Source organism: Polyodon spathula, chromosome 9 (genome assembly GCF_017654505.1).
Source record: "Polyodon spathula isolate WHYD16114869_AA chromosome 9, ASM1765450v1, whole genome shotgun sequence".
Classification (NCBI taxonomy): domain Eukaryota; kingdom Metazoa; phylum Chordata; class Actinopteri; order Acipenseriformes; family Polyodontidae; genus Polyodon; species Polyodon spathula.
Window position 1 is genome coordinate 41,591,289 of NC_054542.1, and position 59,541 is coordinate 41,650,829.

General features: G+C 37.9%; 4 protein-coding genes across 13 annotated transcripts in view; 3 read left to right on the forward strand and 1 right to left on the reverse strand.

Moving 5' to 3' along the window:
• tmco3 (transmembrane and coiled-coil domains 3) overlaps nt 1–400 on the forward strand; it is a 15,586-nt gene extending 15,186 nt beyond the window's left edge. The window contains exon 13 of the mRNA XM_041259630.1: nt 210–400. Within this exon, the coding sequence (XP_041115564.1) occupies nt 210–323 (114 nt within the window). The 3' untranslated portion in view covers nt 324–400. The remainder of the gene's footprint in view (nt 1–209) is intronic.
• A 5,167-nt stretch (nt 401–5,567) lies between these two features.
• On the forward strand, nt 5,568–32,029 carry LOC121320882 (transcription factor Dp-1-like). Of its 9 annotated transcripts, none has more exons than XM_041259634.1 (13): nt 5,568–5,684; nt 6,661–6,765; nt 8,027–8,120; nt 17,208–17,274; nt 21,037–21,140; nt 22,207–22,328; nt 26,291–26,456; nt 27,150–27,296; nt 27,478–27,546; nt 29,145–29,296; nt 29,569–29,735; nt 30,373–30,448; nt 31,533–32,029. In XM_041259634.1, the coding sequence occupies exons 3-13, from the start codon at nt 8,109–8,111 to the stop codon at nt 31,672–31,674; spliced, it is 1,224 nt and encodes a 407-aa protein (XP_041115568.1). In that variant the 5' UTR covers nt 5,568–5,684; nt 6,661–6,765; nt 8,027–8,108; the 3' UTR covers nt 31,675–32,029. The 9 variants fall into 9 exon arrangements, with proteins under 9 accessions (XP_041115568.1, XP_041115574.1, XP_041115570.1 ...); XM_041259635.1 differs by having other exon boundaries at nt 5,671–5,758; XM_041259640.1 differs by lacking the exon at nt 17,208–17,274.
• Nucleotides 32,030–37,657: 5,628 nt separating this feature from the next.
• LOC121320884 (potassium-transporting ATPase subunit beta-like) lies at nt 37,658–46,728 on the reverse strand. 2 transcript variants are annotated; one of them, XM_041259644.1, is made up of 7 exons: nt 46,516–46,727; nt 43,100–43,228; nt 42,142–42,255; nt 41,339–41,541; nt 40,944–41,003; nt 40,185–40,280; nt 37,658–38,870 (listed from the first exon to the last, which is right to left on the reverse strand). In XM_041259644.1, exons 1-7 carry the CDS (start codon nt 46,625–46,627, stop codon nt 38,709–38,711), a joined length of 876 nt encoding a protein of 291 aa, XP_041115578.1. In that variant the 5' UTR covers nt 46,628–46,727; the 3' UTR covers nt 37,658–38,708. The 2 variants fall into 2 exon arrangements, with proteins under 2 accessions (XP_041115578.1, XP_041115579.1); XM_041259645.1 differs by lacking the exon at nt 43,100–43,228 and having other exon boundaries at nt 46,516–46,728.
• A 2,268-nt stretch (nt 46,729–48,996) lies between these two features.
• LOC121320885 (rhodopsin kinase GRK1-like) lies at nt 48,997–59,219 on the forward strand. The gene is made up of 7 exons (XM_041259646.1): nt 48,997–49,711; nt 52,072–52,199; nt 52,747–52,904; nt 54,470–54,553; nt 55,267–55,391; nt 56,652–56,853; nt 57,437–59,219. Exons 1-7 carry the CDS (start codon nt 49,010–49,012, stop codon nt 57,730–57,732), a joined length of 1,695 nt encoding a protein of 564 aa, XP_041115580.1. The 5' UTR covers nt 48,997–49,009; the 3' UTR covers nt 57,733–59,219.
• Nucleotides 59,220–59,541: the final 322 nt, after the last annotated feature.

Here is a 59,541-nt window from a genome sequence, read left to right on the forward strand (position 1 = left end):
CCAAAAAAAGGCTATTTTGCTCAGGCAAGTTACTGTTATTACAGGTATCAGTCTCACCAACATTAATATCAATGAGTCTAACATGCTACATTTTCTCCAACTTTTCAAAGTCTTTGCTTATTATCTTGTGGAGAAATTAGGCAAAGAAGAGCTGGTCCCTTTTGCTTTTCATCTCACTGTTAATGCCTTTTTTTCACTTGTCTTTTCAGGTCTACCTCCTGATTCTGAGTGTAACCACGCTTAGTCTTTTGTTGGCCCCGGCTCTATGGAAGGCTGCTACCATGAAATGTGTACCTCGCCCCGACAGACGCTCAATTACTTGACAGTAATTTCAAATCACTGCTTTGTGACAAGGAATTATTGGTGACTGTCACCTGGGGTTTTTCTTACTATATATATATATATAAGTGGTATAATATAGATATAATATAGATAATATATATACGTATATGGCTATACCCGGTTTTAAAGACGTATGGCCAACATATCTGCATCATCCTATAGAATTAACAGATTTTCCTTCATAAAGTCGAATGAAACCTGCTGAATACTTTTCATGTTAACATTCAATTATAAGTCCCGCTTTTTGTAAGTTGAAAGATTAAAGTTAAAAATTGAAAGATTTGACATTTTTAAATCTACCATGAAATACCCTACTGCTATTATGCTTTTTACGATTTTTTTTTTTAAAAACAAAAACAAAAAAAAAAATTATAATATATAATATAATATTAATAATAATATACTAATAATAATCTAAGTTGTAATGCAAAACTTTTGTCCATAGCTGTATATCGGTTACAAAAATAGAATGTTGGAAACAGACATAATTCAGCAGGCACTAATATATTGCTTATATATTTTAATCTCATACTTTTGAATACATTTATTTTGGTCAAACCCTGCTGTTTTTAACGGCGTGAAGTAAACTAATGGCACAAATGCAGGTTTTAAAAGAAGTACAGACGCATTATGTCACCTCACAGAAAATGGCACCCTAACAGCATATATGAGATTAGTGACCAGCAAGGTTTAGCACTTCTCTATTTAGCTTGAAGTGTCGACAGCAACTGTCTCATCATCGTCAGTGCAGTAGCTTCCAGCCATATCTCATGCAGTTTGTCACATCAGATTATTTTAAAAACCTAAAAATGAATAAATGGCAGCACTTTAGCTCTTGTGCACTAAAATATAGATTTCACTATAAAATAAACCAACAGCATAGAGAAACAGCTGAAAAAGAATACAAATGGAGTCTCAATGAGATGGAAATGTGCCATATTTTTTGCTAACCACAAAATGTATAATATGGAATGGGTAATGTGAAATGGGGGGAGTGATGCTGCTGACTTCTGTGTCAGTAATGATGCAAATATGTAGGTTTTTTTGCTTTAGGCTGCAAGCAGCAACAAAAAAAGTAAAACTACAGAGCCTTAGGACCTAATTATAAAGCAGAGAAATCTTTTGGTGCTGTTCTATTGGGGGTAGCTGACTCAAAACTAACAGTAAACACTATTTGTGTTAGTTTATTTTCAAATATTTGCAAAACCAGATATAAACATGTTATTGTTAGTAACCTCTTACTGGACCCAGTGCAGGTGTTTCCTCTATGATGACTTGGATAAGAAAATCAGGGTGATGTGTTTATATATATATATATAAAATGTTATTCCACTTAATTTTTCATTTATTATTTTTGGTGTTTTTAGGTGTCGCTCTTTTAATGTGTAATTGTTTTAATCAGAAATTAATGTAAACAAGGAAAAAGGAAAATGTATATTTTAATATTTATGTCATTCCTGTCTTTTCATTTTTATTTCAAAAGAATGTGCCTTTTTAAAAGTTCCTGTCTTGTTTTTTTTTATTCCCAAAAAACAAGTTCGGACCTGTTCTCCTTGATAGGAATCGGGAAGGAGAGAAGGCTTTTAAATAAAGTACTGTAGGTTATCGGCTTTTGACAAAAACGGGGCCTCACTTTAAAAGCATGACATATTTTCTGAAAGCGTGACAAAAATCATTCTAATATTACTTGTACATTAGACAAAATGGAGGTTGTAGCTGGTAGTAAGCTTTATAATGATTTTGTAAGGAATAAACACTTTCCTCATAAGTTACAGAATAGCTCTTTAAAATTTTAAAGTGCCTTTACCTTCACCCCCTATGTTCTCTGCATTACCTGGACAGGGAAGGTCTATTTTCATGATCCAGATGGTAGGGAACAGAATACCACTTCCTAGTAACACTACATTTATTCTGCTACAGTTTTCCTTCGGGTGTCATTTATTGACCACCATTAGAAACATCACGAAATAGGATTAAAATCACAGATGAAAGAGACCTGGGATGGAGCAGCTTTAAGAGTTTTAAAAATAAAATGGCTTGTTAATAACCCATGCTTAAGTTTTAACATAAATAACGGTAATGTTGTTGGGTTTACAATGCTTATATATTACAATAGAAATGAATGCTGGTTGTACAATACTATGATGAAGGTTTAAATATGTTCTGTATTGTACTGCTGCTGCATGAGGCGATCATAACTTTATGGATTATTGCTTTGATTTTTCAATTACTGTTTTCTTTTACAAATTAGGGCTTTCAAAATGTGTGCTGCTTAACCTACATGGAAAGAAGAAACGGCTTCTGTGGGGCAAATTAGTACATACCCTTTCATCAGATTGATAGCGTACACAAATGTTCATTGAATGCTTGTTCATTGAGTGCATCATTTGCAGTTAATGAAATACTGTAGAACTATAGGATAGTGACCTAATACTGGATGCAGATTGATTTATTCATCCTATAACCCACCTGGATAAGCCACAGCTAGATTGTATTGAAGCATTTCACATCACTGGGGAATTGCCCTGAACTGCAACCACCTGTCCTTGGTTATCCTGGGATTGTCCTTAAAAGCAGGTGGTTGATGAAATCCAGAGTGATTTGTCAGTGTTGTAAAATGCTCTAATGAAATTCAGTGGTGCATTATCCTGATTTTAACGTGTGCATCTATTACAGCTTTATTGCACACAGTACTGTATTTAACAGGTTACACTGCATATTTAGTGAGATAACATGGCAAAACTGCTTAGTATAGGCTACGTGGAATTACAGCAGCGTTTTGAAAAGAGCTTTGAACACTTTAAATTTATAAATGTAAAAAGTTGTCAGGAAGTTAACAATCAAAAGAAAAATTACCGGTACGTTATTTAAACAGTTCTAGCAACACCTGGGGATGTGTAACGGTATATTTTTCAGAACCCCGCTACTTACTCTTTAAGATGTTTTGTAGAGGGCAGTTACTGTTGTTAATAACTGTATGATTTGGATGAGTAAGGGAAAGTGCCCTACCTTTCGCTGTTATTAAGGACGGTTTTCAAAGCCTGGTTTTATGATTCTTCTACTCTAGGTTGTCTGTTCATGAAACATCTGAACTGTTTTGTGTTTATTTAATAACTTTAAAAATAATAAGTAACTTTAAAAATAGTCTTTAATAAAGTGTGGTTTATGTATTTGGGAAACGTGAATATTAAATGTATGTATTTATTTTAAATAATGTAAATGCATTTTAATTTAATGCATTTTTTTGTGTTTCTTTACATTCCAAGCAGTACAACAGTACATTATAATTATATAAGAAAACAGAAACCACAATGGGTTTTGTTATTATAATTTGTTTTTTTTATTTCTTTTTGTTGTGTCAATGTGTTTGACAACTACAGAAAATGTATATTGTAAAAAAAAATAAGGGTTTTTTTATATATAAATCTCAGTTGTTCTATAGTATGAAAAGAAGAGTGTATACACATAAATTATGCTGGGAGAAATTACAAATAACTATGATTATTGAATAAAATATGGTGTATTTAAACAAAACTAACAAACTGTTTTCTGTATGGTGTGTCACATGAATCCTGATTTACATGACTCCTGAGAAGAGCTTATTAAATTGCAATTAAACTTGGTTATGACAAGTTACTGAGATTTGCGGTTAGAGTTGATACGGAGATCTCGCATGTGCAGTTTTTTTAAATGTGTATTTTATTTTTTAAATATTGAATTATTTTCAAAGTGACAGGAACAGGACCACCTTGTATATCAAACTGTTGAGTTTTAGTAGAGACATTATTTTGTACATAGTACAGTATAGGAGTGTCTGTCTGTACTGTAGTTCACAGAGAAATACTTATCCAATTATGATGAAACTCGCTAGAGACATTCTTTAGCATATGGAGGCTATCTACATCAATATTTTTACATGCACATGCAGGCCATGGTAATCTTGATGGCTCTAGTTTTGTATTTACAGCAGTGGCAGGGAAAGTAATACTTAGAGTTGGGACAGGAAAAGGTCTCAGTTTCATGCTGAAAAACATATTGCTGATGACCAAAGCAAGTCAGTCACAGTAAGTGAAGCAACTGGTTTGATAATGAGAGGACAGAAAGGTGTTGAAGGGGGTTGAATGCATTTCACTGTCCTACCAGCTGCTTTTTCTAATAACCAGCATGCTTTCCATCCAGCAATTGGGGGCCCTGCCCCCCTCATGACTACAAGTATACAGACAAGCTGCCAATCCTGTTTAGCTTTAGAAGACTGACGGAAAGCAATTATTGTGTATCATCCGATTGTCACGTTTTCAGTACAATAATATCTGCTAAAGGATCAACTATGATGACGGTCCTATAATGGTGTTGCTCTCCAGTGAATGTTTCTGCAGTTAAATAATCAGCTGACTTATTTGCCAAACTGTATTTATGCTTCTGTATTATTATTATGATTATTATTATTATTATTATTATTAAATAACAATAATTTATACTAAACTCTGCTTAGTTCATGTTGAGGCCTTTTTTTAACCTAAAAATGCAAAAAGAATCTGAGTTTCTTTTCAAAGAATTTTGAAGTTGTTATTCTGTTAGGTGTCTTTATCGTATGCTGTTGCTTATAGTCTGTAAATATTAATATTGACAACGCCAAAGAATGAATGTCAATAAGGGCTAGATGTTGGCTCTGAACTACCTATGAAAAATAAGATCACAGTAAATAATCCCACAATAGGAACCATACTTAAAAGGTGGCCATTGGTGCTACACACACACACAACCTTCTCACAACACTTCACAATGTTTGTAAGGCATGACTTCACTGGTTGTGCATCTGAGAGCTGGTGCTCAAGACATGAAAATCAATACTGTAAATTTAAAAAAAAAGCATAAGATATAGCTGGAAATGTTGTACAGATACTGTATTGCTACTGAACAGTTTAATGAAAGTATCAAAATATAACAATCCAGAACAATACATTATATAGATGTTAAGACAAGTGCAGCTCATCCACTGCTTAAAAAAAAAAAAAAACTGCAAATCCGGAAGACCTTGGAGAGGTTTAGGTTTTACTTCACCGACATCACAAGCGACCAATGGGAAACTTCGGCAGAGGAAGCTCCTGCGCGCCATTCAATCAGAGCGAGCCGTGGGAGTGGTCTGTAAGGTTTGGCGTGTTGACGTCAGAATCTGCGTGTCCAATGAGAGGTGTCGTTCGTTGGACACCGCCAAGCTCAGTTTGTCGGATAGAGAGAATCGCACAGTGCTGCTGCTGGAGAGGAAGGCTGGCGGCAAAAAGAGCCTGCACAGGGAAGACGTTTCAACCGCATCTGTTGCAACACTGTCCGGTTGAATACACGTACGTTTTTGTGATAATCCAATCTCAGTACATTTCAACACATTATAAGGATATGCAGCGTGTGATTTGATCAAGTAAGTTTTCAGCTGTGCACAAAAACGAAGACGGTTTCAGTTTTACTACTGCTAGTGGGTGAAGACGACTGCTTTGAATTTGACACAGATAAATGCGACTTGATGCACACTAAGCTTTAGATCACTGGGCTGGAGGGTATTATTTATAAGTATTATTTATCAAGCTTTCATGCATGCTTTAGTAGTTTTAAGCACCACGAACATAATAAGATATTTGGGTTCAAAATGTAATTCATTGGATGTCGACTTTTGAAAGGCTGTGGGTTTTTAAAATGAGTTTGTTTAGTCCAGATTTTTACAGTTACAGATGACGACTATGTAAGAGGTCAAATAGTCTTGTCTTTATTTGTGTTTTGTTTTTTACGGTAAAATGGCTGACTACTAGTAGTACAGATTTGGAAGTTAGTATTATCAATAATGATGTACACTCAGGTTCAATAACGCTTTTGAAAACAATTCTTACAAAATAGTGTTGAGAGAGGCCAGGCCTTACTGTGTTAAACTTCACATGAAGAAAATATTTGTCAAAATTACCATACATACACTGTAAACACCTGAACACAAAGGTCACGGGGCAGGGGTGGCTATCGGGTAATGATGGGTGCCACAGAAAAAGCACATAAGATTTACTACAGGAAACGTGACTTTTTATTATTTATAAATTTAGAGCAAATTGCACGTGCTAGGTATTCGAACTAATACTGGTGATAAATGTCAGAAAAAAATACAGCGAAATGGCAAGGGAAAGCATCCATTTTGTTCAGTTGATTTCCCAATAGTCTTTTGGCTTTTAAGTAAAATGTTTCTGCGAACGCAATGTCCCTTTTCGTCACCCTTTAAACTAATTTGACTGTTTTATACAGTGGTCTCTTTAGAAATATTATATTTTGTTTTCTGTTTAGTTTTTGGTTTCCTGTTTTGTGTACGGATTTAGACCTCCTCTTCCTCCTCGCTGCCAACAAACAGAAAACAGGAGCTGAAGAGCAGCTGAATGACGGGCTGCAGTTGTAAGTTTATTGTAATATACGTAAATTAATTGTGTTCGTCTTTTTTTTTCTTTTTAAAAAGCTTTCGAATAACTTTTTGACGTAAAAAGTCCACTTGTATGCAAGTTTGTCTTATTCCTTGTTTAAAGTTTAAGTTGTATACATGCTGTCGTTCCAGTGATCTCTCCGGTATTTATTTAATATATTACCATTTATTTATGCATTGAATCATGTTATAATTGTTTAAATGTAATAGCCAGTTTTATATATTGATATAGTTGCCAAGCAGCTTGCAGAGTGCTCGTGTGTGCCTGTTTTAAGTTATTAAATGTAGGCCCGGTTCTTTTGTAAGTTGCTGCAAACAGGAAAACAAAGTTGTCATTTGTCAATCGGTGTTGCGGTTCTAAAAACAATGCCAAGAAGTATTTTTATTTTTTATTTTCAAAAGCAGAGGAGTGACGGTGGTTGTGGTGATGTACGGGGAAAGCTGGCGACAGTCCGATGGGCCTTGCATCGTGAACAAGTTATTTGTGCAATTTTATGCAAATATATAACGTCTTTCACGTTACACGATTTACAATTTAACCATAAGTATGCTACAATAAGACGCTTTATTGCATTAGCTGTGTGTTTAAATATTATTTTAAACTCGTTTACGGTAAATCCTGAGGCCTAGTACTAGCCTCTGCAAATACAATTCAAACTGTCACTGTCACACACACAAGCAAGCCAACAAACAAACACACATACACACACACGCACACAGCTAGCATGCCCAGCTAGCATGCCAATGAATGGGGTCAAATTGCATTTCTACAAAGTAAAGAAACAGCAGTTTTGTTTTACTGTTTCAAAAACCAGTCCAAAGAACAAACTATCGCTGTGCAAAAAGGGAGTGTTTTGATTGTATCCTTTTATTTTAGCTGAAGAAAATGTTAAGTTGGTTAGCGGGTTTTGTTTAGATTGCAAAGGTAGGCCTTAAGTTGGGGAGGGGGAGGGGGAGGGGGGTCTCGAGTAATTTGCTTTGGAAGATAACCTTTCTGCTTTGCTTGCAAGTTTTATACCATGGTCACCTTGCAGTTTTGATAGACATGTACACAATTGCATTGTGGAAGAGGCCAAGTCTGCTGTGAGGGGTCACTGCTGAGCTTTGGTGAGCTTTGGGGCTTGTGAACGTCATTTAATAGATAGTTCTTCCAGGTGATATACAGTGTAACTATGTACGCTATGTAACTTGGGATCTGACATTTCACGGTTGTTTCTTTCTCCTCTTTTATTACAGGGCACACTTTCCAGAACACCCTGCACCATTGTTCCTCCTCCATAAGACACCATTTACATTTTTTCAATCAGGATTTGGTAACATGGCAAAAGATGTGAGTAACAGCAGTCAGATGAGTGGTATGTGTTGGTGAATAGGTTGTTGACTCAAATCCTTTTGGTAGAATTGTAATTTGACATCTTTTCTAGCCATACCAAAGAAGTCAATGATATAGACTGCATACTTTGAGATGATGTCTTGACATTTGGTACACAGCTGTCTTGTTTTATTCTCTCTAACCCCTTCATTGATTATTCATGCCGTCCAATACAAAGTAACCGTTTTGTATCCATTTGTGTATTTCATCCCACTGTAGTTTAGAAACTGTGATTCCCACTTCATCCTACCGCTTACATACGTTTTACTTAATGTTTATGAGCCACTCTGTTGGTGATTCTATTCCCGATACACATTTGCCCCATTCATGTAACAGCATAGTTAGTCGTGTGCAAATATTGTGCATCCCTTTAAAGTGCGTATGTCTTTTTTAAAAGACATACAGTGCCTATAGAAAGTCTACTCCCCCTTTCAAAATGTTCACCTTTTGTTGCCTTAGTCTGGAATTAAAATGCATTACAATTGTTTTTTTTTTTTTCATTTATCTACACATTCTACCCCACAGCTTCCAAGTGAAAAAAATATTCTAGAAATTTGTAGAAAATTAATTAAAAATAAAAAGTGAAAAAGCTTGGTTTAGTGTCCCTTGTAATAGCAATCCTAAATTAGCTCAGGTGTAACCAGTCGCCTTCAAAATCACACACCAAGTTCCATCTGTGTTAAATTGTAGGGATTCACATAATTTCAGGATAAATTCATTAGTTCCTGTAGGCTCCCTCTGCTGGGTAGTGCATTTCAAAGCAAAGACTCAACCATGAGCCCCAAGGCGCTTTCAGAAGAACTTTGTGACAAAGTTGTTGAAAGGCACAGATTTAGAGAATGGGTATTAAAAAAAAAAAAAAAAAAAAAAAAAGTGAAGAGCCTTGAATATCCCTTGGAGCACAGTCAAGACGATTATTAAGAAGTGGAAAGTGTATGGCACTACCAAGCCCCAGCCTAGATCAGGCTTTCCCTCCAAACTGGATGACTGAACAAGGAGACTGATCAGAGAGGCTACCAAGAGGCCAATGGCAACTTTGCAAGACCTACAGGCTTTTATGACCAAGACTGGTCAAAGTGTGCATGTGACAACAATATCCCATCACTCCACAAATCTGGCCTGTTCCTTGCCACCGGGTAGGGTGGGAAGATGGAAGCCATTATTCAAGAAAGCCCACCTTGAATCCCGTTTTGAAGTATGCAAAAAAAAAAAAAAAAAAACCCCAAGAGAGTCTTTTAGTCATGTGGCAACAAAATTGTCATCTGACGAAACTAAAATGGAACTTTTTGGCCTAAATGCAAAGCGTTATGTTTGGCACAAACCCAACACAGCGCATCACCCAAAGAACACCATCCCTACTGTGAAGCATGGTGGTGGTGGCAGTGGCAGCAGCAGCATTTTATGGGGATGTTTCTCATTGGCAGGGACTGGGGCACTTGTCAGGATAGAAGGGAAAATGAATGGAGCAAAGTACAGAGAAGTCCTTGAGGAAAATCTGCTGCCGAAAGCTGAAACTGGGACGGAAGTTCACCTTTCAGCATGACAACGACCCAAAGCACACAGCCAAAGCTACACTGGATTGGCTAAGGAACAGAAAGGTAAATGTTCTTGAGTGGCCCAGTCAGAGCACAGAGCTAAGTCCAATTGAAAGTTTGTGGCATTAGTTGAAGACTGCTGACCATCAACTCTCCCCAAGGAACTTGACAGAGCTTGAACAGTTTTGTAAAGAAGAATGGCCAAATATTGTCAAGTCTAGATGTGCAAAGTTGGTTGAGACCTATCCCCAGATTCACAGCTGTAATTGCTGCCAAAGGAGCCTCCACCAAGTATTAACTCGGGGGGTGGAGACTTATCCCATTATGATCTTTCAGTTTTGTATTTTTAATATATAATTTTTCTCAAACTTTTTTCCCCCCCTTAAGTGTGGAATATGGTGTCTAGGTAAGTGGGGTGGAGGGGGAAATCCTCATTTAAATTCATGAAACGGAGGCACTGACTCAACAAAATGTGAAAAAAGTTCAAGGGGGTGTAGACTTTCTATAGGCATTGTAATCCAGAACAATTAAGTAATTTTGAGAGAAAGATTTGTTGGAATGACTGGCCATCCAATTTTAAAGGACTTCAGTTTGTCGTATGTTCCGATTGCTGTAAGTTCCTAATATTGCTAAAAACTAGAAATATTACTAGTACCTTCCACACAATTGTGAACTTAGACCTCCTAAGAATGCAATAAGCTCTCAAGCATGTGCTGTGAAAGAAAGCAGTTTCGTAAACCAAGCTTCCCCTGGGTTAGCAGGTTCCTTCCACTAAAACAAAAGGTATAATGTTGTCAAACTGTCTTTCTGATCCCAAGCTGACAGTCCGTTTTAAAAACAAGTGCAAACAGTGGTGATATGTAATTCAGCGTTTGGTAAATGCTCAATTCTCGCACATGTCCAATTGATATTTATCTACTCCTTCTGAATTGCATTTTGTTGCGTGTGTTTAGTGCACTCGTTTCATTGACCGCAGTAGAGTAGTAGTGGAAGTTTCTCAAGTTGTCGTATTGAGAAAGACATTGCAAAAGCTCTCTCATGGTGTGGGTTCATATCTACTACATGGCAGCAGTGCTGCTCTTCATCCAGCCATATTGCATTGTTCTAGCGCCTGCTATATTTTAGTATTGTAATATCACATAACGTCGTATGCCAATAGGCATAGCATCTATTCTTCCCCTCCGTGATGAGTCCAAAGCTGAGCTTGGATCTACTGACAGGTCTGTTTTTTTTCATACTAAATGTGTGATCGATATGGCTGCTGTATTTTCATGTGGTTTCGGTTTCTTTGTAGACACAATGCATGTAATTATTCTCCTCATAATTGGCACACAACTAATAGTGCGAGTAAAGTTTTATTACAGATGGTGTAATTTTAAAAGTTGAGAGTCTGTGTCATTGCTGAAACCTCAAGCCACATCTCTGTCACATCCATTTAACATGTTTACAAACCATGTAGTCAAAAAGATATGTGTAAGAGTCATGCTATAAAAAAGGGCTGTGTTGTGTGATATGCTTATTTTATCTTCAAGCAGCAGAGTGTTGTCCTGGTTCTAATGCTAGATGATAAGGTGACAGGGTGGTTCTTAAAAGTTCCATTTAAGGTAGATTCCTTAAGTGTTTAGCAGCACATTTATTTATTGACTAACCTATTGATCTTGTGCCCTGTTTTGGTAATCTCTTCCTAATGTAGTTAATTGGCTAGATTTATTGGACTGACCTACTTATTTGTTACTACACATAATCCAGTTATCCACTATTGATGTGTTGCTGCCCTGAAGGGTGCTATTGTATGATAACACTCTATTGTAGAATATAATTGAGAGGAATTAATAAATATGCAGACTTTAAAGTCTTGGATTTCATAATAAATAAGTTTTAATTTTGAGGTGTAACAATTATTTAGCTGAACCAGTCTGAGTAATTCCCAGTGCATAGGCTGTATTGTGATTAAAATGAAGGGAAGGTATTTGTGTAAATTACTGTTTTATGCATTAGCTTTTAAGTCTTCAACCATTGACAAATATAATAATTATAGAGAGGCACAACACTATTTGGGCTCTTTGGGATTGTAATCCAGTTCTGAATAGTTTTTCAAAAAAATCTGTATGATAGTTCAAGTGATACAGACGTCTTATTGGAAAATGATTGGACTCTTATTGCTGGTGCAGTAGTGTTTCAAAAACTTTAATAGGGGGGTCAAGAGCAGCTGTGTTGATCCTCTGTGTTTTTTTTTTTTTATATACTATATATTAATCCCACACATCAGAGTTGGTTTTTCACCTGCCATTTTTGTGCAAATTCTGGCAAGGTGGTGAAATGCAACATTTTAGGGTTGTGTCAGTCTTCTTTGGTAAAAGCCTATATGCATTATTTTGGCCAATAACCATGTGCAGGACAGAGACATTGATTCTATAGATCCTATCACTTAGTTAATTAGAAAATGTTATTTAAGCAAAAGGGTACGTGTTGGTAAGACAAATTGCAATCTATATTAAAGCATGACACCAGGTTTACAGATGACTTGAATATACAAAATCTGAGCCAGCTTCGATGTTTGTTTACTAGAATTTAACGGTGCTCGTATAATACAAAAGCTTGCAGCTCTTAACTAGGGACACACCCTGTGTCTAAAGAGAGACAATTCAATTTAGACCACGCAGCAGAGATTCAGGTATAAAACGCAAAACTAATATTATGTACTTTATGAAAGTTTTCCTTGTCTAACCTTCCTAATTGCACTGCATTCTGGAAGACGGGACAGGGTTAACACTAGAACCGCCATGCGGGTCAGTTTGACTGACTTTGGATTTAAAATGTTAATTACTCTTCTGTTGTAGATTGTGTGTGTGTCCGTTTTTGATTTTTCCTAAATATATTAATTAAATATCATGACTGTGTTTGATAGCCAGAATCGCAAAAATGATAGTTAAACAGTTGTACCTAGAACTGGCACTTGGGTCAGTTTGACCCATGCATTACAATATGTGTTTTTTTTTTAAATATAACATAAAATATTCTATTTTTGTAAATACAGCAAACAAGACACGCCCCCTCCTCATAGCACACTTTTTTTTTTCAAACCTTTCTTTGTAAACTGACTACAAGCCAGAGATGGCTATGATTGTGGATTTGCACCAAGATGCCAACTCAATGAAAGCCAAGATGCTTTATTTCTTGATGTACCTGGGAGACAGCAATCATTTGTTTTGTTAAGGAAGTGCAACTGGGAATATATCAGAAGGAAATATTTAATCTTGAAAGTAGTCATTTTGATTGGAATACGGCAAGCTGCACTCAGATGCATACCGCAAACCGAAATGACAAGTAGGATAACAGCTTATGTGTCTAATATGAAATGTATGTTATACACTTTTTTAATATTATATTTAGAATCAAATGTTTAGGTTTTACAGATTTTGTATGTACCAGTTTACACAATAGTGTTCAATGGAAATGCATATGTTTACAGTACAGCTCCTGGATGCAGGCACAGAGCTAGCAGGCAGATGCATACGCTCCATAGAGTACAATACAGCCGTCAAACTGGTAATAGCATTATTTTCTTTGTGTAATATTAGAAACAATGATTTTGGTTTTGCAGTTTTGTATGTACATATACCCATTTACAGGTGTAAACAGGTATATGTACATACCTGTTTCTTTTGAAATGCATTTTATTTTCGCTGTTTGTGGTTGTGCTGTATATGCACTCGTTTTGAAAATAAAGCCTTTTATGTTTAATTTTCTATTTAAATAGTGTTTCTGCGATGCAAATGTTAGATATGATGTTCATGAATAAAGCTTTGGAGTTGTATCAGATACTATGTTTTTTAAAGTAGTTTAAAAATGTATGGGTCAAAATGACCCATGTGGAGGTTCTAGGTAGTTCGAAAATCCAGCGGTTCTAGTGTTAAACCCAACCCCAGACAAACTCCAAATGCAGTCTAAACCAATAAGAATGCACCGTGGGGAAATTCAGGTGTTTGAAATTCTATGACTTGCAGCCTAGGGTAAAACATTGCTCAGTTTTCCACCAAGAAACCTTTATACGAGATAGCTGCAGCCCTGACAATCCCTGCGCGCTGTATCTAGTCTGCCCTGCTTTTTGAAATCCAATTAAATATAAGCATTTCTTACTCCCATTTGGGTATAGCTAGACCAGGGGTGTCAGACATACGGCCCGTGGGCTAGATCCGGCCCACAGAATATTGTGGAAATTGCATTACAATTGCAAAATATAAATGGATACAGATCCATTTTTTATTTAACACTCACCAAAAGATAAAGAATATCAGTGACTGCTGCTGCTTCCTGATACTTGGGACCTCTGCTTGAACCAGCGCATCAACATCTGGAGGAAATGACTGGGCTGAGGATATCTGCAGTATCAAGTTAAGATGTGTGTCTGTTAGTTGAAAAAGGAGTTTAGATTTGTTGATATTTATGACGGAGAAAGCTTGCTGCTTCTCAGGACACACTATTTTAGCCGCATTTCTTAAAAAATCCATCAGAAATCAATTTTGTGGGCAATCGCAGCTTTTGAAACAGCCATTGATGATCCAGGGCAATTCAGTCAGGAAACTGCCTTGGTAGCAATTCAGTTAATAGAGATTATAATCAGGGCTGTTTTTCAATTTTGTTAACAAGGAAAATTTAAGGTGACCTACCGGACTACTGGTGGTGCAGTTTTGGTGGCTACGGGTCTCTAAGTTTGACCCCTGGTCATCGGAAACAGTTTGAGGTAGTGACTTCATATTAGGATATAAAATGGCAGCATCCCAAATACTGATGCCCTTGACATTGACCTCTGACCTAATACAATGGTCACATCGGTGATACAAACCAGCCACTACTCTCTGTACAGCTGGATTCTATGATTTCTGTCGGTCCAGTTCCGACAATGTTTCACTGCTGCATTGTTTTTATTAACCTGTTTTGGGCCAGAATTTTTTAAAAGCTCAATGTGTGAGGTATGACTTTTGCATTTGCAGAATTAAAAACTGTGAGCAATCATCTCTGTTTTAAAAACTTATTAAACATCTCGAGTCTCGGTCCTAGAAGAGCAGTTACAAACTGAACCTCCATCTCCCTCAGTAGGGTGCAAAATATATATAATCTGAACACGGCATTCTGTAGTCTGGCTCAGCAACATTGACTTGTTGAATCCGGCATTCTGTTACTGAAATCGGTTGCGTGTCAGTTGCGATCATCTCGATCAATCGTGTTTTTTCAGCCCGTTTTATTGCATTTCCTGCACTACTAGCATACACTTGCATTGTTTGTCTCGGCCCCTCCTCCGCCGCACTAGATCCAGTGCAGCAGTACAAGCAGACGTTGTATGTACAGTATACTTTATTTTCGTGTGCTTTAACATTGTTCCAGTGCTGCCGCTGTAACTTAGCTCTGCAGAGCACAGTCTACATTTTACTTTTTGGTCACCTTTTTTTATCGAAATATGCTCATTTCAAGCTCCTGAAGATGCTATTGCTAGTCACGTGAGCAAAAACGTGAAGGGCATTGGGAGGGGACTATCCAGTGACAATGATGCCACATGACTACCTCGGAGTAGCCGTTATTTGCAGACACCCTCTTGTTTTTAATATTTGACCAGCACATTTGATAGTTTAAACGGTTAAGCAAAATTAAAAACGTTTGACACTTTACTAACGTTTAAACTGTAAGTGATTAACACCCCTACTTTAGAGGTACAGTGTCAAGGAACTGGATGAATGGAAGAGTTGCAACAATACAGAACCTTTCTAGCCTGAAAGCACAAATGATCGTCTACCCCGTATTTTTAAATATAAATATTTTATTGGGTCCAGTTAGTGGTCTTGATGATTGACAAGTTCTCATTTGGAAGCTGCATTCTATGATTCTCTCTGTCAACTTTGGTTGTCGCTATCGTCCAGTAAAAAAATATAATTTTGTGGTCGCATTTGTCTTAAACTCCAGAAACCAGTTAACAATACAAAACTTATAATACGTTACCTCAAAGACTTTCATTTAGCTAGCCGCTGTAGTAACTTAAGTTTTTCCAGTGTAGCTTAAACATTAAGCCATATTGGAGAACCGTGCACAGTACAATAAACTTATTGACTATAACTGTGCCTAACAACCCCTAAACGCTACACTTGCTACAGGTTTCCTGAAATAAATATAGATGAGTTAGTCAAAGTAGAGTCTGAGCATGTTCTTGATTGGGTTTTACTATAATTATTCAGTAAGTTCATCTGAAATATCTTCTATTTCTGTTAATGACTTGCTCTTGACAGTGGTCAAGTCTTTTTCGATATCCAGTTTTGAAAAGCAGTCTCAGAGTTAGGGGTGTAATACTAATTGAATATCAGTGCAGCACAGTCTTTTACAAATGATCCAATGCACGATCCGTGGCTTCTGTATCTCTATACAGCAAGAAACATGCCAAAGGATGTTTTCGTTTGTAATCCACCACATGTACTGATCACCAAATCAAAATAAAAGGATTAGTTCCATTATACAATGGTTGTACGTACATTGTAAGTGGGTGTATCCCATTAGGCAACGTGTAGCACAGCGGCTTCCAGAGTTTGAGAGCAATGGCGGGGAGTGCCTCAAAACTCTGTGAAGTGAAACTCAGGAACCTGAAACTACGAGCCCCTCTGTGCATTCTAGATCACCAGTGTGGACATATTTCAGGTTTCCCGTTGCTAAAGAAAACAAAGTGTGCCAGTTCCTATCCTTTACTTCCACATCAACAGTATATTTAATGTACACTATAACTGATGCCCATTTAATCAATGACAAACTTAGTCTCACATGAAACATGATTGCAGATTTCCTAAGTTCTGAATATGTTTGCAGAGATATTCATGTGCTGCATAATCCTTTACATTTTGACAGTGTCGCGGTTTTCAATCCACTGCAGAGCGGTAAAGCGAAATTGTGCCAGTAGGTGCTATTAGTGTATGATAATATAAATGCCTCCCTGTCCAACTGCAGATTGTTACACAAGCTTGTGCTAATGGGATTAATAATATTCGTAGAATTGTACAGCCCCTACTGTGTTTGGTTAAAAAAAAACCTGTTTATTTATTTTATTCACCTGGAACTACTGACAGTAATAAAGCCCAGATTCTGAGTTTACAAACTCAGTAAATCATAGTGAGACAATCCCTTCTTTTTGTCGTAGAAGTGAGAAAGCAGTACGTCTAGACTGCCACGTGGCTGTGGCTGTGACTGCCAAAGCAAGACGTGCATTATATTTGAATAACATTTTCAGTTCTTTGCTCCACCTATGGCAGCCAGACACGTGTGAATCCATGATTTTGAATGATTTTACTATTTTGGTATTTCATTATTTAAACCTGTTGATGAATAGGAAAAGTGTGACCTGTTGTAGTCCGATCAGTACTAATACATGACGATAAACTAACTTTCTGAATGCAAGCGGAGGAGCAATCTAGAAAAGTTGTTTATCAAATTGCTTTTTTTTTTTTTTTTTTTTTTTTTCTTCTCTTTGTTATAGGCAGGCTTAATTGAAGCAAATGGAGAGCTCAAGCTTTTTTTAGACCAAAATCTTAGTCCTGGTAAAGGTAAGTTGCTGGCTTTATGTATGTATTTATTTGTTGAACAGATTGGCTTATCTGCCTATAGACTACGATTGCCATTCAGTACTTTAGTGAGGCTATTTATTTGTGCTAATTCGGGGGAGCCCAGTGCTGGAACACTGAAACTGTAACTGAATTGTGAGTTCCTGTAATGTGTGGATGTGTGTTTTATTAACCAATCAAATATATCTATTCAAGTCAAACATCGAAGATTGTATCTCACAAATTCTTCACACCACATGAGAAGAACATCACTCAAACTACATACCCTTTGGTATGGCTTTAATTGCAAAATTACAAGCTGTATAAAAATTGCTGAAAATTATAAATAACCCCCAAAATGTAATGCAGCACTGTTCTAGTATTCAGCCCTACAGATGATCAATCTAGCAAGAAGGTACAATGCCATCTGTGCTGTTTATTAGGTAAAAAAAACTGGAAACACAACTCGGATCATTGCACTGTGCCGTCTTATTCATTTCACATTTGTTCATACATGAATCCTGTATATAAACTTGCACAGGATGGTAAATGGGTTTATTGTTTTGTGGTACAGGAAATTTGCCCTCCTACAACATGGCTACATTTCGGTCCCAAGCAGTATTTAATTGTGAAACTTTGGCACAAAGTTGTTTTTCTTAAAGTAACTTGCCTTCCTCAAAGTTAATTTGAAACTTTGACATTAACCCTTTGTAGTCCATTTATTCAGCGCCTGTCAGGCGCGTTGGGTTCAATTTATTTTCACATGCGCTGTTTAAAAGTAATTTTATTCATAGTAAAACAGGTTTAAAAGGCACTGCATGTCAACAAGACACTTGGTACTACATCTCCAGCCCTGCCCCACCCCTTGTTTGCTATTATTTATCATCTCTTCATAGTAATGCATACTGATAAGTCATCTCCTGATCACTTGTTTTATCACCGAACTCCTCAATAATGCTATCCAAGTCATTATTTCATTACTGTAACATCTCAAAATGCTTGGAACATTTCTGTGATTCTTTGAGCGCTGGATGCGGAAGCAGCTATCTTTGTTTGTCTGTGGTGAAGGGACTATGCAAGGTGTTTGCATAGTGGATATAGGTAGTATTAATTTAAATTTAGAGCCTTCAGAAAAATGATGCATTATATCTACAGACATGGTTGTTTTTATGGAAGTTTTTCCAAATGGTTTGCCAGTGTTTCCATGGAAACCATGATATTTTGTGTGTTGACTCAGTCCAGGGTAAAGTATATCTTGCTTCTTCATATGAGAATTCTGCTTAACCCAGATCAGGGTTTAGCTATTTGTTCAAGTCCCAGACTTTAAGTTATTTAGCACTCATGAGGAACCTGCTGACCTGTAAATCTGGGGGTCTTTCTGCCTTCATTGGAAGATACTGTAGCAGTTAACTTGTCAGGGAGTACTTGCATTGTTAGTGAGCATTTAAAGCATTGCTCACTTGATTGAATACGTGCATGTTGCATCCTGTGCCAATTTTTATTTTGCCTTTTGACCCATTGTTGGAAGTGGTATTTAAAGTATCACTGCATTCATGTTTAAAATTCACTTTCTTTAAACCTGTCTATGGAGCCCCATAAATAATGCATTCCAGGTTTCATATCAACCAGCTGTCTTCCCAGAGGGGGAAGAGTTTTGTTTTCCAAGTCATCAGCAATCCTTTTATTATGTCCTTGCTAGGCCAGATGTGGCAACAGAATAGTTTGAGGAGCTGTTTCAGTCTGTGTTCAATGGGAGAATTAGTTAGTTTTTTTGACATACGCTCTCTGTCCCTCAATTTTGTTGCAAGTCCATCTCGATTCTGACTGGCTGCCCTGACTGACAGGTTGCGTTTTCAGGAACCTGCAGCCATCTTCAGTGGTCTTGACCCGCAAAACCTCTGGATGTTAGTCCATTTGAGCATGCAAGGGATGAACTCGATCACAATATTATTGTTTGCGACTGCTTGAAGTCTGGGGTCCCAATCCTGCAAGACACCTTGAAGCATGTGAAGGTTAACAGCCTATCATTACGACAAAGGGCAAGTTAATGAGTGTGTTGCTAGTGATTTGTAGTCTTACCTTCTGAGCATATATACTCTGAAAACAGCAAACAGCTCTCTAGTCAAGGAGAATCAGAGTCCAACAGGATACTCTACTCATCAGTAACTAAAAATACTTAAGAAGAAAAGTAATTGATTAACTGAAAACTCAATATTTTAATAATTGGCAACGTTTCAGCTTCTGCCTTTTAACAGCATGAAATAAATAGCAAGGTAGACTGATATACAGCCTTACAGATGAATGTTCTAATAACACTGACAGTTCTGAGGTGGAATTCCTATCCTGAAAGGATGCATAATCATCCAGGTTCAGTCCATGGGGAAATAGTCAAGTCTGTGAATCCAGAAGTTTCCCTTGTTAGGATTGTACCCTCCTTCAATTGTAGGAATCTTCATATCAGCAAGGCAATGGTTTTGAGAGTTTGAAGTGCTTTGCAGCAGGCTGGTTAAGCTTTTTGGAAATTGGCAGATGTGTGATTTCTGAAACGAGTCCACTGGTCGTTGGTGGTCTTGCCCAAGTATTGTTTCTTGCAGTCAGGATGTTTGCACAGTTTGAGTTGTTTTCTGACCTCCTGAACTGTCTACAGATTGTGATCAAGAGGGGTGGAGGTCTAATTGGCAGCTGTTTTGATTTTCTGTTTTCTTAGAAATCCCTGGCCCAGCCTCAGAAACGAAGAATACATTGAAACTGATTGCATGAAATAGCAAAGCCTCTGCAACCCCTTCCTTACACAATTAACAGGCTTAATGATGTTTTAGTAAAGACTCGTCAGCTCAAATGATTGTGATTTTGTGTTGTTTTTTTTTTTAGCCCCTAAAAAATAAGCGGAGGGCAAATAGCTATTTATCAATGATTTGTTCTTTTGTGAAGCTGTTTCAATTTTGCACGATGTAAAAATTAAATACACAAAATGAAATTGGTAGCAAGTAATTAAATTGTTTAGTGTTTATTTGCATAGAAGCATGTACAATAGATGTGAGTTGGGCACCAAGTAAAAGAGTTAATTAAAGCTACTATAGCAGATCTAACATTTTCTTTTATAGCTAATAAAATTCTGCCTGGTCATATTAGTGATGGACATATTAACCAAACCGTCTTTTGAACTGTGACCTTAATCAAATTGGCCACTAGATTCTAATTAAAAATGTTCTTGAGGTTCATTCAAAAGTAAGCACACATCAGTACAGCAGCCACTCCAATTATATATTACAGGTTGGGATTCCCCTGGTTGGTTGGTTAATTAGATTTTTCCTAGTGTTCCTCTGGTCTTGGTAATAGCCACAAAATATCTGTCGCTCTTTTAAAGTGCTTGGTTCATAGCTCTGTATAAACTTGAAACTGCTTGGATTAATGGCACAAAACACATAAGCCATAAAGCTGGAAACACACTCTTGCACTTTTGAAGCCTGTCGAAGAAGCTACTAGGGTCAGCATGTTTTTAACTGGAGCTAAATGGTCTTGATGGTGCAAATGCAGAAAGACAAAACCTGGTTATTGGGCTTAACCCAATATTTAGATAAGTGGATAATTCGAGCTCACATTTGAATTGTGGTTTTATGGCAAGGATGTGGTGTGTTGGAAGCATTTTAAACAATTTGCTGAAAAGGAGGACCTTCCTTCCACGAACACATTGTTGCAGTTGTCTTGTATAGACGCAGGGCAAAGCTGCTGTTTACTGTAATGTTTCTTTCTTTATTCCTCCAGGTGTGTTATCATTAGTGGCTGTTCATCCAACAACTCTAACTATGGGAAAACAGCTCCTGCCAAAAACACTCGGACCCTCCAACGTTAACATTACGCCACACATGGTGAGGATACCTGTTCTCAGAAAGCGGGTGTTTTGTGACCCATGAAGTTGTAAGGTGCCTGTAGATTTATACCCAGCATGTTCTATTTTAGGAAATGCAACGAGGTGTGGCATTCTAGAATATGGAATATTAAGCAGTAGGCGAACAGATACCTAATGTGGCAAACCATTGTCACATCCTGATAATCGAATACGTACTCAGAAGTTATAAATGTAACCGGTATTACTGTTGAAGACTGAAAGGTTTTGTGGATAAGAGGGACACTCAGCCACAGACTGTAGTCATTTTACAGAGCCTTGAGGTTCTTCATTTTCTTTGACTAGTAATTTAGCAAGCTGGAGGAGGAATACCAGACTTTTAGAGTTGCACTCTGACTGTCTCTGGATTAATCCAAGGACTTCTAACATCTCTATATAAAGATCGTTAATGCCTTCCATTGACATTGGCTGAGGTCACCTGGTGCTTAATGCTGATGAAAGAAATCCTCCTGTCAGCAAATAATAGGGTCAGGGTAAGCAGTACCATCATCCAATTAATGTAGTTTATTGTGCAGGAGTGAAATAACGGCACAATACACACACCTGAGCTTAGTGCTGTGGTTCGGAAATGTAAAGTCATTTTTAAGGCGTTCCTTTTTTAAAGTTGAGTAATGCTAACGATATTTAACAGGTTTGAAATCGGTTTACTGCTAAATAGGTAAACGGGGGTGACCGGTTGTAGTGGCGGGGAAAATATAGGCAACTTGTATTACAGATTTAATAAAATAGAACTACTTGTGCATGTGAAAAGAAAAATGGTGTTGCTGGCATGTGAGTCTATGACTAGAGGCTTAAGAACTTTGAGGAAAGACCCCTTGTCACATGACCTCTTAATATTTACACATACCAGAAGAAAAGTGTATCTAGCCTGCAAGCATTTAGTCATTCCTGCCTGAGGCCCTGCTGATTTTCATACTGAACTGTCATATCTCTAGCCATTTAAAGGAATCTTGAGTAAGGTTTGAGGCTAAAATTATATTATGCCACAAATATTAACTGTTTCACAGTTAACCTTTGGTGTTTTACAGGTCATCAGCACCCCGCAGAGATCCACAGGGACAAATGCAGTCCTGCTTGGCAGTCCTCACACACCAAATACACAATTCATCACACAGAGCCAGGTGGCAGACTCTTCTCCCTGGTCCACAGGGTAAGTGAAGTGGTCCCGGGTTAGGCTTGTGATCAGTCGTGTGCCTTGACGTGAGGATTATTGTCACTTCCTATTTGAAACGGCCCTGGGATAAAATAATTTAAAATTACGCAATTTTTTTAAAATGTATTTTGCTAGTCACATTATAAATTATCTAAATATATGGTACAAACAAATATTCAGCTCCAAAGTTACTGTAACTGTGGCTTGAAATGCTTTGATAACCATTGGCCTTTGAGAGTCTGAATGTTGTACAGGTTTATTTACTTCCTAAAGTTATCACCATAAGTGTTAGTTTCATAGGGCAGTACTCTCAAATAACCCATTGTCTTATTAATAATCACATTGGTTCTTTTAAGGAACATCTTTTAAAAGGACCATGCTAATTTCCCAGTTAAAATCCAGCTCCTTGGTATAACCAGTGCTCCAGGCAGTGACTATTTTGGTCGCCGTGGCAACATCCGACTAGAGGGGAGGCATGCCTTGATTTAGTCTTTTCAAATAACGAAGATAGAATAACTAAAATAGAGGTCAGAGAACCACTGGCAAACTCGGACCACAACATGGTCTCATTTGAAGTGTTTTTTAAAACCCCAAAAGTAATGACTAAAGCTAAGGTTTACAATTTTAGAAAAGCAAACTATGAAGGTTTGAAACGGAGACTAACAGAAGTAGATTGGAGTAAAATAGAGAAAACACCCACAGAAGGATGGTTGTTCTTCAAAAATGTAGTACTAGAGGCACAAAACAATTACATCCCTAAAGTAGACAAATCTAAATGTAAAACTAAATTGCCAAAATGGTTTAATAGATCAATTAAAAAAAATATTCAGCGAAAAAAGGCACTTTACAGAGCATTAAAAAAGGACCAAAAAGAAAGTACGCAGAAAGAGTACACAGAACTGCAAACGCAAGTCAAAAAGGAAGTTAGAAAGGCCAAGAGAGAAATAGAAATGAACATTGCTAAGGGAGCTAAAACCAATTCCAAAATGTTTTTCCAATATTACAACAGCAAGAGAACATTCAAAGAGGAGTTTAAATGTTTAAGAGATACAAATGGCAAAATCGTAGATGAAGAAAAAAAATAGCAAATATATTAAATGATTACTTTTCACAAGTTTTTACAAAGGAAGATACTGACAACATGCCCCACATGTCATCCAGTTCCTATCCAGTTTTAAATAACTTTAGCATAACTGAGGCAGAAGTGTTAAAGGGACTAGGAGCTCTTAAAATAAACAAATCCCCTGGGCTGGATGAGATCCTCCCAGTAGTACTCAAAGAAATGAAAGAAGTAATTTACAAACCGCTAACCAAGATCATGCAGCAGTCTCTTGACACAGGGGTGGTACCGACAGACTGGAAAATTGCAAACGTAATACCGATCCACAAAAAGGGAAACAAAACTGAACCAGGTAACTACAGACCAGTAAGCCTGACTTCTATTATATGCAAACTTATGGAAACTATAATAAGATCCAAAATGGAAAATTACCTATATGGTAACAGGGTCCTGGGAGACAGTCAACATGGTTTTAGGAAAGGGAGATCGTGTCTAACTAACTTGCTTGATGTTTTTGAGGATGCAACATCGATAATGGATAATTGCAAAGCATATGACATGGTTTATTTAGATTTCCAGAAAGCTTTTGACAAAGTCCCGCACAAAAGATGAATTCTCAAACTGAACGCAGTTGGGATTCAAGGAAACACATGTACATGGATTAGGGAGTGGTTAACATGTAGAAAACAGAAAGTACTGATTAGAGGATAAACCTCAGAATGGAGTGTGGTAACCAGTGGTGTACCAGAGGGATCAGTATTAGGTCCTCTGCTATTCCTAATCTACATGAATGATTTAGATTCTGGTATAGTAAGCAAACTTGTTAAATTTGCAGACAACACAAAAATAGGAGGAGTGGCAAACACTGTTGCAGCAGCAAAGGTCATTCAAAATGATCTAGACAAGATTCAGAACTTGGCAGACACATGGCAAATGACATTTAATAGAGAAAAGTGTAAGGTACGGCATACAGGAAATAAAAATGTACATTATAAATATCATATGGGAGATACTGAAATTGGAGAAGGAATCTATGAAAAAGACCTAGGAGTTTTTGTTGACTCAGAAATGTCTTCATCTAGACAATGTGGGGAAGCTATAAAAAAGGCTAACAAGATGCTCGGATACATTGTGAAAAGTGTTGAATTTAAATCAAGGGAAGTAATGTTAAAACTGTACAATGCACTAGTAAGACCTCATCTTGAATATTGTGTTCAGTTCTGGTCAACTCGCTATAAAAAAGATATTGCTGCTCTAGAAAGAGTGCAAAGAAGAGCGACCAGAATTATTCTAGGCATAAAAGGCATGTCATATGCAGGCAGGCTAAAAGAATTGAATCTGTTCAGTCTTGAACAAAGAAGACTATGTGGCGACCTAATTCAAGCATTCAAAATTCTAAAAGGTATTGACAGTGTCGACCCAAGGGACTTTTTCAGCCTGAAAAAAGAAACAAGGACCAGGGGTCACAAATGGAGATTAGACAAAGGGGCATTCAGAACACAAAATAGAATGCACTTTTTTACACAGAGAATTGAGGGTCTGGAATCAACTCCCCAGTAATGTTGTTGAAGCTGACACCCTGGGATCCTTCAAGAAGCTGCTTGATGAGATTTTGGGATCAATAAGCTACTAACAACCAAACGAGCAAGATGGGCCGAATGGCCTCCTCTCGTTTGTAAACTTTCTTATGTTGTTAACCTGTGTTCTCCTTGGGGCACTGAGTGTTAATTTAGGTGACTACAGGCAACCACCTTTGTGCTGGAAAGTTTGTTATAGATATTTAAGTTTTGTTATTTACAATTTAATTAATAAAATAACCGTCAAGACATTTTATAAACGCATTAAGACAAATCCAAGGTAGATGATTTAACATGAGAGAATCGCACCTTCGAACAACAAATGTGTGTTATTTAAGTGCAGTGCAATAAGGCAACCATTTTATTTAAGTGACCATATAGTAAGTAAATAGGTGCCTGCAAGTTCCTAAAATAACTGGCCTACTTGGAGCACTGACTCAAGCCCATGTTATCCTATTTATTGTTAAATGCTGCTTGCATCCCTCAGGCCCCTAGTTGCAACTTGTGTGAATCAAGTATACACTGAGCCCTTGAAGATCAAGTGAAGGACATTATACCATGGATGTTAAAGCAAGCCCAAGTATTCCACTTTGTAAATCAATCATTGTTATCTTCAGATTAGACTTCTGAAACCTTTGTTTTCTTTCCAAAAGCTACAAGGTTGAACAGCCCAACTGAAGTGGTTATAAAGGCAATGGTGTGTCGTGGTAGAAGGTGCATAAGATGCATACAGCTTTGGCCAAAATGTTTGCATCACCTAGAATTTTAGGATTGAGGAATCTATTTTTTTTTTAAACTGCATGAAAAATATTTTGATTTTGTTTAACAATTTAATCAAAGAAACTCCAAAATTATATCGCAAATGTCTACCAAAAGACATAATAGTAGTACAGTATTTTTTGTTAGATTTTGAAATATTGCAATTTTCAATTCAGTTTTTTGTCTGTGGGAAAACTACAAAGCAGAATGCAATTTGTTAACATAAGAGTAACTAATTTTGCTTTATAATAATCTTATATTAACACATTTACTATCCTGCTGCTTTGTGGAAAACTTGGGCTTGCTTTAACATCCATGGCACACTGTTCTTCACTTGATCTTCAAGGGTTTATTTGACTTTATGAACCAAAATTAGTTAATATATAGGGTAATGCAAAACTTTTGACCATAGCAGTATGTAAGTAAATAAATCAAGGTACTGTGATATTTATATTTTTTACTTTTGAATAATGTAGTTAGAATCATACCCATGTGTGAGTGGGTAGTGTTTGAATTGAAGTTGAAAATGAAGGCTCATAATTCCAGATGTTGTCCTGTTTTAGTAAGCGGAATAAGAAAGGGGAGAAGAATGGCAAAGGGCTGAGGCATTTCTCCATGAAGGTGTGCGAGAAGGTTCAAAGGAAAGGAACGACCTCTTACAACGAGGTCGCCGATGAACTGGTGGCAGAGTTCAGTACCCCAGATAACCACATTTCACCCAATGATTCAGTAAGTACTTCATCTTATGAAGAAACCTGTAAGTTTAGCCCTTCGCTACAGGTACTGCTGGTCTATAGCTTGTTGAAGTAGTGCACATTAAAGGTTGAAGTGTGGAACTTTAAGTTTCATCCTATGGGTATTGTTAAAGAGCTTACAATGCAACCTGGGATGGATGAACATCACTTTATCTGAAGTGTCACAGAACCCCTGCAGTGTTTACAAGAAACACATTGCCGTGCTGTACTTGCTGTTGCCCTTATCCCAGCACTTTTGTTTTCAATGTATTCCTGATAGTTTTGGTGTTTGATTTATTCACCCATCAGACTAGGTAAATAAACTACCGAATTTACTATCGTAAATAAGCTTTCACTTGGGAGTGTTTGCAAGGAGAAAGATTTTATTTTACATTTTGCGGTGTAGCAGATGGGAGTGATCTGGATACACTGCAATCTTTTAGGTTTATTTATTTTTTCTCTTGGTGAACATCCTGGGTAAATGTTGAGAAATGTATTGCCCAGTTGACCCATGTGTGATTTAAAAATAAAGGCAGCACTGTTTAAAAACGTTATTCACGATGGTGAATATGAACTGAAATATTATATTGAAAAAAGATAACTCTGATATTCCATACGAAGTTGCTGCTTTAAGATGAAGTTGACTGGTGCTGTATAGGAATCTAACCAGTTTTTCTTTCTCTTGCAGCATGTTTATGATCAGAAAAACATCAGACGTCGAGTCTATGATGCCTTAAATGTGCTTATGGCAATGAACATTATCTCTAAGGAGAAGAAGGAAATCAAATGGATAGGGCTCCCGACCAACTCAGCTCAGGAATGTCAGAATTTAGAGGTATGAGTAAAACAGACGATGTAGGTGACCAAACCTGACATTCAGATACTCCGTGTAAGTATGTACGTTACTTTGCTAGTTATGTAGCATTCTAAATAGTGGTGGTAATGTTCTCACAAGAGTAGTTGGCTGTCATTAGGAAAGGTTCGTGCTGTTAGTAAAGGTGTCATTGTCTTCTCAGGTGGAGAGGCAAAGAAAACTTGAGCGAATAAAGCAAAAGCAATCCCAGCTACAGGAGCTCATTCTACAGGTAAAAATAACAATCAACATGCTTCTTATCTTGTACTAGGACTCTTGTAACAGCTGCTTTGATATGTGTGTTTGTATATTTGTTGCGGCCAAATGTCCGAAGTCGGCCAAAGACATCAATGACCGGGGACTGTTGTCAGAGCCCAAAAGCATTGGCCGGTCATTGACAGCATTGTCCAATTTTGTCTGTCAATGTTGTCATAAAGATCTAAATAACAAGATTGGCCGGGCAAGGATGACATTTCCAGTACTAGGTGATCAATGTTGAAACAATCGTTAAAACAACTACTAAAATATACTGGAGGTAAAGAAAACAAGCAACCCCTGTATATTATCGAATACTTCATTGCTTTATTCAACAACATGTATTTAGTATTTAAAATAACCAACTATACAGATTTAAATTAACAATGCAAATGCCATTTTAGAAAGTATTGACTATCAATTTATAACAAACCGCTCTATAAATGAAATAATTCTCAACTACTATTTTTAAATAAGAACACAGATATAATATACACCTCACTGAAAATAGAACTGCTTAATAGCAAATATGAAACGGGGAAAATGTATCAAACTGAAAAAAATTGAATATTTCTATCAAAATAGAAACAATGGGCTAATCTTTCTGCGTACCTTTTTTATTTAAAAAAAAAAAAAAAAAAAAAAAGTTGGCATTACTCTGCTAAAAGGCAGGTGGAGCGCTTATTGTCCCACATTCTGAGGTATTTGCTACAGATTGGCATAGTTACACACATTGCCCGAGACTCAGTTTTTAATTCAACATAATTTGATATGCCCTATTAGAATGTGGCCTTAGCAAACTAGAAGTCTGAAAACAAACAGGCCACCTCTGTTCCTGCTGTCAAGCCAATCCTGTCTTTCGTCTGAACCTAAATAACAGATGTTATGAAGCTAATGAAACCTGGAGACAAGTGCCTGGCCTGGGAAGTGACCCCTTTACGTTATCCTCTTGGATAAAAACACCCCAACCTAAAAGCACTGGCTGAAATTTGTAAACTTTTGCCTGGCAAATTGCCTAAAATAGTAATGGCTTTTCAATAATTTCCATTGTCATGAAAATCCACAACTTTTTTCCAAGATTTCAACAAGTCTTGTAGGAAATCCTTCCTACTTGCATATTTTAACTTGGTTTATTAAAAATAAGTCATTTTTGAAGTAATCAAATTAAGAAGCTTTACATTCATGATTGAAGAGCTGAACAAGCTGCCTGATGGATTGTTTACTGTGTTGTTGGCAGTCAAGTAAGAGTCACAGACTACTTGATAAACACACTGCCAACAGCTGCAGTCCATAACCTGTGGAGCGGAGCCTCTAATGAACTGGAGTGACTGTAAACACCACAGTGTACATAAAGCTATAGACCTCATTCAGTTTACTTCTGATGCTACAATTCAACTGTTTCAAGGGTTTCCCCTATTCACTTGCTTATTCCAGTATAGCCTGGGAAAGGTCGCATAAGTGCAACGTTGTTGCTTGCAAATGGTCTCTTGGAGGCCGTGCCATACCCAAGCGGAATACTGTATTTCCATCCTTTTTTTTTTTTTTTTTTTAACCTTTTTTGTTTTCTTGTTGCAGCAAATTGCCTTTAAAAATCTTGTTCAGAGAAACCGACTACAAGAGGAGCAGACGAGTCGACCCCCGCCTTCCAACTCTGTGATCCACTTACCCTTTATAATAGTGAACACCAGCAAGAAGACAGTCATTGACTGCAGCATCTCAAACGACAAGTAGGCCCAGAACTCCGTAGGCATTGTAGCTTTCATGGGGAGGGGGAGGGGGTCCATCTGTTGACTGTCCATATGTACATGTGTCTGTGGGCTGAAGTGCACATAAGGACCTTTTTAACGCTACAAGAAGTCTGTGCCAGCAGAAGTAAAATAGTATTCCAACTACCATAAAAAACAAGTAAAACAAATCCTGCCTGCATTTAGGACTATTTTGCTAAGTTTTGTGTGTACGGTAGGTGCTTTTATAATGAATCTTCTTTCTCCTTCATCAGGTTTGAATATTTATTTAACTTTGATAACACTTTTGAAATTCACGACGACATTGAGGTGTTGAAGCGAATGGGAATGGCCTGTGGTTTAGAGTCTGGGAAGTGCTCACCAGAGGACCTGAAGATTGCCAGGAGCTTGATACCCAAGGCACTGGAACCATACCTAACAGGTCCGGTTTCTGAATACTTTAGAAACGGGACGATTTTAACTTGTTGCCATTTGATTTTAGTGGAGTGGTGCTATTTTTTTCATTGCTGTTTTAATAATTTTAGATTCTCTTTTTATTAACTTGAAATTGCCTAAATAAAACAAAACCTTCACTGTCTAATGGTTATATCCTCTGTAATTGTCAATAATATTGTTTAAAATTAAATGTGGTTATAGAAATGAAACAAAGCTACAACGTGAACGGGCCTGCAGTCAGTAGCATCCACTTTGCAACAGCACTGGTTACAGGATCGTACTTGATTCGTGGTTTTGCATCGATCCTGAATTTTTAAAAGAGCTCTGTCAAAACTGAAAATTGTTATGAAACTAACGTTGACAGTACATACAAGTAACCCTCTTTATATCCAATGAATCATCAATTTAAAAAAAAAAATATAATAATAAAAAACTTCCCACAATTTTATATGCAAAATGACTACACTCATTCAATCCTGGCATGCACGCTAGTGTATTAAAATGGTGCCACAGTAAATTAATTTCGGTATGCCAAGAGGGAGAAGACAGAGACCTGCGATTTTAACTTTTAACTTTTAATAACTTTTAATTTTTTAACTTTTAATAACTTTATTTTTTTACAGAAATGGCTCACGGATCAATCAACAATGTTTATGTCCCAGGAGAGACTTCCAATGGGGGTCGTTGTCATACTGGGAGGTGGGTCATGGTGGAAGTTTAAGTAGTTTCAATGTGTTTTCTAGAAGCAACGATAATTTTAAAGTTTGATTTGCAGTTAGTGTACTGACTTTTAAAAAGGCCTTGCAGTTTTTGACCGTTCCCTGGTAATGTCCCTTTTTTTTTTTTTTTTTTTTTTTTCCCAAATGGTGAAAAACTATTTTGGAAATTTCCCTCATCCATGTCGCTAGATTAATGTGCAAGTAGTGAATGAACTGTGAGTCATCTAAATCGGCTAATACTGTAGCCAGATTTGACTGGATTTCCGAAGGTTTTAGCCAAGCTTTTGATAAGAATGCAGATTCAGGGAGGCATTGTAAGGAATCCATATTGCAGTTAAAGCGGATAAATGCTTGACCTTCAGGCCTGAGAATTCGCTAACTGTGAAACATTTGAAAGTGAATTCTAGTCCGTAACCATTACCTCTCTTTGGGTTAATGTGGAGATATGAATTAAGCGTTTAATTCTACCAAATGGAAGCATGCCTTTGGCAATGGGAAGTGTTGCATTAGTTGCCAGTCAATATGCGCCTGTGTCAGGCACGTATTTATAGAACAGCTTTTTCCAAGCCTGATGAAATGTACCAGCACATGTTTTCGCACAAACTATTGAGAGTATCACAATCTGAGTGTAGAAGGAGTTGCTTGTGTGTTTTGCGTGAATCTGTACTTGTATCAGTTGCACATACTAGCTTATGTATTCCTGGAGAAGTTATTACAAGTACCATTTCTCTGTTTTATTGTTTTGTTAGTGTTAATGTCAGTATCATAATTGTCCATTTTTTGTTCTTATAAAGTGTTCTACTGCTGCACTTTGGCAGTGGGGCTAATAAAGACTTTGTTTAATCTTGTCTTACTGGCTGTCCGCTCCAACATCAACTTCTGGCTACACTATCGCATCCCTCTTACAGTGGTATTGTTCACATATAAGGATGAACCTGTTCAGTACCTGTATCACACGTCTGTTTCCCAGTTCGTACGGTTGATGTAGGGTGTGGTGGTCTCTTTATTTCTGATGGTTCCAATTGTGTTGGTTGTTAATTCTACATCTTCCCATCTGGTTACAGTGACAATGGTGCAGAAGGAACAGTGGCCTCCAGTTCTAATGGCTCACATTACAGTGGCTCCAGAGTGGAGACCCCTGTGTCCTACATGGGGGATGATGATGAAGACGAGGACGACTATGATGAGAATGATGATGAAGACTAACCCTACCTGATCTTTTGTAACTTCAGATCAGCCAGCTTCAGGAGTAACCTTTTGGTCTGAATCCTTTGTCTTTTTTTAGATTGTTTCCTGTTTGTTTGCAGGCTAGACAAGTTGGGCCAAGAGTATGCTACTAATACAAAGGTAGAGAAGGACATTGTACTTGGGGTTTGTTGTATGTGTGAATGTGTGTGGGGAGGGTTTATAAGCGTGTAATTGTAAAATCCTTGGCTTTCTCCTTTTATTTTTTCTTCCTTCCAGTGTAGACCTATAAAGGGATTGATTTTTTTTTTTTTTAATTGTCAAGGAACATGTGTTATAGTCTCGTTATAAAATAAAGGAGATCTTTTTGGAAGTATGAACTGATTGCAGGTTAACAACCTCTCTTGACTGACTGGGATGGTGGTGTCCAAAGTATCTGAAAGGTAAAACCTTAACTTGAGTATATTTTTTAATGAAATAAAGGCGCTACTTTATCGTTGTTGATTTTGTTAGAAAGAAGTTCGTAAGGGGGTGCCCGTCCTTTTTGTTTTATTGAAAGGGGCAACTCCAATGATGTGTGTGAATTTTTTTTTTCTCTTGTTTTTGTACAATGCTTCAAAAACGGCAGGGTTTCGTGTCGTTTGTTATTTTTGTTTTGTTTACTGCCATTGTCTAGGCAGCTATATTTGAAAATTTGCTGAAAGTTTGGAATGATTATTAGATTTATAGAAGGTGCCTGATTTCTTACAGGCAGACATTGGAAACTTTATTTTATTGTTGTGTTTACATGCCTGCAAAGCTCCTTAAAACTCAGCTCAAATGTACTGAAACATAAGTACCTTTTTCTGTAATCTAATATAAATTTGAAATTAAATAGTGTTAACAGTTTTGTAACTCAGATTTGTCAGTCATTTTTAAATATTTTAAAATGAATTTTTATAGCAGTTCCAGGACAGGTAGTTACCCTTTTTTATATATAAATATAATAAATAGTGATGACTTTGCAGCAAGAATGATATGCGCAAGTACTGTCGGTTACTACTTGTTCTAAGATTCAAGTCTTTGTTTTTTATCAGAACACATGAACATTTCTGTAATCCATTGAATAGAGACTTCATTGTCTGATCTGTTTTAACTTGGCACTGTTTAGTTTTTATTAATAAACAGCGCATGGATATTTAAAAAAAAAAAGAAAGAAAATTGTTGTTGTTTTAATAATACTTTAATTGACATCTCTCATGTTTCAACATTAGTTGCCCTTGTAGATTAACCTGTTTTTGCTTTGCATATAGTTAGTCCCCTCTTGGACCAGGATGCAGACACATTGGAACGACTTATACCTGGAGGAAAGTGATGTGGTCAGAGTTTGAGATTCACCCCCCTTTTTTTTCTTTTGCTTTGATGGGAGAGCTCATAAAATGTAAGACCACTGCACAAATCACTTGACCCACTGGTTTCAGGCTTCTGGTGGAGGGGAGTTGTGGGGCATGTTATACTGCGGGAACTTGGTTACACTGGAAGGCTGAACAAATGCCGTAGTTCACTTAAGCATTGTTGCAGATCATGTCCATCCAGAAATTTGCCCTAACAGAGATCACTGCTTTCAGTGTGATAATGACCAATGTACAGTGCCAGAATTGTGCATGAATGGTTAGACGGGGCATGAGTGAGACTTCAGGCATCATTTAATGGCCACCACAATTCCCGGAGCTTAATCTAATAGAGCATGTAGGGATGAACGTGAAAGACAAATTAGTCCTCTCTGTCTGCACCTGCAGTGAATATTAACTACTAAAAAGAGTAATATACATCAAGACACAACAAAACCACTCAGCAGCCTCAACTAGGGTTAAATTTAAAGGGTGTGCTCAGGTTAAGCATTTAGGGTAAAGAGCTGTTCGGGGGATGGTGCCATGAATATGCTGAATAATAAATCCGACACTTGCAAGAGGGAAGGAGGTGAGACCCATGTAATTCATTTTTTTGTGTTGCACACTTTGCCTTTTTAACAAAACAACTTTTACAACACTTCTCCATTTGGCCTAGATTTTGTAGGACTAAACGTAAATTAAACAGCTGATGGAACTAGTTTAATAGGATAAAGTTCTGCATTTTTATGTGTCACAAAGACGGCCAAGTGGGCGGAGTCAGAACCAGGAAGGAATGAAATATACAGACGATGATGTGAAATGAAATGATGGCGCTTGCTTGTGCCGGTTTATTGTAAAATAAAACAGTTGAACAAACAGAAAACAGGACATAGCACTCTATGCCAAAATAAGAGACAAACGAAACGGACTAAACAAAACAAACAGTGGACTAACAAACAAACACGGTGAGCTTCTATTTAACGATGACTACTATTCTTATTATTATTTCTACCTCCGTCTCCTATCCTGTTCTCCACTCACCAAACAGCAACCGCCAGTATGTGACAACGTGCATCTATATATACTGTTGTGCTGGGATTCAATTACTAATTATTCACTTGAATCCCAGCACATGAGTTAATAAAGTGCAATTCCCTGTGCTCAGATATTATTACATTTTACTTGCAAGTGAAGTGCTGTGCAATCCTCGTGCCTAAATACACATAAACATTTTTAAACACTCATGTTACACAGACCCGTTTATATCCCGTGTACCAATGTCTATACACCAACATTTAAACACACCACACGCAACACATAACAGATAATATACACAGGGGTGGGCACTTTGTCACATATACCCCCTCCTGTGCAAAGCACACATGGCCTCAATGGCCACATCCCCCTTTAAAAGCCCAAAAGTCCCGCCCAAAGTCCTTGGCCAGGACCGGAGGCTTCCAGGGGCCCACAGATCGTAATGCTGTCAGCGGGGTAGCATTCTCCTGCCAGGGTAGTCCTAGCAGCGGAAAGGCTGCTTGGGGTGTGGTCTCCTGACATTCCCCCTTCTTCGGTGCCTGCAGCTCCCCTTGGTGGGGCTTCAACCACAGTTCTTCCTGCAGGGAAGAAACTGCAGTGGGAGCAGGTCTCCGGACCGCCCCCACGATCTCCGGCAGCGAAACTACTGCTGGGGTTGGTGGTCTCCAGACCTCCTCCCCCTTCTCCAGCAGTGAAACTGCTGCTGGGGTTGACGGTCTCCAGACCTCCTCCCCCTTCTCCGGCAGGCAACCCCAGGCGATGCAGAGGCATCCTTGGGCAAAGCGAGGCTGGCATCCTTGGGCGAAGCAAGACTGGCAGTCAGGACAAGCAGGGGTGCGGGTGTTGGCCCTCTTTTCGGCCACTGCAGCCAGGAGGTTCTTCCCCGTGCTTCCCTCAGCAGCCTATACAAGGGCTGCTGAGGACCGCCAGCATCTAGTCCTGGTCCAGGGAGAGGCAGCTCCTGTTCCTCTCCCCCTGATGGAGGTGGAGGCAAAGGAAGCTCCAGCTCCTCTCCTCGTGATGGTGGGGGAAGTGATACCTGCAGGCATTCACCCTCTGCTGGTGGGGGAAGTGATACCAGCAGGCAGTCACCCTCTGCTGGTGGGGGAAGTGATATCAGCAGGCATTCACCCTCTGCTGGGGGACGGGGACCCAGCAGGCATTCACCCTCTGCTGGGGGACGGGGACCCAGCAGGCATTCTCCCTCTGCTGGTGGAGGAGGCAGAGGCAGCTCCTGCTGATCTGCTCCTGCCGGTGGAGGTGGCGGAGGCAGAGGCAGCTCCTGCTGCTCTGCTCCTGCCGGTGGAGGTGGCGGAGGCAGAGGCAGCTCCTGCTGCTCTGCTCCTGCCGGTGGAGGTGGCGGAGGCAGAGGCAGCTCCTGCTGCTCTGCGCCTGCTGGTGGAGGTGGCGGAGGCAGAGGCAGCTCCTGCTGCTCTGCGCCTGCCGGTGGAGGTGGCGGAGGCAGAGGCAGCTCCTGCTGCTCTGCTCCTGCCCATGGAGGTGAGAGCGGCGTGTAGTCTCCTGGTGGTGGAGGTGGGAGCGGCATGTAGTCTCCCCTTGTTACAGGGGACTGGTGCGGCTCTCCCTCACTTGCAGGAGACTGGTGCGGCTCTGGAGACAGCGGTGGGACCTCTGCCTTCCTCTTCTGCGGCAGTTCCTCCTCTCCCTCTTGGTAGGGGCAGCGGAAGGGACAGTTGGCAAAGAGATGGTCCTGGTTGCAGGGGAGGCACCCCGGCAAGGACTGGTTACATCGCCGGGGATGTCTGACCCTTAGGCGGCACTCCTCCTCCCTGTCCCTCACCTCTTTCCTGCTTCTCCCCATTTCTTTTTTTTTTTTTTGTAATCCAAAGACGCCCTTTTTTTTTTTTTTTTTTTCCCCACACAAAAAACCTCTCCTGGTCTGACGCTTGGAGGCGCTGTTAAATCCCACTTCTGACACCACGTGTCACAAAGACGGCCAAGTGGGCGGCGTCAGAACCAGGAAGGAATGAAATATACAAAGACGATGATGTGAAATGAAATGATGGCTCTTGCTTGCGCCGGTTTATTGTAAAATAAAACAGTTGAACAAACAGAAAACAGGACACGGCACTCTGTGCCAAAATAAGAGACAAACAAAACGAACTAAACAAAACAAACAATGGACTAACAAACAAACACGGTGAGCTTCTATTTAACGATGACTACTATTCTTATTATTATTTCTACCTCCGTCTCCTATCCCGTTCTCCACTCACTCGCGGTTGGGTGTTCGGTATGTGACAACGTGCTTCTATATATACTATTGTGCTGGGATTCAATTGCCAATTAATTATTCACTTGAATCCCAGCACGTGAATTAATAAAGTGCAATTCCCCATGCTCACGTATTACTACATTTTACTTGCAAGTGAAGTGCTGTGCAATCCTCTTGCCTAAATACACATATACATTTTTAAACACTTGTGTTACACAGACCCTTTTATATCCCGTGTACCAATGTCTATACACCAACATTTAAACACACCACACGCAACACATAACAGATAATATACACAGGGGTGGGCACTTTGTCACAGTAGGTCAGAGATGTTTTTCAATAAATGTCCTGTTCGTGTGTTTTTTGTCACTTTTTTGAGCACTCATTTTTGAAGAGTGCCCGGAATACTATAACAAATCCCTTGTCACCATTATACATGTTTGCAGCAGGTGGCAGAGATTTTGCTACTTCAGTGCCGTAACTTAAGTTAGACCGGATGAATCAAAACACATTGAGCGATGTGACCCATGTATTATTGTCATTTGGTTACCGCTAATCAGGGAAAACCCATATTCCTACATCGTTTTGGCATGCAAACGACTTGCTGCAAAGGCACGATGGTGATTGTCAAAACGTAGTCCATACATTCATGATTTCAACAGCGTAAGCACTGTAGTACAATTGTCACTTTTTTGCCCTATGGCTCAATAAGTAATAGCCTTTTTATACTAAAATGTAGGCATGTGCAGAGATCATCCTCAATTCCCATGAAATGACCCCCACTGGCATGATACTTTTTGAAGTGGGAAAACAAAAAGGCTTGCAGCCCAACACAGAGATGGGGGTTAGCCATTGATAATTGCATTTGTCCCTTTTTAAAATTTAAATTTCTCTTGCTCCAAAAATGAGCCTCTCCCTCACTCAAGCAGCACGACTGCTGCTTTTGATTTGCCAGTACCTCACTGTACATCGTCCATTCATTTTTCTGTTTGAAATTGCCATACTTTGGTTTACTGCATAGTCGTGCAACTAGTTGTGAGGGCTTAAGCTTTTTGGTAAAACCTGCAAACCTCATTCTGAGTATCCTAATTGTTGAAGTGGTAATTTAAGATGCACTATCTAAGAATATGGTGAGATTGTTACATTTTATAAAATACTATTTATATAGATATTCTAATAGATTTTTTTACTTTCTCTCTTGCTTCCAATCACGCACATGCCCTCATCTCGACACACACCCTGACATGTCGCTTGTGCACCTGTTGAAACTAATACATGGTAATGCATTTGTTATTTTAACATGGAGCAATTGGGTTCGAAGACACTATTTTCATATTTATTTTAGAATACCTGAACCAAGTGATAAGTATCAGTCTTTATTAATGGGGTAAAATATGTGAAACTCTACACTAACAAAGCTTGCTAAACACCTGCTTTCAAATTATAAATACATGTTGAGTTACTTCAAAACTTTTAATCGCTCACCAAATAAGTCATACTTTAAAGAAAATCTTCCAACACACGTAAGTCAGCTGATTGAAGTTGTATTAAACAATAACTGGGCTTTCCTCCACACATCAGAATATGCAGTTACACAAATGAATGGGATGCAGCTGCTGCTGCTTATGTTGGGTAAATAGGCAGAAGCCTTGAACACAGAACACTTGCAGTCAAGTTTGTATATGGTGGTGGAAAGTTATTTATGTAAAACTGCTTATTCATTGTACTGTTAAAGCTGAAGGTTCCTTTTAATTTGGAAACAAACTAAACCTCCAACAGTCTAAGAACTTGTGAATGTGCGATCTGTGCCAGTACCTTTTGGGTAAAGTTAACAGTCCATTAACAGGCTACCAGCATATTGCATTAACACAATAGAACCTCATTTTTAGTTTAAAAAAATAAATAAAAAATGGAGGGTCTTGGAAAGTCAAGTTTCTATAACTGTAGAGTTGTATCCATGAACATGGTGAGATGATTGTTACATTTTATAAAATGCTATTTATGCAGATATTCTAATAGATCTTCAGTAATCGGTGCATGCGTAATGAAAAAGTGTGGGGTTGGGGGAAGAGAGTACTGTAGCAAGGAGCCATAATTCTGATTTCAAGGGGTGTGTTCATTTGATTGGTCAGTCTGCAGGAGTGAGGCTTGTAACTGAGGTTTGTTTTACTGTACCGTGTAAAATCCTGTTGCCTTTACAGTAACTAACTAGTACTGCATACAAAGGAAATCTAGCTCATCATGGTCACCTCTTGCAGAAGTTTCATGTATGTGTGGTAAACTTCTACAGACATACATCTGCAAAAGTTCTTTTTTACGGCAGTTTGGTTCTGATTATATTTGAGGCCGTTTTCTACTAAACGGTTAGACGCTCCTTGGAGGGAAAATGACTAAAGCTGGCTGTGCTTCCGTTACGATTCAATCTTGAGCTGGAACACAACCTTGCCTTCATAGGGGTCGTGAAAGTTGTCTGTGCAGATATGGTCTGCCACCACTTTGCACTCAATCTTAATCTCTACGTTCTTCGTGATGCTGTTGAACTTGACTGCCACCAGGGGGTTGGTGTAGTTGGGCTGTTGAGATAAAACACATGAGAATGCCGCTGGTATTACTTTGATTCCCTTCAGATTATGCACTATACTGTATATAGTGGTATTCAATTAGTATTTTTCAAACCTTAAATTGGGTATGGCCTGTCTCATTCAGTAATGATCCCAGCTATACATGTATACACCAATAACAGCAAAGGTAATAACAGATGGTATAACATCATACTTAAAGTATCAATGCTGACCTTGCTTTTTAGATTTATGAACATGATTACTGATTTATGTTGAGATTCTTTTGGTTATTCACATTTAAAATGTAATTTATTAATTCGGGATATTCTGTAACTCACATGGTATTACTCCATCTTTACCATTGAATGAATTGAGAGCAGCGTATGAAGTGATTAGGTTACAACCTTCGGAACAACTTTTCATACACATCTCGTGTTGCAAATATTTACATATTTCATGTTGAAGTGTAAAATACAAAGAAAAATAAGATCTTCAACAGAAAGGCCAGTTAATGTACCTAAAGTATATGTTCTGTTCTGGCCTATAGACCTATATGTTGGCATATGCCAATTGGTTGGTGGGTATGGTTATCAATCCAGAATTAATGCAGCTAACACTATGCAGTCAGCGTAGTAGTGCTGTCTTCCTATTGATGTACAAGAAGATAGTTAATATAGAGACAGTGGCTTAGCAGGAAACACAAGATTATGTAATAGCCAATGCTGGGTGCAAACCAGCAACCCCGCACACTGCCAGCGAGCATCTTAACCACTATGCAAAAGAGGCAGGCTTGTCTGCATTTGTGGTTTTTAGAGCTTTTTAACCTCACCTCATCTCACCAACAGGACAGACTCTTTAAAAAGTAAGTGGCAGGGTTCTGAAAAATATAGCATATCCATCTCCACGTGTTGCTCCAACAATTTAAATAACAGACCTGACATTTCATTGTTAACACCCTGATAACTTTACATTTGTATAACTTTACAATCTTTCAAAGCGCTTTTCAAAATGCAAGCTGGGGTTTGAGATCTGTCCTCTAAATTGGGACTTGCCAACCCTGCTGCTTAACTAAACCTTTAATTGAACTAATACTTTGCTTAATTAGACTTTTTTTTTTTTTTTTTTTTTACTTATTTTCAACTCTTAAACAGTTGCTGATTTCAAGTTGGCTATATAGAAGTAACTTACAATCTGCAGCTTTTTAGGGCGCTGAAGACAATTAAAAAGGTCTAATTAAGCAAGTCTAAAAAAGGTCTAATTAAGCAACACGTAGCACTATATTTTTCAGATATATGTGCATAACACAACATTCTCCATGACACTTACCTGGGCCAAGCTGCCATAGTAAGGGAAGTAAGAAATGTCGAAGGTGCCATTTACTGGATAATAATCCACAAGGTCTTGATTTGAGGCACTGCCTTCCTGTTTTAAGATACAAGCTGAATGAGAGACATGACAGGAGCTGTATTTTTTAACAACATTCGACCATGCGGTTAAGACAGGTTTGGAATGATTTAGGTGCTGCCTGTCTGCACACACTTGTCCTATAGTGTACATGCTGGATTGTTAGGGTTACCAGACGTCCCTTAAGTTTGTAATGTTTGTGTCTTGACTAACACAACCATTTTTATAACTGATTATTTGTATGTGTGTATGCATGTCATGTTTAAATGGTAATTTCTCTTTTTTCTAATGTCTTTTTTTACATTTAACATGTTTTGTAGATGACAATAGAAGGAAAACCTGAGTTATGATCTGCAATAAATACACGATGCTTAATTTTAAAATTGATTGTTTAATATATATAATATAGTGTGTGTGTGTGTATATATATATATATATATATATATATATATATATAGATATAGAGATAGATATAGATATAGATATAGACATATAGATATAATAAATATCAAACAATCTATGAGAAATATTGACAGGCTTCCACAAATGTCATCTACTGAAGCAGAGATTCTGGTTAAAGCTTTGGTTATTCCACTATTTCCCAGTGCCATGAATAGCATGTCTTTATGGTGTCCTGTGTAACTATTGTTTGAATAAAATGTCTGTTGGTACTGTACTTACCAACACAGTACACTTGACATACGGAGGTGATCCGTCCTTCCCAGGGAGAAAATTAATAATCTGTTGCATCAAAAAAGGTGAAACCTTACGTTTAGTTTTTCTTCTATGTGGCAACAACAGAGGTTCTTTAGATTGTGGGTGAGGCCTATAAAGCAACCAAATTACTGCTCTATATAATTAAACAGTGGAAAAGAGCCACAATTAATTATATAGAATATTAATTAAATCTGTTCCATGCTAAGTATGTTCACAGCTCATTAATTTTTCTCATCTGAAAATAGTAACACTTTTTACTAGGAAAAAAAAAGACGACTTGGTTAACAGCCTTACGTAACCATATTACAGCATCGGCAAAGCTTACCGTCCAATTTAGAGCTGAAAAGAGAACCCCTTACTCTGTTCATTTTGATTAAGAAACATGGCTTCCCTTCCGGGTATCCATAAGTGGGGTCTTTCAGTCCAGAGCAGCTCCCCAGCATCTCTCGAGTGAAGATACAGGCATACTTAGTATGGTGTGGACCCCTGAAATCTTTCTGAATGGAGTACAAGCCACTGGGGCAATGCCGATTGCTTTCAATTTGATGAGTCTCATTATAATCTGTAAATAAATGTAACATGATTTTAATGCAAAACCTTTTTGGAAGGAATATTCAGACTAATTTGAGATGTTATTTTTAGATTGGAAGAAACCGAGCCTACACTTGCCACCTTCTGCCTGTAGCAGTTGCTGAAATCTCTATAGTGCTGTAATTCCGATTACTTGACTGAACCATTGGTCAGAAGCTCCACAGTGGAAGCACATTCTGACATGTTGGCCTGGTGCAGTATAACCACTGACACCTTGTCAATAAAGTAGAAAGGCATGGATTTTGAGATGTACAGCAGGTACTGGTCTTGTTCCTAAAATAAGAAACATGAAAAAACCATAGATGTTTGTATGGAGTATGCCAGACCAGCCAGTAATGGTAAAGAAAATGACCACCTGCTTGTTTTTAGTTTTGTACAATGAATCATAAAAAAATTGATTCCCAAACAAATCAATAATTGATAATACAATATTAAATGAATATTTCACACTAACATCTACAAGGTGGTGTTTTCATTCAAAAGCCTGCAGACATTGTCTGTTTGTAGAACATTGCCTGAGTAATGTTCTCGTTTGCTAAAGATGTTTGCCCTAGGTGCAGCTTTTACATACGCAAAAGGTATTTGTTAAGAATGTTGGTCATTCCCATCCAGCTCTTCTTATCCGAGGCATTGTAGGTGATCTCCAGTCCTTCCTCCCCCCATATATCTGGCCTTAATATTACCCCTGAAGAGAAAAAAAGGACAGAAACAATGGTCCTGTCATGTGGTTTGAAGATCAGTCGAGAGATTGGGCTGTATTTTCAAAGCGTTTACTCCAGTCTTTAATGAACTCTTGTTAACGTTACAAAATGAGAATGCGCTTAAGGGAACTTTAAACTTAGTTGTTTGTTTCCAGTTTTGTAAAACAATAACAGCCTTTTTACCTCTTTCAAGAAACAGGAGTTTAATTAAAGACTCGAGGAAAAGCTTTGAAAATATGGCCCACTGGTCTATCCGGTTAATCTAAATGATGGTGGACTCTAAAGACATACAGACCCTAGAGACCCACATGCTCTGCTCTGTTCGGTTTTCAAAACCTTTGCCTTATCTGAATGACCTCTCACTACTGTTACATTTGAGCAAAACATTGTGTATATTCTACAGCTATGGCCAAAGGTTCTGCATCACCTACAATAAAAACTATATGAACATAATTTAGATATTTTATTTAACATTGTGTAATCAAAGAATAACTACAAGATGACATTGCAAAAGTCTACGGGAAACCACAATAGTACAGTAATACAGTATTTCATGTTAGATTTTGAAGTATCACATTTTTCATAAGTGTGAGTTTTTCATTAAGTGTATGAAAAGGTATGTTATTCAATATGTTAATGTAACATTAGTCAGTAGGCTTCATTTGACTTCATGAAGCAAAACAAATTAATTCTATAGGATAATGCTAAACTTTTGGCCAAAGCTGCATAGCCAAGTACAAAACATGGCAGGTTCAACTGAATTAGCAGGGTAACATCCACTTCCTATGGACACTTGAAACGGGTTTGGGCGTTCAGTGGTCTCCGTACCTGGCGATGTTAACCGGTCCTGGTATGTGGGAGTGTATGGATTTAGTGTTAACAGCATAACATATAAGGCAAGGATGAACAGCCCCGACATCACAATGTAGAAGGCAACATAATACAGGCTGATGTACACTGCAATAAAAGAGAAGCAAGCGTTGGCCACATACAAAAAGAAAAACACGTTTAAAATAGTAGTCAGAGACAAACATTTTCATACACTAAAGCACTGCTTAACGTTAGCTAGGAATTAATTGGGCCACGCCTTGTCGATTTAAACACATTCTCTGGTGATCAATTAGAATTCAGACCCTGATCTTAAGGACCTGGATCATTGTAATTCTATACCACGAAACACTTCCACATTTTCACGCACAATAATGTTTTGAAATCTACAAACACCAGTCTCCAGTCTTTAATGAACTCTTGCTGTATTTAAAAAAGAGAAAAATAGTACAAATGTTACACATTGACAAACAAACCCCTTGAGAGAGCTGCAGAGACCTTAGGATTGTGTGTCTTTTTTTTTGTTTGTTTTGATTCTAGTTTTCTAAAATGAATAGGTCTTTTACCCTTTTCAAAAAACATTAATTAAAGACTGACATAAATACTCTGAATATATGGCCCAAAGTTTTAAGGTTCTTTAGTTGGCGATTAGTGTACCTGAGCAGAGAATACTTGAAAACAAGGTCGCGAACGTGTTGCTTATCTGTTCATAAGGTCATATAATTTATACTCAACTCAACCTGGGCAGGTGGGGGGAATAGCAAGGACATTACAAGGTCAAGAGAAAGATATCCTTATCTCAATAGCTGCCTTCAAGTTTTTCTTGGTCAAACGCTAACAGGCAATAGTTTGATTAAACCTGGTAACATTTACTATTGAGTCTTATCTTGCCTTGCACACACAGTCAAAGTTAAAGGGTACATAAGGACCTTTTTATTTTATTGTGTTACATGTTGCCATGTGCTGCTACAAGTGTGTACGTCAGGTGTGTTTCGTTTTTTTTTTTTTTTTTTTTTTTTACATTTTGACCACTTTTTCCTGCCTCAAGATGGCTTCCCATGTATGTGCATGGAGCTCTCATAACTACATTTCCCATCATTCTCCTGCTCACATATGTAACTGAGATGGATTTACCAGTGAGCAGGAGGATGTTGGGAAATGTATTTCTGAGAGGTCATCTTGAGGCAGGGAGTGCAATTTAAAAGTTTCTAAAAAGTGGTCAAAATGTAAAATAAACAACACACACCTTACGTAAACAGTCGTAGCAACACGTGGGAACATGTAACACAATAAAATAAAAAGGTCCTTATGTACCCTTTAAATGACCTGCTTATACTTTCTAAAGAATGTCAGTTCTTCCCTCAAACTTTCAGTTTATCACAATCATGTACTAAGATATGAAAGATTTCTCATTGTCTGTTTCCTGCATTCTGTCAGGATCGTATTTACAGCCTCAGTAGTTTTAGCTGCACAGTGTTTCTTGTCACTTTGTCATGACAGCAGGTGAACCGTATCAACCCTGCGACACAAGGCACTCTCGTCGGTCAGCTCTGTACTAGCTCAGCAAATCAACGCATAAACCTTTCTACCGTGTAATAAATTAAATAATTAATGGAAATACATACAGCTCTCATATTTTCACCATTATTAAAAGAAAACCTGTTATAGTTAATAATAATATATTATAATTATAATATTATATTAGCATAACCCGTATTGGGACCCCAAGTACCGCTTTTTTAATTGTATTGATAACAGGAGCTTTGGTAGCTATGATAAATAATCAATTAAGTGCCATGGCGTTCATGTATTTTGGGTATGAAAACCTTGTATAAAGTGTATTAGATGACACCCTATACACCGTGTATTAACACTAATATATAGATATATATATATATATATAATCTGAGCATCAAAATAATTTAACACTTATATTTGACCATCAAAAGAAACATATCTCTTCTATTTGGATAAAATTCACTAGATGTAATCGAAAAATGACAAACTTTGTTTTAGAGCAGGTGCAGTGACTTTTTATTGTGCTGATTAACAACTGACACCACGCACATGCTGCAAAATGATCTGTCGATCATGGACAGGTGTTGTGACTCTTGGTCTCCCAGTTCTTGGCCTGTCATTGACAGGGTGTGTCTGGTTATACCATCTCGCCAGCTTTGAAATTGCTGGCTGTGAGGACCAAAGACGAACCACAGCATTCTGCCCTAGTCCAGCCTCCAACATGTCGATTGCACGAAGATGCTGCTCTCTTGACAGATGTGGCCATTTTTTTTCTTTATTGCTTGCATTTCAACAGTTGAAATCACTCCATATTCAGTGTCCAATCAACTGTCTCACTAATTAGGTGATTAAGTGCATATACTCCAGTCATAGTCACTCAAGAGTGTCAGGGTCAAGGATGAATTCTTGAGTGATTAAAAAGAAACCAAAAACATTTAGTCAATGTCCATCATTTATATACCTTATTTTTTTTCTAAATTAAATGTGATATAATAGTGATAAGTTTCTTTTGATGCTATATATATATATATATATATATATATATATAATATATATATATATATATATATAGTGTGTGTATATTACTTTGAATACAAACAATACCGTTGAATACAATTAATATGAAGCATAAATATACTGGGAATATTAGACTAGAAAACACAAATACACATTGCAATGTTGTGCTTATACTCCTTGTGCATATTGAGTATGTTTTAAACAGCTAAGTAAAAATTGCTTCATTTCTGGTATAATACTGACATTGTGTTACTTTTCATATGGTTACTCTTTTTTGTTTTGTTCCATAGCTATTAACTGTTTATTAACATGCAACTAGTCTCTAAGTCCCCTTGGATAAAGGCGCCTGGTAAATAAACTAATAATAATAATGTATTTGAACTTGAAGGGTAATTGCACATTAAGGTCATACTATACTCACTTTACCCATGGGCAGTGGCAGTATAACTGCCCTGCATCCAGTATACACAATTTAAAGTACATTGAGTTTATGATGCTACAATTAACATTGGTATTATTGTTAGTAGTTTACCTAACCCTGATCTTTCATTTAGCATCAAGGTTTTAGTGTTAACAGTCCTGCCTAACTCTCATTCATTGGTGCATAACACCATTGACAGGAAAGACCAGCTGAAATTTACAGAGTCCTTGGTAAATTGCACAGCCTCTTACAGAAACTAGCAACAATAAGAAATCGGTAAGCTGACTGAATAATAATATTAATGCAAATGTCCTTTAAATAATTTCTTGAGCCAACATAGCCCACTCTCAAACCAACTTAAAACCAGTGCTGTAAGGAGAATAAGTTCCATTGTATTGGGATGGCAATCATGTCTAATAATCAACAAATCCATCTTTATAAAGCACACAATTCGACATACCCCATCTTTCTAAAGTTCTCCCCATGAACTGTTTGGTGTCTGAGTTCCACACGAAGTGCCCAAAGTCTTCACATCGTTGACCACAGGTACGTTTTTCTTTCAAAGTTGCCATTTTTTCTGTTGGCAAAGGGTTTGCGCTCCCAGAAAAAGAAAGACCAGCAAGAATAGGAGATTTTGTTGAGGAACAGCAGAGGTAACCGAGGGGATTGATTAAATTAGAAAACTGCGCTTTTATAAGTACAGCAAGTGGCATGGGGCCTGCAGATAAACATCAGCTGGCCAATCATATCCACAAAAAACAAATTCCTTGACCTCAAAATAACCTTTTGCCATCAACACAGGCACAATACTCCAGGCACCCAAACACAAAATCACTCTTTTGAGGGGCGAGGCCTTTAGGTGTACTTCACTTGTCATTGAAACCCTTTAGAAGACCTTGGCGTGTTGAAACACTTAAACTTCTAAACAATACCTGCTTGTGATAAGGATTGGAACCTGATGACTTTATCATACATACATATTTCGAAAGCTGATTACATTAAAAATCTCTTCTTCGAATTGAGTGAGGAACCCCTTATCAGTTAAAGCAGATCAGTGCATGCGTTGAGTGCATCACATCAGTGCTCATTTTTTGAGGTTAAGTAACCTGTTACGCAGGGTAATAAGCAATGAATGCTTGGGACTAGAACTCCATTAGAAATGCCAGTCGATTGTAAATAACAGTTGGTAAAGGACTGTTCATATGAACTGGATGCTTTTCATCATGACTTCATCGTAGGAAACAACATTTAACAAACAAATTGCTGTATATTAAGAAAATGTTGTTTTAATGTTGTGTTGTGACAAAGTGCGGAAATGAAAATCATCCAGAACATCCAGGTTTGTTTGTTTGCATGATGTGTGTAGAAATTGTGCTTCACGGTTACGCTATGCTGTTGTTATTGTGATAACGACACTAGTACACTTCAGGGTCTGTTACTTCTCAAACCACAGACTGGCGGTAGATGCAGCATGCTTATTGTTCAGCCAGCTGGATTATACATGCAGGTTTTATTTTATTTTGGTTCGTGCCATTCCACAATGCACAGGCTATTGTAAGAGTACACAATAGGCTTGCTTCTATAACCATAATGTGTTAAATGAATATGTACTGTAGTTGAGAGCGTTGCAAGAACATTTTGATCGGTTTGCTACAAATGTCAAAAGAAAGCAGACCGATAGCAGTGAAAACGAATGTCCAATAAAGGATTGTAGCTTTACCGTTGTTGAGATGGATACATAAACACAAATCAGTAGTTCTATATAAACTGCAGTTTTAATGTTTTTTTAGAAAACAGTTTGATTTAGCCATTTGATTTAGACTGTGGCAATTACATTCACTTTACCAATACCCTACAAAGAAAACTCCTGATTAATTTACACATATTTACAATATGTACTTATTTGAATTACAACACATAATATTATTATGTGTAGTAATTAAAACTGGGGCATGTACTAAACACCCTAAGCATTTTTTACCTAAATTGTCTTCTATAAACCTCAAAAATGAAGAAAGAAACAGCCTATTCCTTTCCAGCAGTATTGTTAGGATTTTAAAAATACAAGTAAAATTAGTAGTAACAACATTTACATATTTTTAAACTTTTTTCAGGGGTTCAAATGTAACTGTGGGTTTATACTGGACCCCATGTTTCCACACTGGAACAAGGTTTAGAACAGTTTATTACCCATGTTATTTGAACTATCAAATTAGGTACGAACGCCTTATCGTTTCATATTTTAGCTTATAGTTCAAGGTGGAATTGAAAGTTTCAAAAGCAAGCTATGGGGGAGGGTAGTTGTTGGTAAACCATAATTAGTATTGTTAACCCCCATTTCTGTTTTTTGCAGTGCGTTATTACCTGGAGTCCTTTCTTTACTGCAGATAAAACAATATTTCATAATCGAGGGGCCTCATTTTGAATTTAACTTTTTTAACTGAAAACTGCCAGTCAGAACCTAATAAATGTATCTCCTGTCTGCTGTCACTTTCAGCATTCTTATAATGTTCCAAGTGCAACTGAGGGGAATACAGGAGCAGGGGAAGACGTGCTAGGAGAGAAATAATTAGCACATATTATACAGTAAGTGGATAAAGACTTTAGAACTGTTGACTCAAGCATATTTTCCCTCACTACCATTCGTCCACCACTCTAGCTAAACCACTCTATAATATCTCTGGGGATCTGGATTAGCACTATTGAGTTGGCAAAATATCTAGCGTGGTCAAGCAGGTTTCAATCTGAAGAGTTCTATTTTACCTGCACCAGCCAGCTGTCTCAGATAAAGGACCTTTAACCTTTCTCAGGAGTTGCTTGAAGGACTTGCAGCTGCCGCAAGGGCAGTCATCTTCAACTCCTGTTAGATCTGATGACCACCCGCTGTTCGGCCACTTTGCAGGTTTGATGTCTACATCTTAGATAGGAGTGAACAGCAGCAGCCAGCTTCGAGGATGGATATAGGGGGTTTGGAGAACATGGTAGCCAACTCTGCTTACATCTGTGCCAGAGGCAGCTTCGACAACAGCTCCAATACCGCGCCCACCTGGGACAAGAAGTACCATGCCAAGCTCAAGCTGCCCCACATCACCCAATCAGAAGGCCTGAGGGACACGATTGACCTGGAATTCGAAAACATCTGCACCAAACAGCCCATCGGGAAGCAACTCTTCCAGCAGTACCTGGAGACGGTGCCAGAATACAAACCAGCGTCCAAGATCTGGAGGGACATCGAGGAATATGACACGGCAGAGGACAAGGACCGGGTGCAGAAGGCCTCCAAGATCATATCAAGGTACATGCAATCGGGGGCCAGGAACTTTTTCTCTCAACTAGATGAAAAGATTGTTTCCCAGGTGAAAGAGGCACACCAGACCGCTAAGGATGACCTCTTCGTGGAGACTCTGGAGAGCACCTTGGCTTTCCTGAAGGATGTCCCCTTCACCAACTTCAAGGAGACCATGTACTTCAGTAGGTTCCTCCAGTGGAAATGGTTAGAGGCTCAGCCCATCGGGGAAGACTGGTTTCTGGATTTCAGAGTACTGGGCAAGGGTGGCTTTGGGGAGGTTTTTGCCACGCAAATGAAGGGCACAGGGAAACTTTATGCCAACAAGAAACTCAACAAGAAAAGGCTTAAGAAGAGGAATGGCTATGAGGTAAGGGATTTTATTTATTTATCTGTTTTTTTTTTTTATTTTTTTGGTTGGCTTTCAACTGACTTACTGCATAAGTAAACACAATTTTTGGGGGAAAAAATGGTGGTTGGATATACTTTAATGTTATAACTTCTGTAGCTGTTCTGAATTTGTGTAAATATGTTTAAATGATACCTTAACCGTGTATATTTGTAGACTGTTCAGATTAGGTTTATGTAACTTGTCCTAGTTTAATTCTTCTACAGTATGACGATACTGCCAAGCCTCATATTCGAGGTTTCATGAGTTCTTATCAGTTCATACACAGGACTAGGAATTGGACCATAGTCAATGAACCCTTGGATGTGAACATATATATTCTTGCACAAAGTACTTACTTTTGTTTTGCTCTTGATTTACATTGCTGTAAATAAAATGTTTGTTTACGTACCATATAATATTCAGGGCAGCCACAAATTCGGAAGTGAAACTAGAAAAACTAACTAGAATGAGAAAGAAAGTCTGATAACTAAAAATACTATCATAATCATTGAAGTCAGAGAAGAATCTTTTTCTTTCATTTTAGGATTTAACAAAAAGTATGATCCTTCTAATTCCCAAAATAATCCCAGCTGTTCAATTCCAAATCTACAAATCTTATATGGGGAGTTCCCACCCAGCAGGGATTCATGCATGCGCTGCACATTGCTATTACTGGATCACAAAGACTCTAAGAACCAGCTGAAGTGGGCGATTAGGAGATAATTGTATAACCTTCACTGGAACATGACCTCAGACAAGATTAGCAAGGCTGTATCTTAATTACTGTTACTGATGGAGAACAATAAATAACCTGTGTGTGGGTTGGAGGTAAAATGGAATTTAGCTTCATCCTTTAGTTGTGAGGCATGTTCTCAACCTGCTGAAGATATCATATTTCAAAACTAAATGATTAGGTTTTATTAATTTGTTTAAATGGTTTACATTGTTGAATATTTTCTAAATGTAGAGTTCAGAAACATGTTTTATCAATGGAATACTGTGTGTGATTATTAGATTATTCAAAATGTTTCTTGCTGTCAAATGTATTTCCCTCAACTATCTTGAGGTAGCAGTATTAAGTATTGCAGCTCCCCCTAGTGCTGAATCTACTACCGATATACTGTCATTCAGTGAGAGCTGAGGAAAGTACACTGGCATATTTGTACAAAACAGGTATGCATTTTATTTTACACTTTACTTTTAATTTTTATAGTAATGACTTTCAGTGCAATGCGCTTTTGTCTGTTTAACATGCTGTACTGATACAGATAAACTTTACCATCTTTAGACGGTTACTTTAACAGTTAGTATCGACACTGAACAGAAGCAAGAGAACTGCTTTTCTATCTATCCCTCAATATTACCCTCATATTTGCCTGGGAAAACATGGAAAATAAATAATGATTGTGCTTTTGTTACTTCATAGGGTTTATTTATTGATACAAACAAACAATATGCGCAAACAGGCAATTGTTTTTTATTTCAATATAAGGAGACACCATGGTATTGGACTTGGTACAGCCCAGAGCAGGTGCTCAAATTCCAGCTCTCTGTCATTGTCGTCTTGCAGGGTGTGATGTAATTGTACTCACTGATGGTTGGTTTAGTAATGCTGTGTTCAAGCGTGTCCTTGTTCTGACTCTGTGCCTTGTTGTCTTGCAGGGTGTGATGTAATTGTACTCACTGATGGTTGGTTTAGTAACGTTGTGTTCAAGCGTGTCCTTGTTCTGACTCTGTGCCTTGTTGTCTTGCAGGGTGTGATGTAATTGTACTCACTGATGGTTGGTTTAGTAACGTTGTGTTCAAGCGTGTCCTTGTTCTAACTCTGTGCCTTGTTGTCTTGCAGGGTGTGATGTAATTGTACTCACTGATGGTTGGTTTAGTAACGTTGTGTTCAAGCGTGTCCTTGTTCTGACTCTGTGCCTTGTTGTCTTGCAGGGTGTGATGTAATTGTACTCACTGATGGTTGGTTTAGTAACGTTGTGTTCAAGCGTGTCCTTGTTCTAACTCTGTGCCTTGTTGTCTTGCAGGGTGTGATGTAATTGTACTCACTGATGGTTGGTTTAGTAACGTTGTGTTCAAGCGTGTCCTTGTTCTGACTCTGTGCCTTGTTGTCTTGCAGGGTGTGATGTAATTGTACTCACTGATGGTTGGTTTAGTAACGTTGTGTTCAAGCGTGTCCTTGTTCTGACTCTGTGCCTTGTTGTCTTGCAGGGTGTGATGTAATTGTACTCACTGATGGTTGGTTTAGTAATGTAATTGTACTCACTGATGGTTGGTTTAGTAACGCTGTGTTCAAGCGTGTCCTTGTTCTGACTCTGTGTCTTGTCCTCTTGCAGGGTGCGATGGTCGAGAAAAGAATTCTTGCCAGGGTCCATAGCCGCTTCATTGTCTCCTTGGCGTATGCATTTCAAACCAAAACTGACCTTTGCCTGGTGATGACGATAATGAATGGTGGAGACCTGAGGTAAAAAGTATTCAGATGCCGTTCAGGTGGTATAAACAAAACGCATCTTTTTGTAATAGTCAGGTATTGTAATAGTCATCTCTGCTGAAATTCCCATCAATTTCTGAATAGCTGCAGACCAACAAGCGTTGAGAATAAGAACATATCGGTTCTTAATGTATTCTAGGACGATATTTACAGCAAGTACAGTAAATCAAGTACTGCGTGTAGACAGCACATTGTACTTGAAAGGAGTGTCTTTTTTTATGGAACAAACTTAGTGTGGGGTGGTGATGACTTTTTACTTTTTGCTCTCCTTAACACTGCCTCTAGTGGATACTTTAAAAATGTCAGAAATGCTACTCACAGAGGTCTGGTATGTTCTATGCTTACTGTTTATTTGAAAATGACTTTGGGATGAATGTCCAACAGATCCAAAATGCTTGCTCTACTTGATTTAGTTTCTTTCAAGTTTATCTCAGAATTTAGTTCTGTAGGCTTTTTTTTTTTTTCAAAGAAAGTTTTGTGATTTCTAGTATATTACCTTTGAATATGATTGCAACAACAGGTACCATATCTATAATGTTGATGAGAATAACCCAGGTTTTGAAGAGCCCAGAGCCTGCTTCTACACAGCACAGATCATCTGTGGGATGGAACATCTTCACCAAAACAGAATCATTTACAGAGACCTCAAGCCAGAGAATGTACTCCTGGACAATAATGGTAAGCTTTTAAAGTGTGAAACGTAGCTAACAAAATAGTTCCATGCATTTTCTCCACCATACACATTCAACCATTGTGTATGTGCAGTTTTGAAAGAAACATGTTTTAGTAGACATATATTTCCATATTGAAACATGGTATCTGGTATTCTCTAGGTTAAAGCAATCTGTGTTTGCAAGCCGTGCTTTTAGACTGTCTTGCGTTTCCTGGGCCATTGCATCGCCCCCACCCTTTCTATGGCTTCTTTCCTGTCAATAAGCAATCATCTACTTCCCCTATTGACTGCTTCCAGCCGGTAATAAGCGTTTTACTACTGAGTGTTAAAGGACTCAGGAAGCACAAGTGCAGAAAGATAACCCCCAATAAGGCACAGAAACCGTGAGCTAGCATTAACCTAAAGCAGTACCAGATATTTTTTTAATGAAAATACATTTAACAGAAATGACCATAGCCACTATAGTCATTAAGGGGATATTATATTTTGCATAGCTCCTCCTACATTGTTGTGGTCAATGCAGCCTGTTTGCTTACAGCCTTAGTTTAGTGCCTGGGATATTATTTGTATTTATTTACTTCTTTGAAAAGTGAAGTAAAATGTTTTACACTGCTGTGCAAAAGTCTTAGACACGTTGCATTTTTCCACTCTGATGCATTATGAGCATCAACAATTTACTCAATGTCTCCAATAATGTTTTCTACTATTATAATAACCTTGACTTGCATAAAAACGGAAAAAATTGAGTGAAATAGCAAGGAATAGAATGAAGACAACAGCACTGACAGAAGGTACAGGTATCATTTTCCATCCATCAACAGTCTAAAGCACCTCTGACCACTGTTCATAGTCCAATTTTTGTGCTCTTGTGCATATTTTAGCCTTCTAGTCTTGTTCCCCTTTCTTAATAGAGGTATTCTTACTGCAACACATCTTTTAAGTCCTGATTTCAAGAGTGATCTTCGTACTGTTGATTTGATGGACAACGACACCTGTGCCTTCTGCCAGTTCTGTTGTCACTTCAATGCTTGTCTTCTTTCTATTCCTTAAGGATATTATCAAGTTTTGCTCATCCTTGCTAGACAGCTTTTTGGGTCTTCCAGTCCTGGGTTTGTCAATTACAGATGATGTTTCTCTTATGCTTCGGATACCACATCTTGAAAATCGAGTGATGCAAGCTATTTCACACAATGTCAAGCTTGTTATAATAGCATAAAACACTAGTGGAGGTGTAATTTGAGTAAATTGTGATGCAATATGAGCATATATATATATATAATATATATACCTCTATATAAGATATAATATATATATATATATATATATAATTGCCTTTTTTAAATTCTATGAAATCAACATACTTTATTTGAACTCCATGAAGCTTTAATAAGCAAAATGAATAAATACAATGCTTTGGAATACAAGTAACCATCTTACTATAGACAGTGAAAAATAGCAAAATGGCTTTTATGAGGCTGTGTTGGTCCCAGTATTCGATACTTGCAGGTAGTTAATATTAGATTCGGTGTTGTGTTGATGTACTCTTCAGTAACTGACATCTGTCCTGCAGGAAATGTGCGTATTTCAGACCTTGGTCTTGCAGTTGAGCTGAAGGACAGTGAAACAAAAACAAAAGGTTATGCAGGAACCCCAGGTAAGTGCACCTCATCATATTCCTTACACAGTGCACAGTGTGATACCAAGCGCAAGCAAAGTGTAGTTAAACATTGTACAAGCATCGTGGCATTGAGGCAATGGCAGGTTGTCAACTACGGTTACTAAAGTTACTTTTTAACAAGACTACGAGCCAGAAACAACGAAATAGTAAGAAGGAGCAGTTCAATTATAGTTTCTTGTTACAATTAATATGACTTTATTCCTCTCTGAAAACCTGGCTTTCCTTTGCACTTGCTTCCCTGCAAAGTTTACTATCTGTGGAACAGCCATTCAGAAACGTGGGCCTTGTTTTCCACTGTGGGGAAATTAGAAACCACTTTAAAAGTCCTTTAGTAGTTTTCTGTAGATCACATCGTTTTTTAGACTTTGTTTTCACTTTGTTTTCCATCTATCCAGGCACTCGTTAAATTCACTTAGTATAAGGACCCCACCTATGTATAAACTATTTAAAAATAAGCCATAGTACTCTTCAAAAACAATATTGATTCCTATGTTCCTATATAGTATATTATACGAAACTGTAGTTAGGGTTAGCCGGTATTAGCTACTGCACAGCTGGAAGTGAATCTATAAGTGAATCCTCTTTAAAAAAAAAAACCTTTTTTTTTTTTTTAATTGATAACCAGTGCAAATGTATAGTAAGTGCAGCCCTTTCAGTTTGCAATTAAAGTGCGTTGTTTGAAATGTTAGGTTTCATGGCTCCTGAGCTCCTGAGAAGCGAAGAGTATGACTTCTCAGTGGACTACTTCACCCTGGGAGTGACACTGTACGAAATGATTGCAGCCAAGGGTCCCTTCAGATCCAGAGGAGAAAAGGTATTGTAATGAATCTCCTCCTTGGCGCCTGATAAGATAATAATAATGTCATCACATACGACACACACTTACCTCTCTGCTACAGAGCTTGCTCTTCAGTTGAATATAAGGTGTTTGTCTTTGAAGCGTATGGTTTACGGTTCGCGTCCAGCCCTTGCCTTTCCATTCACTTCAATGGGTTGAGATGCCAGCTCATTACAGTATGTATTACTAAGAATGTAGTTCTGCACTGGAAAAAAAAAAACAGAAAAACATGGCAGGAACGAGACGGTCATTGGGCTAAACACTCTTCCTGTTTCATTTCCTGATCTCCACTTCTTAGTTGGAATGATGACGGGTCTATGCTGTGCCATTACAGAGAGAAAATGTACCCTTGTTATGTAGGGAATGGAAATATACACATTAATCAATAGTAGCTTAATTGGTGGCAGTTTTGGGTAATAATATAATAATCGCACTTGATTATCCAATGCTTCAATATGTTGTACTCGTCTAACTGTGATAAAGCTATAGTGAGCTGACCTACATCACTCAAGGCAGAAATGTGAATAATCAACGTAAGCAAGAGCAGCTGCAGCCCTTTGGAACTGTATGTAAGCACAAGCACACAAACATAAGACATGAGACTGAACATTTAGATACAGTACAGTATATATTTAAAAAATTAAATGTAAGGCTTTTTTTGTTGTAAATTTAAAGTAGGACTCCCATCTGGGTCTTATTTCTGAATATTTCCTCCCTATTACAAAAATATAAAATCTGTACAGGGGGGAGGAAAAAAAAAAGGAAAAAAAAAAAGACCTGCCACCTTGTGGACATTGGGAGTAACGTCATGTGGAAAATACAAAATCTCCAGCATGCAGCAGCAGTGTTGGCAAGGGCCCAGACTAAATATCGTGCAATGCTTGTGCTTGAGCCATTTCTGTGAAAATAAATACAAGAGGTAAGGAAAGCTAGATAACTACTCACAAGCAATGAAACGTTCAAACAGTTGTGCTAGGGTGTGTGTGTGTCACATTTACGAGTGAAACCAGCATCACCAATAGAAATGCATATATGAATTTAATAGGAAGCATGCTAGCTCATACATACAGTATGTACATTTGAATTACTGCCACATTATAAAGTGTAAGCAAACACAGTGGTGTACTGTAGCAAGCAAAAGTCCACATCTGGCTGAACTGTCTCTGTGGATCCAAGGATGAAGAGAATGTAATGGTATCAGTTGTGGCTTTTAACACCTCCTCTGCCTTTTTTCAGGTTGAAAACAAGGAAGTTAAAAAGCGTATTCTCAATGATCCGGTGAGCTACACAGAGAAATTCAGTGAAGAGGCCAAATCCTTTTGTGAAGGGCTGCTGGAAAAGGATGTGACTAAGCGACTTGGGTTCAAGGATAACAGCTGTGATGAGCTCCGGGTTCACCCATTCTTCAGCACCATTAACTGGAGAAAGCTGGATGCAGGTACAATGACCTTTTTGTAAAAGCCTGTTATTGTATTAGCGAATTCACATTTAATTATTACATTATGATATTATGGTTAGTACCTTGGTTTTTCAGCAGGGTGCCTGCTTTAAATGTTTTCAGAACTCTGCCAGAACACAGTAGTTAACTTAAGATTTTTGCATCCTGGGACTTTATTATTCTATCACATATGTTGTGGTGATATCAAAGCTTCAATCTTTTATTCAGTAACTTGTGTTGAACATTTACATAAACAGAATTGTTTATAAAAAGCAATGTTGCCTTAGTAGTTAATATACTAATAACCACTTCATATTAATACATTGTTGAAGCATTTGTCAAAATGTCTGTTTCAAAGTAAAAAGACCATTCCAGGAATTAACAAAAGACTGGCAACTTGACGCGGCCAGCATTGAAACCGCATGTGCCCGACTCACCCTGCACAGCATGCAGCACTGCTGTGTGTATAGTAAACACTCAAGCACCCACTAGATTTAACATGGCTATGGGACACTGCAGATAAAAATCATTTGTAGTCAGTATTCATTAAGTGTTTCTTCATTCCTCTTCCTCTGCACTCTAGGTATACTCCCACCTCCATTTGTTCCAGACTCTAAAACCGTCTATGCAAAAGACATCCAGGATGTTGGTGCCTTTTCCACTGTTAAAGGTGTTAACCTTGATGAACCTGATAAAGAATTTTTTGATGAGTTTGCAACTGGCAACATCGCGATACCCTGGCAGGAGGAAATGATAGAGACTGGTGTTTTTGGAGAGCTCAGCGTGTGGGGCACTGACGGAGAATTACCAAATGATCTGAGGAGGGAATCCATTACAGAACTGCCAGCAAACAAATCCGGAGTCTGCTCTGTTTCTTAGGAAGGCAGTGTCCTTTTCAAGAAGAATACGTGTGACATGTGGATGAATGAGGAAACTGAAGAGCTATGGTTATAGAGTGCAGGATTTTGTTTTTCATCAGGTTTGGTGCAAGATGTCTTCCCATTGAGCGCAGAGGTACAAGCTGCTGTTGATGCTTGTTCAGTCCCATGCCACGATGCAGAAGACTAAGACGCACAGGTTTGTTTTGTGTCCATGGGAAAGATACTGAAACCCTGGGACACTGTCCTCAAAACCAGAAAGATAAATGGGATGACCCTATGACCCTAAGCGAAAGTTCACAAAACACGAAGAAAGAGTTTCGGGTCTTTTTTAATAAACCTGTATGCAACTCTGTTTCATTCTGATGTGCACTGCAATGTATTTGGCTGCAGGATAATGATGGCACAAGTACATTTTGTTATGTTCAGCCAATGGAATGACATCCTGCCCCCAAGCCAGCTGGAAACAGAATACTGAACACTGTACTCTTTTTAGAGTAAGCTAGTAAGTAGAAGCCCCAGATTCAAGATATAGCCAAGTTTTAGTTAATATGAATACAAACAAAACTGTATGAAATAAAAATAGAAAATCTAATATATTATAAATATGAAACACATTTAGAGTTATGTTGGAGGAATTTTAACGTTTGAGTTGAACATGTATGAACTGGGTACCCAGGATCATAATTTACTTGGTAAAAACACAAGCTGGTTGACTAACATTGTCATTCTCTACAGACTACATGATAAAGTTTTCAGTACTGTACTCATTGTTACTAATGCAATTTGACTGCAGTGGCCTATTGCATGTGTAACAAATACTGTGCAATTCATTCATTATTGTATAGACTGAACAGTAGGGCAGATCGGGCACATATTTGCATACCTGCATACTGTACATTACAGTTGCAATGTAAGTGGATTAAAATCTACACTTTGAGTTATAAAGCAGGTTCACATTTCCTCTTGAAGACACTGTGTGCTCCTATGAAGCAAGTGCAAATACAATGGTAACATTTCTCAAGAGCAGAACACTGCAAACGGAATGATTTAAAACTAACAGGAAAAAAATATTTGTTCATATATATAATGTACTGGTTTTATTGTACTCATTTTATTTTACTCCTCTATGAAAATTAGCCTTTGCACTTGCTTCAAGGCGTAGTATGTTGTCTGATCCATAAGGTGAGATCATTAGCCTAAGCAATAATGTTGTTTTTTTCCCAATGTGTGTCAAAACTGGTTTCATGGAGATGGTAGATTTGTGGGTCTAGTTCTTGTTTTGCATAATGAACAAAAGCTTACCCTTTTGAATCTTCACAGCTAATTAATGCACTTGAAAATAAAAGCATACGTTTATAACTCTGATCAAGCTTGCATTGTTTTTGCTTACTCTCACAACTGAATCTAATAAATTGATTAGTGAAGTCTATATTTCATACAGAAGTTGTGCATGACAATGAACTATTGAGCACTGGCAGAGAAATCATTAACTGGGATATGAATTGAAATTGATCTGATATGATATGAGTCTTGTACTAACGACAAGGCCTTTGGATAACCCTGTATAAAACAATTACTTTCAATGTGTATAATATCTTTAAATCCCTTTTAAAGTACATTTAAGTCTTCACTCTTATTTACAATTGCATTTGTTGATAAATAACCAAATATAGTACATGCTTTTTCATTTCACTGTGTAAAATGCTAATTACATTTAATTTCAACTGCTATTAAATAATGCTAAGAGAGAGAGAGAGAGAGAGAGAGAGAGAGAGAGAGAGAGAGAGAGAGAGAGAGAGAGAGAGAC

Excerpts from the sequence above, each read along its gene's own strand:
- LOC121320882 (XM_041259634.1), top strand. Across the intron at positions 17,275-21,036 it reads AAATCTTAGTCCTGGTAAAG|GTGTGTTATCATTAGTGGCT; the intron begins GTAAGTTGCTGG and ends TTATTCCTCCAG. Across the intron at positions 29,297-29,568 it reads TGCAGCATCTCAAACGACAA|GTTTGAATATTTATTTAACT; the intron begins GTAGGCCCAGAA and ends CTCCTTCATCAG.
- LOC121320884 (XM_041259644.1), bottom strand. The coding sequence starts at position 46,627 with ATGGCAACTTTGAAAGAAAAACGTACCTGTGGTCAACGATGTGAAGAC. Across the intron at positions 41,542-42,141 it reads TCTTAACAAATACCTTTTGC|ATTATAATGAGACTCATCAA; the intron begins GTATGTAAAAGC and ends ATTTATTTACAG. Across the intron at positions 38,871-40,184 it reads ACTATGGCAGCTTGGCCCAG|CCCAACTACACCAACCCCCT; the intron begins GTAAGTGTCATG and ends TTATCTCAACAG.
- LOC121320885 (XM_041259646.1), top strand. The coding sequence starts at position 49,010 with ATGGATATAGGGGGTTTGGAGAACATGGTAGCCAACTCTGCTTACATC. Across the intron at positions 54,554-55,266 it reads AGGTTATGCAGGAACCCCAG|GTTTCATGGCTCCTGAGCTC; the intron begins GTAAGTGCACCT and ends TTGAAATGTTAG. Across the intron at positions 55,392-56,651 it reads TCAGATCCAGAGGAGAAAAG|GTTGAAAACAAGGAAGTTAA; the intron begins GTATTGTAATGA and ends GCCTTTTTTCAG.